Source organism: Bubalus bubalis, chromosome 5 (assembly GCF_019923935.1).
Source record: "Bubalus bubalis isolate 160015118507 breed Murrah chromosome 5, NDDB_SH_1, whole genome shotgun sequence".
NCBI lineage: Eukaryota > Metazoa > Chordata > Mammalia > Artiodactyla > Bovidae > Bubalus > Bubalus bubalis.
Genome location: NC_059161.1, coordinates 76549057 through 76618041, shown reverse-complemented (window position 1 = coordinate 76618041; position 68985 = coordinate 76549057). Strand labels below are relative to the sequence as shown.

General features: G+C 51.3%; 3 protein-coding genes across 10 annotated transcripts in view; all 3 read right to left on the bottom strand.

Moving 5' to 3' along the window:
- The window catches only part of FCMR (Fc mu receptor), a 19688-nt gene extending 5003 nt beyond the window's left edge, over positions 1–14685 (bottom strand). Inside the window, exons 1-7 of one of the 6 annotated variants that reach the window (XM_025277701.3) lie at positions 14492–14685; positions 6537–6872; positions 5631–5762; positions 4439–4661; positions 1734–1870; positions 1271–1429; positions 437–495 (exon numbers count right to left, since the gene is read on the bottom strand). In XM_025277701.3, coding sequence (XP_025133486.2) covers positions 437–495; positions 1271–1429; positions 1734–1870; positions 4439–4661; positions 5631–5762; positions 6537–6872; positions 14492–14528 — 1083 coding nt within the window. In that variant the 5' untranslated portion in view covers positions 14529–14685. Of the gene's footprint in view, positions 1–436; positions 496–1270; positions 1430–1733; positions 1871–4438; positions 4662–5630; positions 5763–6536; positions 6873–7096; positions 7114–7184; positions 7320–11645; positions 11761–14491 lie in introns of those variants that run through there. The other 5 variants (XM_044943268.2, XM_044943266.2, XM_044943264.2 and 2 more) reach the window with 5 other exon arrangements.
- A 5909-nt stretch (positions 14686–20594) lies between these two features.
- Positions 20595–38563, bottom strand: PIGR (polymeric immunoglobulin receptor). Its single transcript, XM_006043809.3, has 11 exons — positions 38429–38563; positions 31063–31156; positions 29898–30242; positions 28503–29156; positions 27007–27339; positions 25736–26059; positions 24345–24507; positions 23848–23969; positions 23076–23207; positions 22895–22953; positions 20595–21898 (listed from the first exon to the last, which is right to left on the bottom strand). The coding sequence occupies exons 2-11, from the start codon at positions 31103–31105 to the stop codon at positions 21800–21802; spliced, it is 2274 nt and encodes a 757-aa protein (XP_006043871.2). The 5' UTR covers positions 31106–31156; positions 38429–38563; the 3' UTR covers positions 20595–21799.
- Positions 38564–38673: 110 nt separating this feature from the next.
- Positions 38674–61515, bottom strand: FCAMR (Fc alpha and mu receptor). Of its 3 annotated transcripts, XM_006043810.4 has the most exons (6): positions 61083–61515; positions 58288–58348; positions 52449–52787; positions 50770–51529; positions 49981–50099; positions 38674–49076 (listed from the first exon to the last, which is right to left on the bottom strand). In XM_006043810.4, the coding sequence occupies exons 1-6, from the start codon at positions 61119–61121 to the stop codon at positions 48907–48909; spliced, it is 1488 nt and encodes a 495-aa protein (XP_006043872.1). In that variant the 5' UTR covers positions 61122–61515; the 3' UTR covers positions 38674–48906. The 3 variants fall into 3 exon arrangements, with proteins under 3 accessions (XP_006043872.1, XP_044799198.1, XP_025133485.2); XM_044943263.2 differs by lacking the exons at positions 58288–58348; positions 61083–61515 and having other exon boundaries at positions 52449–54842; XM_025277700.2 differs by lacking the exons at positions 38674–49076; positions 58288–58348; positions 61083–61515 and having other exon boundaries at positions 49616–50099; positions 52449–54842.
- Positions 61516–68985: the final 7470 nt, after the last annotated feature.

Here is a 68985-nt window from a genome sequence, read left to right as displayed (position 1 = left end):
AATCTCCTCTTATCTTAGAGGGCTTACTAGAAAGTACTTCCTCAGATGAAACCGGGTAACCCTCTTAAGACCTACTGTAAACTGAATCTCTTACACAGGAAAGGCCTTCCTAGTCGACATCTAGCATCCTTTACTTAAGCTCCCATTTATCCCATGAGGAATGCTTGGCCAGAAGCCAAGTAACTAAGTCTACCACAGTTGTTGGGTAGCCGTCTACGTGCACCGTCCAAGGAGGAAACGGATACTCACTCCCGGACTCAGGGACCCGCAGCGGCTGGGAAAGCCCGCGCCCTCCCGCGAAGCCGAAGCTCCGCAAACGGCGCGCGGGGCCACGCCCAGGTCTGGGGCCGCCCTTTCGAGCCGCAGCTGCCAATCAGAGGCGGGGCGGGACTTACCTGCAGTGGGGCGGGGCTTACCCGCGGCGGGCGGGGCTTACCTGCGGCTGGGCGGAGGCTGCGGGCGCTCCGGGGACCGGGGGCGATGCGGCCCCTCCACCTGATGGGGACGGGGAGGGCGGCATGAGGGCGGGGCCCAGGGCTCACCCCCGACCCCCCAGCTCTGCGGCAAGCCCCCGGGCGGTGGGCCCTGCGCGGCTGTCCTGGAGGCGCGGGTCTCCAGGCTCTCGCTGTGCGTCGCGCGGTTTCTGCGGCTCCAGCTCGTGCGCCGGCCCCGGCCCGGCCCCCACCTCCTCCACCCCGCTCCCACTCCCCCAACCCCCACCACCCCGCTCCCACCCCCACCACCCCGCTCCCACCTCACCCCAGGTCAGAGCACCACAAGATACCACAGATATTGCCAGATATTACATTATGCGGTGCCACGCATAATGAAGTTTATGCTCCATGCACAAAATCTAGTTCTTCTATCAATGACTAGGAAACCAAGAAGGTCTTTTTGACATAATATAAAACAAAGCAAAGGACAAATTCACTCAAATGAGCAATTCACTGCCTTTCTTTGAGCCTCCATTTCTTTATCTAGAAAAATCCAGCTCGCGCGCCAGCCCCGCCCCCGCCTCCAACTCGTCCTCCACGACCCCCCAGCCAACCCCCACCCCCACGCCTCCAGCCCCACCCCTCCTGCCTCGCCCCCCACCCCGCCTAGTTCCCCCCGCACCCCACCCTCCCCACCCCTCCAGCCCCACCCCGCCCCCACCCCCTTTCGTCCCCCCACCCCCCAGACCCGCCTCGCGCCCCCACAAGCCGACCTTCTTCCCCCTGACTGCCCGCACGCCCAGCCTTGCCCTCCTCCCGCCTGCCAGCCGGCTCACCAGCCGCGTCCACGCCGCGGGGCCTCCGAGGGCAGGCGCTGTAGATATTGCTCGGGGTGCGCGGCCGCCGGGACACGCGCGGCCGCCGGGACAGGGCCCGCTGGGAGGCGTCCAGCGTGCGCATCCTCACGGCCAGTCGGCGGACCCGCCTGGAGAGAGCTTCTCGACCAAGCCGCAGGGACAGAAGGAGGAAGGAGGGTGTCAGAAGCCCGCACTCGCCCAGTCTTACAGAAAACTAAAGACGGCCCCCTCCCCGCCGTTTGGCAGCGTCTGACCTGAGGGTGCTCCGGCCCTCCACTTCAGGGTTCGGGCCGCGCTCCTCACCGTCCCCATGTCCAGACCACCGAGCCCCATCCCAAGTCCCCTCAAACTCAGTCTGCTCATCCAGAGTCCTGAGTGTCCCTGGGGGATCAGAGGGAGCTGGATTCTCTGGGAGCTGCGTCACTGGGCCTGACCCACTCACCTTTCCGTCTTTGAATGATCCTTTTCGCCAGCAGCCCCAGAAGCGCCAGGAGTATGAGACCCAGGATGGTGGGGATCAGGATGAAGACACCTTGGTCTTCCATCCCAGACGCAGCGCCCGGGCCCTGGTTGGAGGCTCTGAGCAGGGGAGGAGCAGGGAGAGGAAGAAGAGGTAAGAAACGGAGGGGGACTTAAGGCAGCACCCCAAGGGCCAACTTTTGAAGGCGGTTCACAGGTTTGTCCCTTGGATAACAGAATTCTCACCCCACCCACCTCCCCCACCCTCCCCCACCTCCCCCACCCCCACCCACCTCCCCCACCCCCACCCTTGTCACAAAAGGGCCTGTCTATGGAGTCAGGAAACCTGGATTAAATTTCAAGTTTAGCTTTTTCCTGGCTGTGTGATCTTGAATCAGTTTCCTAACTTCTCTGAGCCTCATTTCCCAGTAAATGGTTACAGTAAAACCTGTTTCACAGAACAGTTTAAGGATGAAATAAAATAGTGGCTATAAAGACCTTAATGTAGCTGACCCAAGCAGCAATCAACAAAGGTCAGTTCCACTTCCAGCTCTCTGCACCTCAGTTTCTTCACAAGATGATTGCAGATTTTAAATAAGTTAGTTTCTGATAACCATGGAAGAGAGGATGGTGCTCCCTTTGCTAGAAGCTCTTCCCTCCATTTTCTCTACATGTTGAAATCTTGCTTTCCTTATCCATTACATAAGTCCTCATTTTCTTCTCCAGTCGTGGTAAACTAGAATCAACTGTTTCTCTGTGTCACCACTTCCTCTGTTCATACCAGTTACAACACTTACCACAGTCAAGACTAGTATTAATAAAATAACACCTAGATATAACGTTTTTAAACTTTTCTACATCTTCAGGACATAGCACAATGCCTGGCATGTAGTGGGGATTTAAAAACATGTTGGTTGAGTTAATTGAATTCTTCTCCACTAGTAAGCTGTTATGGTTTAATAGACTAGGAATCAGAAGTCCTGGTTCTGTTTGTAACCACTTTGCTCTCATGGGCTCAATTTCCTAATTGTAAGGCCCAAATAACGTCAGAAATGCCTTTCTTCGCTCACGTTTGCCTTTGCTTGTGTGTGTGCCTAACTGCTCAGTTGAGTCTGAGTCTTTGCAACCCTGTGGACTCTTTGCAACCCCACGGACTGTAGCCTACCAGGCGCCTCTGTCCATGGGATTTTCTAGGCAAGAATACTGGAGCAGGTTCCCATTTTCTCCTCCAGGGGATCTTCCTGACTCAGGAATAGAACCTGCATCTCCTGTCTCCTACATTGGCTGGCCAATTCTTTAGCACTGAGCCACCTGGGAAGCCCCTTCTATTTGCTTTGGCAAAAAAAAATAATTCGCAGGTATTACGTGAGTCTGAGTGAACTCCGGGAGTTGGTGATGGACAGGGAGGCCTGGCGTGCTGCGATTCATGGGGTCGCAAAGAGTCGGACACGATTGAGCAACTGATCTGATTTGATCTGACTGGTTTTCTTTGGAATCTGTTCTAATGCTGCCTCCTAGTGGTCGATAGCAACACTTTCCTGGGCTGCAGCCCGTCCATTAATTGAGAGCTGGCCAACAGAAATGTAGTCTGAGCCGGACAGGTAACTTAAAATTTCCTAGTAGCCATGTTGAAAGAGTAAAAGGAAACACGCAAAAGTAATTTTTAAATTACTGATGGTTTAGTAGCTAATTTTATATTCATTTAGTTCTTCCCCGTCAAAACAGGAGCAGTCTCTCAGAGCCATCTATGATAGCATGATTCTATGCTAGTTTAAAACTCAATCCAATTGTTGGGTTGTGGCCAATCACCTGTGCCTATTACTTCTGGGTTAGCTTGGTGGATTTCTGTTCTTTTGGGCTCTTATTGGATACCCCCTAGGAAATTTGTTTTAGATGAGTGTTCAGTCCTGTTCTATCTGTTTATAATAATTCTAGATGGGATCCTCTCACCTGGCCAGTTAAAAATACCTGCTCTGAGGCTGGCCATAGATTTAAGTTTTCTCTTAGGGTCATTTAAACTCAATCAGAGTGATGAGCTAAGTCTCAATAAAAAATTAAGTTCTCATCTATTAAAAGGAAAACTCCTACAATTATGGGGAGGATCTACATGGTTAACCAGAGAAGGCAATGGCACCCCACTCCAATACTCTTGCCTGGAAAATCCCATGGGTGGAGGAGCCTGGTAGGCTGCAGTCCATGGGGTCGCTAAGAGTTGGACATGACTGAGTGTCTTCACTTTCACTTTTCACTTTCATGCACTGGAGAAGGAAATGGCAACCCACTCCAGTGTTCTTGCCTGGAGAATCCCAGGGACGGGGGAGCCTCGTGGGCTTCCATCTATGGGGTCACACAGAGTCGGACACGACTGAAGCGACTTAGTGGCAGCTGCAGCGTCAAAACACATTTGCATAAATGTTGAATGACTGAAAGATCTTCGTCTCATCTCTACAAGATCTCCTGCTGGAGCACTGATGTGTGTACTTGTAATAGGACTAATGAATTAATGTTATAGGCATAACATTAGTATAGCTATAATAAATATATCTATACTATATTTCACAGTGACTTCTAGAGACAAAGCCAAGAAGTGTCTCTGTTGGCAGACATTTTAGGGAGATTTTGGTGGATCTCCTAGCTCTAGTCTCCTTTGACCAGTTTTACCCCGTCCAAATGGTGGAGGCATCTTACCTCTGCCTGTGAAGCCTGGTTTGGTGGTTGTAGCTGGCCGTCTGGAGTCTGAGAAGCCCCTTCTGAGCTGAGGTTTTTGAGGTTGTGATGGCTGGCAGAAAGATGGTGGGCTCAGCAGTTGCTACTGAAGATGCCCTGAAAACTTGGGGGCGGTGGGTGACTGAGGGGTTGGGGGAGGCCTGGTGTGCTCGAGGAGACTTGGTCCTTTGAGTTGGTGTGGTTACTGCAGGACAGAGCAGGACAAAGTGACCTTCCATATCCACACTCTGGTCTCCGGTAGCCTTGGGTCAACCATTTCTTTCCTGAACACATTCCTTCCTTTTAGGTAGACTACCTTTGTTCTTGCAATCCACATTGCCTGAAATGCCTTCTGAACAGGCCCATCTACACCTAGTCCCTTCTGTCTATATTTGCTTCAAACTCCATTTCCTACAGGAAGTCTTCCCTGACTTCCCAGGCAGAAGAGCTTTCCCTCCTCTTAACCACGGAGAAAACCTTGACTGTAGTTCAGTTCCCATCCTGACTTGTATTATATCTATGTGTCTATTCTCCCCCATTCCACACCTGTCAGTCACAACCTTGGGTATGTAATGAGCTCAGTGACATTATCCCCCTCTCAAGGGCCAGCAGAGTCCTCTAGTATAACAATATTCAATTAATGTGTCTACCTCTCAGGGAACATGTGAGGATATGATGGAAACATATGTCAAAATGCATTCAAGACAGAAAAGTGATAGAAGTGTAAAAGTATCATTAGTATAATTATTGTTAATCTTATTGTCACAAAATAGAGCTGTTAAGTTACTGTATGCCATCAAATGGAAGATAGCCACATGGGGAGCAGAAGGCAGGAGGACTTCTGGCTGGGAAATGTCTGCCCAGTCTTGGTTTCCTAAGTCATTCATAGAAGGGCTAGATTTTGTGAATGGAGCATAAACTTCATTATGCGCGGCCCCACCTGGTGGTGATGTGTAAGTACTGCAACTAGTGCCAAGTGGCTGAGGGATGGGCTTGACAGCCTTGGAATGCAGGCCTCAAGGAGGTTCCCTCTTCCAAGACAGGGAAATACACACGTGAGACTCAGCTCTGCCCTGCCAACCACTGCATGAACTGAACACATATTCCCCTCATCCACTTTCACAACAACACAGAATTTCCCCCACTTCCCCTGCCCTAGCTTCGGGGAACTGACCTTTGGACATGAATTTTAAAGAACTGGCATGTGCGGGCATCTGGAACCAAGGAGGCATGTGCATTTGTAGAAATCTATTAAACCATGCTGGAGGCTCAGACATCGGCTCTTCTTCCCAGGATGGCTCGTAAACTACCAAAGGCAAGAGAAGTCCATTGGTGGTCTCCAGCATCAGCCTGAGGCCCGGGGGAGGGACTGCTGGTATGAGTTGAGGCTGACTCAGCCAGGGTAGATGGCAATAAAGGGATGAGGACACGGTGCCCATGAGAGGAGAGGAAAAGTAACTGGGCTGGGGTCTTCCCCGAAAAAAAAAATCCTCTTTCACCGTAACGCAGTGGGCATTCTCTGCAAAATCAGAGTCCATCGGGAATCTAGATTGTTGAGTGAGTACTGTGTATGTCTGAGGAAGTCAGTGGAAAAAGAAGGGAGAAAGGAGGGATTCTGGAGCAATAAGGAAAGGATCATATAAAGTAACAAATTTGGCCATCAACTGTGGCTTGAAAAATGATTGTCTTTCCTGTATATTTATCCCTGATATTTCTCACGGGACCAATTATGGGGCTGCTTATGCCCTTTTGCTTCCAGTTTCTTCCAGTCTCAGAGCCTCTCCTCAATTTCATGCCCACCCCCCACTTGGCTTGTGACCCGGGGGAAGGGTGGGCACATTACCACCCGGGGGCACACCGATCCTGTTCCTTTCTCAGGGCTTGGATAGAAAATTTGGTGGATCGTGAAGTTCACTGACTCTGTGAGGTTACAGCCCCATGGATCCCAGTTTCTGCTGGACTAGCTGGCACAGCAGCAGTGTTAGGGTGTGGGGACCGCTGTGGCCCCATGCTTGTCCCCGCCTCCCCAAGGGCCAACGTTTCCTGGGTGTCCTCAGCCTCCAGCGAGTGGGGCACCTACCGCTGTGAACAGTCAGGGTGATCTGCTGGGTCTTGCCTCGGTCTGTGTTCCTGCCCACCCCACAGGCATAGACCCCGCTGTCATTCTTGGTCAGCTCTGTCATCACCACAAGGAACAGACTCCTGTCTGGACACTGCTCCAGCGTGACTCGGTGCTTGAATTCCTCCCTGACGAATTTGTTGCTGGACACCACGGTGGTGCATCTTCCAGACTCGTCAATGGTCCGGCACAGATATATCCTCACATGCGTTTCAGGAAGTGGGCACTCGATGGTAACGGATCCTCCCAGCATTCCCTCCATCTTTACTTCTGGAAGGACCTTCGGGGCTCCGACTACTGCAGGGAGAGGGAGTTAGTGAGAGGAAGCCCCATCCCCAGCCACGTCCCCAACACAGCCCTGTTTCCAACCTAGGCCCCAGTGCAGCCTCATACTCATCCCTGCATCCAGCTTCATCCCCGTGAGCAGCCCTGCGCCTCCCTCATGTCTAGCCCTAGCTGCACCCACAGCTTCTTTCCATCCTCAACCCTGTTAACCTCCTTGGTCCGTCCCTGCTCTACACCTGAGGCTCAGTCTCTCCCCAGCCCAAGCCTTCATGTAGCCCTCCGTCTTATCATCAAACCTGAACCTCTGTGGTCCCAGACACCAACCTCCTGAGAATCTAGTCAAAATATCATGTGCCATGACATGTGCCATGGTGAACTGCGCCCCCAACCAGCACGTGGCCCCCGAGTGACTTCAGTGTGCTGCCCGGAGGCGTGGTGAAATTTAGTGGAACAGGTTTTCCTGTCTAGTTTTGTTTTGCTTGGATCCATCCAACCAAAACAACTCTTTCACCTCCAGTTTTTTTTTAAATTCAATCATTAACAAGTATCTATTGAATCACGTTCATGTGATAAGCTAGCTGCCATCCCTCCCTCACAGAAAGAGTCACTTATTCAGTGATACAAATCTACGGCCACCACAGCAAAGTGTAATAAATCCCATGGCGTGGATACACAGGGCTCCTTGGAAGCAGCAAGCGGACTGCCTGATCCAGGCTGCCACGGAGGGGAATTTGAGGAAGGCTTTCTGGGAGAAGGGCTGTGTAAGCTGTGGCCTGAAGGATTGGGTGTGGAGGGCTAAGAGAATGATGGTCATCCTCACCAAAGGAGGGAATACAGAGGGAAACAGGAGTGTGTTTGAATGTGTGCACACCTTGTTTGTGCCTTGGGGCTGGTGTGGAGCAGGGAGGAGTGAAAGGTGTGGCTCCTGAGTCCCTGACATCAACAAGCTTATGGTGGAGAGAAGGCGGGGCTAAGCTGGAGAAGAGGGTATGTTTGTCAACTAAGTGGGTCCAACAAGGGTCCATATATTTCTGGGAAGATGATGCAGAGGATGGGGTGTGTGTGTTGGGGTGAGGCTGGGGGGACTGGGGTGGAGGAGAAACCCTTCTAGACAGTGAGAATTGGCCCCATAAAGCCTAAGAGAGGAGAGAGGACATAGCATGTTCATGAGGAGGGGAAGGGTGTTCACAAGCTTCCTGAAATTCAACTGCAGAGCACAGATTTAGAATCGCTCCGAGGAGTCAGGGGAAGAAGTGCGGCTGCTGGCTTCTAGATGCGCTAAGGAGGACATTCTGGGGGGAGGGAAGGATGGGGATACCTGGAGAGAGGAGGAAACAACCGTGAGAGCATGAGACAGGGTGGAGGAGGCTAGAGAAGGGCTAGCAGGGGAGCGTTCGCAGGAGTTTGTTAGTATCTGGATGTGCAGCTGGTTAGCACAGCAGGGAGAAGCAGAGGGCACTATCAGACACGTGTGAGCTGATGTGAAAGCCCTCATGCGAATCACCCACCCCTGCTTTAAACACCCTGGAAACTGAGACGAGGGAGGCAGCCCTGTGACTGGAACATGCCAACGGAAGGGCGACCCATTCAAAGGGCAAAGACCCAACCAAGGGGCTGGGGGAATCCCCCGTAGGTCCAGAGGGACCACACACACCTGTGTGCAAAGCCTGGCACCTGAGAGTGAGCATGCAAACGTTTCCCGACCAACTCAGCCAGAAAAGGGCATGCTGCTGCTTTCTCAAGGGTGAGGTGTTGTAAAATGGGCAGAGGCAAGACAGAGCAGAGATGGGTCACGACACGTGCAGACACCTCCAGTGGCCTCTCTCTATTCAGTGGGGTACTGCTGGTCACCCTCTGGCTTGCCCAGATCCTACATTATGGACTGTATGTTTGTATTGCCCAAAAACTCATGTGTTGAAGCTGCCATATTACAGAGTGGGGCCTTGGGAGGTAGGTAGGGTTAGATGATGGCACCCCACTCCAGTACTCTCGCCTGGAAAATCCCATGGATGGAGGAGCCTGGTGGGCTGCAGTTCATTGGGTCGCTAAGAGTCGGACACGACGGAGCGACTTCACTTTCACTTTTCACTTGCATGCATTGGAGAAGGAAAAGGCAACCCACTCCAGTGTTCTTGCCTGGAGAATCCCAGGCACAGGGGAGCCTTGGTGGGCTGCCGTCTCTGGGGTCACACAGAGTCAGACACGACTGAAGTGACTTAGCAGCAGTAGCAGCAGGAGCAGAGTTAGATGAGGTTATGAAGCCGCAGCCCTCAAAATGAGATCAGTGTCCTTATTCTATTTACACAGGAGACCACAGGAGCACAGAGGGAGATAGTAGCCTTCTGCAAACCAGGAAGAGGGCCCTCGCAGAAAACCATATCTGCCAGCACCCTGATCTAGGACTTCTAGTTTCCTGAACTGTGAGAAATAAATGTCTATTGTGGAAGCCACATTTATGACACTTTGTTAGAGCAACCAGCACTGACTGGGACATCCTTAGTGTGCAAACTTTGGATGGATGAAGCACAAGGAAAGCTGCTGGGTGCACTGAGCTCTGGTCCCAAGGAAGCATTAATGTGCAAGGTGAAAATGACCAGATTCCACTCTCCTTGGAGTTCATAATAGCTTCTAACCACAAGCAGACTTCCCAAATAGAAAAAAAGATAGATACAACCTCCAGGTTTAGAACTTAGCACAGTATATGTAAGACTCCTGTGGGGGAACTTGCTAAGATGCAGATGACCTGGTCCTGCCCTTCAGCAAGGTGATTATATCTGCTTTGAACGGGTGAGTATATCTGCTTATGAATCTGCATTTTTAGGTAAGCAACCCAGGTGCCCTTGACTTTTTGCAATTTTGAGCCTTATGATTACATTTCCAAATGATTCCAGGGAAGAAAGGGAGGAGTAGAAGTACATATAAAGGAATCAACCTGTTTAATATTGATGTTTTAGAGAAGCTGTGATGTATCATTAATCTCTGAATTGGTGATTTGATTTTCAGTGGTGATGGTAGGGGAGAGGGATATATGTGGTATAAAAAGTCACTCTCAACATGTAGTTGGATATAAATATATGTTTGAAATGGGCTTCCCTGGTAGCTCAGCTGGTAAAGAATCCAACTGCAATGCGGGAGACCCTGGTTCGATTCCTGGGTTGGGAAGATCTCCTGGAGAAGGTATAGGCTACCCACTCCAGTATTCTTGGGCTTCCCTGGTGGCTCAGCTGGTAATGAATCCACCTGCAATGGGGAAGACCTGAGTTCCATCCCTGGTTTGGGAAAATCCCCTGGAGGAGGGCATGGCAACCCACTCAACCCACTCCAGTATTCTTGCCTGGAGAATCCCCACGGACAGAGGAGCCTGGCAGGCTACAGTTCATGGGGTTGCGAAGAGTCAGACATGACTGAGGGACTAAGTACAGCACAGCATATGTTTGAAACATGGGAAAAAATCTTGTTTTCGCAATACAAAATAAGGTTTAGGCCCCAAGGCCTTGGCTGTGGCTGTGCTCTGGGAATAGACTGGATTCTGCGGGGTGGTGATTTTCTAGGCAGGAGAGGTGATGAGGACCCTATCAACTCCAGTCACAGCAGGATCTCTGGAAGAAGGAAGCTGACCTGCCTGAGAGCTTTATGTTTATCAGATGGAGCAGGGCTCTTAAAAAAAAAAAAAAGATGAGAAACATCCCAAGCGGCTTCCTACTTCTGCACACACTGACTTGTGTGTGTCCAGGCCTGCTGTCTGCCTGGTCCTGTTGCTGTGAATGGAGTATCTGTCTTCTCTCAAAAGCCAGTCCTTTGCCCTGGATCCTGAGTCTATCCCATCAACTCCTACAGAGCCTCTCTCCTGCAATCACCCCCTTTCTCTGCCTGCCTCAGTGGTTCCTCTCTTCCAGCATTAACATGGCTCACACACATGCCCTGATGATGCCCACATTGGACAACCCCTCGTTGACATTTCCGCTCCCCTTCAGCTGCAATTCAATCCCACGTCTCCTAATTCCTTTTCCACCTACATCTGTCAGAATTTTGTCTCCAATATTCCATTGATACTGCTCCAGTCAAGGTCACCAAAACTTTCCTTGTTGCCACATTGGTCACTTCTTTGTCTTCTTTTTTTCCTCATCCTCTTGGCAGCATTTGGTGGGATAGAGCCTTCCTGCCCGGAAATGCTTTCCTGGCTTCCCTGACGTCACTCTCTCAATGGCTGTTCTTTGCCATCTCCTTACTTCTTATCTGTTCGCTTACTTCTCCTCCTCACTTACTTCTTTGACTCCTTCCTTATGTATGGCTCCTTCTCCACCAGTTTTGGGCCACCCCAGGGCCTGGCACTGGGCCTGTCCTCCTCTCTGTCCCCCCGGGTCTCCCTGCAAGAGCCCATGGACTCCCATGCCTTTTAGTGCCAGCTCTGTCTAGATCTCAGCACTCGTGGATCTCCAGCCTTGTCTGTACCTCTGAGCTCCAGACTTGCCTTTTGGATCCCTCCACTTGGACTTCACTCAAATATTTAAGATATATTTCACACTTACAATGGTAAAAGGAAAAAACAAACAAACAAACAAAAAAACCCTCTTGATTCCTCCTCCAAAACCTGTTCCTGTACAAGCTCTTCCTATCTCCGAAGAAAGCGTCTACGTCCATCCAAGTGCTGAAGCCCCAGAGTCATCCTCATATTAAAGAATTAAGGGTAAGTTTTAGATGTGTGTTTGTTGTACTATGTCACAGCATCAAGCGTGTGCATTCTTACTATTATAGGTCAAGGTATAGGTAGGTTTGAAAGCCTACCTCCTATCCTGCTGTCTTCTGTGGACCTCCACCTGGGGCCCCAAGCGATGTGGCCTGTAGTTTGTGCCTCATGCACTGGTGACCAGGGCCACCCCCATATTTGCAGGACCTGGGGCAGGAATGCAAATAAGACCTAAATATCGTAGTCTTGGGCTTCCCTGGTGGCTCAGAGGTTAAAGCATCTGCCTCCAATGTAGGAGACCCGGGTTCGATCCCTGGGTCGGGAAGATCCCCTGGAGAAGGAAATGGTAACCTACTCCAGTATTCTTGCCTGGAGAATCCCATGGACAGAGAAGCCTGGTAGGCTAAAGTCCACAGGGTGGCAAAGAGTTGGACACGACTGAGCGACTTCACTTTCACTTTCATCATAGTCTGAATAGTTTAAAGTTAATCACTAAGCTAGTAAACTGTTGTTGTTAAGTTGCTCGATCGTGTCCGACTCTTTGCAACCCCATGGACTGTCACCCGCCAGGCTCCTCTGTCCCTGGGGCTCTCCAACATCTTGACAAATTTATGCTCTCCTTGGATGTCCATTCTCACATATGCAGTGCAGGGGAAAATGGCCCCAAGTTTTCTGCCTCCAGCTTCTGGCCTCTCTCCCTTCAGTTCTCAACCCTAGCTCCTGCCCACTCCACAACAGTCCTGGCATATACTTGGTGAATGACCCAGCTTGCATGTATAAACCCCATCTCCTTCCCAAACATCCAGCTGTAGCCACTTTTACAGGCCAAGACATAACTCTAGGATAGAAGACCCAGGGTAGCATTGCAGAGTCGCCGAAGGTGGATTCAGAGTCATTTGGACAGGGAATTTGAGGCCTAGCAGAGGGGGTGTGGATGTGGGCTTGGGGTAAGCATGTCCTTTCGGGTCTTGAACTCCTCAGCCCATGGGGACTGGCACCAGTGGAGAAGGACAAAGCCCAGAGCAAGGACCCTTCTGGCTAGAAGAGTCATAGTGCTCTGGACAGACTGCTGGACTACAATTCGGGTGCCCTTCACTTCTAGACATCTCCCACATCCACCCAGTCCCTCTTCCCTCTCAGGCCTAAGTTTGGTTAACCATCCGCTGTGCTCACCCATGTCCTACTACCTGTCACAGAGTATTTCATTAAAACTTCATTCCTTTGGGCTTTCAGGGACTTCCAACATTTGACTCAAACATTTGCCTTTCTTCAAAACTCCAGCCATCACAAAGAAAGCAAGTATGAATAAACAACTACTCTGACCCCCAAGAAACTTACCACTGAATCAATAATATATTAAGGTTCCAAAGAAGGGGCTCTGGAAAGTGTAGAGAAGGAGGTGGAGGTTGAGATGGGCTTGAAGGGCCGCATCCGTGGTGGAGGTGGGGGGAAGGGCGCTCCTGGCAGAAGGAACAGCAGGAGCAAGGCCGTGGTGGCAGGGAAGTCCAGCGCATGTTCAGGGAGCTCTGCTGGCTGGAGGTTAGGAAAGTCCTGGGGAGAACGATAAGCTCAGCGTGTAAAAGCGGAGGCCAAGGAAGGAGTTGGTATTTCAGGAGTTTGGTTCAATTTGCAGTAGGAGGCATGGAAGGTCGTTGGGAAGGATGATGTTATGATCAGAGGCAAGAAGAAGTAAGGTGGATCTGGAGCCACAGGCTCTCGGCTTGCAGAAAGTAGGGAGGTAGTTAAAAGCTGCTCCTGTGTTCCTTTTCTTTTCACTCCTCTGTTCTGTCTCTAGCAGAGGCTGCCATTTCTTCCTATCCTGGTAAGTGTGAATCTACAAACTACATGAATTGGCCATCAGTTGGGTCAAAGTCTGGTTGGGGGTTAAATGGGAGAGGTGGGTAAAAAGCTATTTTGGCATTTTGCAGCTGATATCATAGATAGTGAAGACAGAGTAGCTGATTTAGGTGGTGACCAGTGAGAAATCTGAGGTTAGGTGTCAGGCCAGTTGTATTTTTGGTCTTGATGAGATGTGGAAGTGGGGGTGCCCAAGAGATATGAAGCTCTGGAAATGAATTGAAAGTGTTAGCCACTCAGTCGTGTCCAACTCTTCGTGACCCCATGGACTGCAGCCCATCAGGCTCCTCTGTCCACGGGATTCTCCAAGCAAGAATACTGGAGTGGGCTGCCATTTCCTTCTCCAGGGGATCTTCCCGACCCAGGGATCGAACCCAGATCTCCCGCATTGTGGGCAGATTCTTTACCGTTGGAGCTACCTGGGGAAGCAGGCCTACCAAATGGACCAGGGAGTCTTCGATTGGAACTTTGAAAATTCAGGCGATAAGAGAACCAAAGAAAGAATGTAGAGGTAGAAGAGAGAACATTGGAGGCTTTTAAATCCCAGATTAACAGGCTGACACCTGGGAGAGGGGACACCTTCAGCCTGTGAGTCAACACCTTAGGGCTCAGGAGGAGTGTCTGGAGAGGAGAGAGGGGTGCTAGCTGGGAGCTGGGATGGCCTCCACCCTTGTCCTGCCCCAGGTACTGGTTTACAACTAAATTCATCCAGACGCTTCAGAGCCAGAGATACCCAGCCACTCCCCTGCTGCTGCTGCTAAGTCGCTTCAGTCATGTCCGACTCTGTGCGACCCCATAGATGGCAGCCCACCAGGCTCCCCCATCCCTGGGATTCTCCAGGCAAGAAGACTAGAATGGGTTGCCATTTCTTCTCCAATGCATGAAAGTGAAAAGTGAAAGTGAAGTCCTCAGTCGTGTCCGACTCTTAGCGACCCCATGGACTGCAGCCCACCAGGCTCCTCCATCCATGGGATTTTCCAGGCAAGAGTACTGGAGTGGGGTGCCATTGCCTTCTCTGAGCCACTCCCCTACCTGTGACCAATTCAGTCCTCATACGGCGTCCAAGGTGGTTCTCCAGAGCACTTACCTGGAAGGAAGTAAAGCGCCCAAAGCCACAGGTCCATGGCTCCTTCCAGAGCAAGGTCCCATCCAAGGGCCCCCCGAAGAGGGGGACAGAGGCCCGCTGCTCACCCCGGAGCCCTGTGCCGTCTGATGCTTAAAAGAGATTTCTGGGCCCCCACAAGGAGTGGGGCTTGGAAATGAGGAAATGACAACCTATCTTGTTTGCTTACTAGTTTTAGACGGAAAAAGAAAATACCAGCAAACCACAGAGGAAGCCAGGAACTGAGAAATCATGCTATGTTGGGTGAGAATGGGTCCCCAGGGTTCAAAGTGCCTCGAGGCAGCTTCTATTAATAAAGACTGCTAGAAACTAACAGGCCTCATATTTCTATGCCTTGGAGGGTCCTCCTATGCTTTGTGGGGTTTATGTGAGCCAGAGTTATTTGCTTTATGCCTGTCTTCAGCATGGAAGAGCCTTCTTGCCAATTTTCTCCCTCTGAGGATGTCTGTAGGGACAGAAGCTTGGGCCTGAAATCAGAAGGTGCTGGTTGTAGCCCTTGAACACATTTGATAAACGCTTTGGGAGACCTGTCCCCCCTGGTGGCTCAGACGATAAAGTGTCTGCCTGCAGTGTGGGAGACCCGGGTTCGACCCCTGGGTTGGGAAGATCCCCTGGAGAAGGAAATGGCAACCCACTCCAGTACTCTTGCCTGGAAAAAATCCCATGAATGATGGTAGGTTACAGTCCACAGGGTCACAAAGAGTCAGACACAACTGAGCAACTTCACTTTCTAACACTTTTCTTGCTTTCTTTTGGGAGACCTACTATGGAGGAATATTAAATGTGGATTTTGAGCAACTCACTGCCTTCCTTTGAGCCTCCATTTCTTTATCTAGAAAATGAAGGTGGGGCTGGATGATCCCTGGCTTGCTCTCCTGCATACAGGTCATGCAGCGAGCCCGCCTAGCGTCAGAGCTGCCTGGCAGAGCAGTCCCTCAGGACCCGGATGCTCCGAGGTTGTGCCCAGGGGTCCAGGTGCTCAGGCCGTCGGCTGTGAGGCATCCTGGGAGGAACTTCCGGCTCCAGTCAGAAGCTCCAGTCAGAAGGTCCTGGCTTGGTTCTTCCTAGCTTGGGTCTCGGTCCTCTTGTGGATGAAGTGGGGGTGGTGCCCACCTTCCCCTCTTCCATGGAGTCCCTGAGGCCCTGCAGAAGCCATGGCCATGCAGGTGTCTTTAGAGCCCCTCATGTGAGACCTGGGAGGGCTCTGGTCAGAGGGTTCCCTGGCTTCATCCCTGGAGGCTATCCATAGCTCAGTTCCCAGGGTCCCTACCTCCAGGTGCGGCGACCTCCTGGGCCCCCAGGGGACTCAGATTGTCCCCACATCTTTCTGGAAAGTTCCTCCTGACCCCCACTGGCCCCCACACCTCAGGTCTGTCACAGGCTCATCAGAACACAAACAACAGCATCCGCAGTGGAAGTGGAGTGTGAGACTCGTGACAGGTGCAAAGGAAGTGTGGGTGGCAGGGTTCTACGCCCCCACATCCCCAAGCAGCTGCTCTTGTGATTTCCGCCAACCACCCTTGAGCAAATTGTGGAGGGCAGCCGCAAGGCTCGGGTCCAGGCTGTCCCGTCAGCCTCCCTCCTTGGAGGCCTCCTCCCAACCACATGGCTGCAGCATGGCTGGGCTCTGACATGTGCTGGGCTCGAAGCCTGGGATGCCTTGCAGGGAGAGAGAATAAGTGAATGAATGAAATGTGTGTGTGAGAGACTGGGTGTGACCCTGAGGGGTGTGATGGATGAGCATGAGTGGTGTGTGACTGGGATATGTGCCTGGGTGACAGCAAAGAGTGACACGGGAGTGTTTTACGTGTGATGTTAGTGTGTGTGTGTGTGTGATGTGTGACTGTATGTGTGGTTGTGAATGTGTGCAGTTGTGAGTGTGTGGTTGTGTGTGTTATGTTGTATGTGGTATGTGATTATGTGTGGTGTATGGTTGTGAATGTGTGAGTGGGTGGTATGTGGTTGTGTGGGATATGCGATTGTGTGTGATGTATGGCTGTGTGAGTATGGTTTGTGGTTGTGTGTGGTTTGTGATTGTGTGTGGTGTGTGGTTGTGGCTGTGTGTGAGTGTGTGGTTGTGTGTATGTGTGGTTGTGAGTGTGAAAGTGAGCAGTGTGGGGTTGTGAATGTGTGAGTGTGTGGTTGTGTGTGGTATGTGATTGTGTGTGGTGTATGGTTATGAGTGTGACTGTGTAGTATATGGTTGTGTGTGGTATGTGTGTATGTATGTGTGTGTGAATGTGTGTGTGGTTGTGAGTGTGAAAGTGAGTAGTGTGTGGTTGTGAGTTTGTGGTTGTGAATGTGTGTGTGTGGTTGTGTGTGGTATGTGATTGTGTGTGGTGTGTGGTTGTGGCTGTGAGTGTGTGGTTGTGTGGTTGTATATGGTATGTGATTATGTGTGGTGTGTGGTTGTGAGTGTATGGTTGTGAGTGTGAGTGTGTAGTATATGGCTGTGTGGTATATGTGTGTGTATGTGTGGTTGTGAGTGTGAAAGTGAGTAGTGTGTGGTTGTGTGTGGTCATGAGCGTGTGAGTGCATGGGTGCCTGGTTGTGAGTGTGAGTGTGAGTGTGACTGTGCCCTGCATGTGAGTGTGTGTCCATGAAGATGACAGCTCAGTTGGCCTGTGGCTGGGCCTGCCGGGCAGCGTGGGGATGTGCGAGATGGGAGTGTCACCTCATGTGTGGCCCAAACAACGTCACACTGGGTCGTTAAGAGCAAGTCTTAGGGATCTGAGGATGGCTAGGGAGGAGGTGTGGAGAAGGCAATGGCACCCCACTCCAGTACTCTTGGCTGGAAAATCCCATGGGTGGAGGAGCCTGGTAGGCTGCAGTCCATGGGGTCGCTAAGAGTCAGACACGACTGAGGGACTTCACTTTCACGTTTCACTTTCATGCATTAGAGAAGGGAAATGACAACCCACTCCAGTGTTCTTGCCTGGAGAATCCTAGGGACGGGGGAGCCTGGTGGGCTGCTATCTATGGGGTCACACAGAGTCGGACACGACTGAAGCAACTTAGCAGCAGCAGCAGCAGCTTCACACATTTAAACAAAGACTTTTGGCTCTAGTAAGGGTGGATTCATGGGGTCGCAGAGAGTTGAACATGACTGAGTGACTGGACTGAACTGAAGGGTGGATTGGCTGCCGGTTTCCTTATCTGCCTTAGGAGAGGTTTATAAGCTTCTAGAACTCCACAAATTTTACAGCCTATCTTCCTTCCCTTCCGGCTTCAGCTTCCTGGCTAGATGGGGGCCGTTGGTCTCAGTCTTACATCTTCTCTCTCAGTATGCCTGTCTACTTAGATATCTAGTGTTTCTGAGATGATTTATTATTTTACTGTACAGGCTCCATAGCAGAATTATTTCATAGAAGTGTGGGGACAGGGGAACTGTACCTGTTTCTCTGCCTTGGGGACCAGCTTTACAGACCACATCATACAGTTCCTCTCTGCTGTTTAAGAGAGATGCCCTGTCCTGAGTTTTGGGAAAGACTTGGATAAATTTTATCTATCTATCTATCTATCTATAAAATTATATAGCCACTATCTATAGCTAAGTTGTAAAGCTATATATATATGTATATATATAGTGCTAATATTAATAAATATTAGCTATATACACACACACATATATACATACATACATATATAGTTTTTGGCTTCCCTGGTAGCTCAGCTGGTAAAGAATCCAACGGCAATGCAGGGGACCCCGGTTCTATTCCTGGGTTAGGAAGATCCCCTGGAGAAGGGATAGGCTACCCACTCCAGTCTTCTTTGGTTTCCCTGGTGGCTTAGTGGGTAAAGAATCTGCCTGCAATGAGGGAAACCTGGGTTCAATCCCTGGGTTGGGAATATTCCCTGGAGGAGGGCATGACAACACACTCCAGTATTCTTACCTGGAGAATCCTCATGGACAGAGGAGCCTGGCGGGCTACAGTCCATGGGGTCACAAAGAGTCAGACACGACTGAGCGACTAAGCACAGAATGTGTATAGTTTTACAAACAGAAATCAACTGCTATAAACAGATTCTCAACCACTATTAGGAGAAGGCAATGGCACCCCACTCCAGTACTCTTGCCTGGAAAATCCCATGGACAGAGGTGCCTGGTAGGCTGCAGTCCATGGGGTCGCTAAGACTCGGACACGACTGAGCGGCTTCACTTTCACTTTCCTGCATTGGAGAAGGAAATGGCAACCCACTCCAGTGTTCTTGCCTGGAGAATCCCAGGGACGGGGGAGCCTGGTGGGCTGCCGTCTATGGGGTTGCACAGAGTCGGACACAACTGAAGTGACTTAGCAGCAGCAGCAACCACTATTAGGACTTTGTAATGCATAATCATTGTTATATAATGGATTTTTAAAAGAAAAAAATTCAAGATGATTCAAGAACCTGAGGAAGATTCTCTTGCCGTCAGAAATACTGAAGTAGTTCTCTGAGTGGTTACTGGACACTGTGGTTTTATGGTTATCATCATCAATCCCACAGTTGATTGTTATCCCCCTGTATTGGGCTGTCTAGTGTGCCTCCAAAATTCATGTCCATCTGGAACCTCAGAATATGACCTTAAATATTTAAAAATGGGAATTTTACAGATGTAATTCACTAGAATGAGGTCAAACCAGATTACAGTGGGCTCTCAATCCAATAACTGATGTCCTTGTAAGAAGGTATGTGAAGACAGAGGAACACACAGGGAGAAGGCCAGGTGATGATGGAGGGAGAGAGTGGAGAGATGTCACTGCAAGCCAAGGATTGCTGGCAACCACCAGAAACCAGGCGAGAGACATGAGCAGATTCTCCTTCAGAGCCCCCAGAAGGAACTGACCCTGCTGACACCTAGATTTCAGACTTCTAGACTCCTGAATGGTGAAAAAATAAATTACGCAGTTGTTTTAAGCCACCCAGTTCATGGCACTTCCTAGAGTAGCCCTAGGAAATTAATATCCCATCCAACCTCCCCTGCAATTTGGTGATTTTTTGTAACTTATTAGCGATCCCGTTGAGGCCATAGACCAGCTTCCTTCTTCAGAGAAGGCGCAGGTGGGTTGGGGCAGGACGTAGTACTAAAGTTGCTGTCGCCTACTGACAGTGTCAGTTCAGAATAAGAGACGATTGCAGCTTTAGGGACGTTTCTTGGCTTTTGATTCTGGGGACCGGGATAGGCTGCCTGAGCTCAGCACTGGTGTGCAGGATATCGCATTAACGCAAAAGTTGTATCTTAGCCCTCTGCCCCAGACATGACTCTCTGGTGGGTCAGAGATCAGCTTCCTGAGGGTAAAACAGTGATAGCTTATGACACATCGTGCAGTTTTAATCCTCCAGAAATGCTGAGATCTCAGACTGGGGAAGCACACAGCATGGAAAACATTACGTTCAAGACCAGGTTCTGCCCCACATCGGGTGGGGTATAAGGTCAGGAAGGACTCTCTCCCACAGAGAACTCTCCACACACAGACACCCTGAGGAAGAGTCTAGCGGTGACGTGAGTGCTTGTAGGATATGACAAGCTTTAGCACCAAAACCTCGGAATGGCCTTAGGCAACAAGGGGATCCTTTATCTAATCTCTGCCCCCCAAGAGACTTTGGGTCAACTATTCTAAAGCTCAACACGTATCATCTGGCTGGCTTCTAGTTGATAGTCTGTGGAGGGACTTTATTCATTTGGTTACCTGAGTTTGGTTACCTGGGCTGTTAATTAACAGCCTCTTGATCTTAGCGGAAAACCCAGGGAGGTATGAGATTTAAGGTCAAGTGTACCAAGAATGCCACACCAAGATATTTTTTAATGTCTAAGAGGAGTGCTGGTTACACCTGCTTTCAGTCTTAATTATCTTCTATAACACAGAGCTTTGGGGCCTTGACCACTGGTATAGACCCCAAACTATCCTTTTGTTGAAGATAATCTTGGTCACACTCACAGGCCACCCGCTAGCCCCTCTCAGCCCAGCGCTGGAGGTAGGGGAAAGCTGGTTTAGACTTGTGTCCTGGGCTGCCTAAAAGAGCAAACTGCTCTGAAAGGGTTGCCTGGGGAACAGACGATATGGGGACAGATACAGTCTGAGCCTCCTTGGGGGAAATCATGGTCTTTAATTATTAATTAATTCACATTTTTGATTTGTTAGCAAGTGCCAGCTCATAGATGCTAGTTGAAGTGCAGAGCTTAGAAGGAAAAAAAAACAAAAACAAAACTTAAACCTTAGTTCTTTGGAGATCAGCCCCTCCCTGGCACCATCAAATCCCCCCTTTTTTCTCCCTTTCCACTCAGAACTCTTCACATTCGGGGGTTTTGAGTGTTTGACCATTCTCTTATCCTATTAGGTCTCTGTGAGTGACAGACAGGGGAAGGGGTATCTTCCCTGATGTGGGGCCTGTGAAAGACCAGTCTTATTTACATTTTTCTTCTCCTTCCTATGGAATTCTGTCTCATCTGGAGAGAGGAGGCCCTCCTGTAGGGACAGCAGGTGTCAAGTCTTTAGCTTTGACACTCGTACATCTCACTTGCTGCCTCTGAGCAAACCTCTCCACCTCTCAGGACCTTGGCTTTCTCACCTGTGAAATGGTAAGAATGTGTTGATGGTGCCTTGTGTGTACGCCTGTGTTACATAATCCCAAGGCCTCAGGGCTGCAGACCCTTTATGATTTATCCTAGTAGAGGCAGAGGTCAAGAAACCTGATGAGATGTCAGTGAGTGTACACATGAAGAGATGCTGTGGGCTCCAGGGGCTCCTTGATGTTTGCAGAAGGCTGCCGGCTGGGATTGCAGCCTACCTATCCCAGTGTCTAGCAGAGTACCTGGAATCTAGTGAGTAACCAAATGCACATTTTTAATGAGGGAAAGAAGAAGAGAAGATGGAATGGAGTGGGGATGGAGAGGTGCAGAGATGGGGTGGAAGGGAGGATTCCACTGATGTCCCCAAATAAGGGGACAGGGAAGCACTGAATGGCCCCCTTTCTGCGGTTGTCTCCCCACCCACTCCTTTTCTTTCTGAGAGGCCCCTCTGCGATCTTAATTCTCCCCCACACCTTTAGTTCTCTCGTTCGAATAAGCTGCAGGTGGGAACTCCTCGTATCACCTCACCCCCAATAGGAACAAGTAAGCCAGGCTTGGATGCCACCAAGAAGGGACCAGCACACCCTCTGAGGACAGATAGGAGAAGCCTAGGCGGGGTGTGAGTGCAGGCAGTGGAGCCCCCCGAGCTGAGGGCCCTGAGGATCAGCGTGATTCAGAGCGTGATTGCCACGTGCGGAGGGAAGGGGCGCCCAGGGCTCCGTCTAGGCTTCTGTCGGGCTGTTCTGGGTTGCGGCGGAGGCCAGGTTTTTGGCCTGGAGGAGGAAGGTGGTGAAGGCCTCGTCGGCTTCCTCCTTGGATGACTGGGGGGTGACAGGAGAGGAGTCAGTGTTGGGGGCCGCGGCTCTGGGACAGTGGGGGTCGAGGGGAGGGGACGCGCTAAGTGTCCTAAATTCACGATCTTGTCGTAAGCAGCTCGAGCCTGTGTCCGCCCACCCTCCTCACCCCAGCCGCCACACTCACCTAGAGGGACTGATCGTGAGAAACGGAAAACTGCAGCTTCTAAAAATACCTGCCTCGGTCTCACTACCTCCTTCCAACACGTGGAGTGGAACCAGCTCTGGGGCCCTGAGCCCGTCCCCGGAAGCCCTGCCCACAGTCGTGGCCAAGGTGACCCAGGCTGGCATTAGCCACAGAGGTTCACAACTTCTTCCTCTACCAGCTCAGAGACACACCACCAGCCTGGAGGGGACGGCTGTCTCCCAGACCGACCTGTTCCCCTCACTGTTCCAGATGCTGGGGTCTCTACTGTGGTCAGGGGGTGTGGACGTGATAATAAGCATCAGTGATAATAAGCAGAGAGGTTAACCTGTGACCCAGAGGCAGGTAGGATTTCAACTGATGTGGATCTTGGTTGGGGTGGGAAGGGGCCCCCCATGAGCAAAGTCTTCCAGGCCCAGTGAAAATGCCGGTCCCCAAAAATCCTCCAGTGAGGGTGCTGAGCTAAGTCTGTGAGTCCCATGGCCTTGGAAGAGCACCTCCCTGATCCCCAGGGAATGCCATTTGACCTGCCCACCCTGTGGCCAGAATCTTTAATGCGGCCACTGTCCTCACCACCCCCCACGCCCCTCCCCACGCCCCTGCACCACCTCCCTCCCTCCTCCTGTTGATAGCCCATCAGTGCAGCTCACCTCCTGCCTGGATTTCAGCCACATTAACCCCGCAGCCAGAAAGACACACCCCTTCCCTGCCCTGGCACCAGCCCCCAGCGGAGACGACTTCTCCCGGTGTCTAACTGCAGGCCTTGCTGCCTTTCCTTGTCACCCTCAAGAGGCCTCCTTCTCTCCCCTTGCCCTCACCCTCTTTGCCTTCTTGGGTTCTTCTCTCTCCACGGTGTCCTCGGTAGCAGTGGCAAACTCTGTGTGAAGAGCAGGAGAAGGGGGATCAGCTCTCCCTGGCCCCCCATTCCTGCTCCAGAGTCAGAGTCGGTGCTCATGCTTGTCCCCCGGGGCCTGGGCAGTCCTCCAGGGAGGGACGTACCATCCTTCCCTCCGAGAGACGTCTCTTGGGCCTCTGGAGAGGCTCCCATGTTGTCGCGTCCTTCAAAATCCCTGGAGTTCTCAAAGTCCGACATGCTGATATCCGTCCGGTAGCTCCTGATTGAAATCCGGTCTGTCGGGGAGAGAGGGGTGTTGGTGCAGGGCTGGGGGCGGAAGGTCCCCGAGGCATCCCTGCAGGAGGGCTGGAGCGGGGCAGGGTCTCTGATGGCTGTCTCTGATGAGGACCCGAGGCAGAATGAAAATGACCCGAGCCTCCCCGCCAGGCCCTGTCCACAGACAACCTAGACCCAGCAGCCCCTGGCCTCCGCTCATCACTCTGGGACCTTCCAGGGCACAGGATCTCGTTTTGCCCTCACACCAGCCCCTGGAGGTGGTTATCCTCATCTCTGTCTTGAGCCGAATGGACACCAGAGGTATGAAGGGGACGCCCAGCGCCACCCAGCTGACCGGTCCTCACCCCCAGGCTGGAAGCCCAGGTTTCCAGGACCCTGCCCTCCTCTTCCCGGAGCCCCTCCCTGTGAGCTTAGACCCCCTAGCGACTGAAGATGCGCTTCCAGGGTCGGCATTTGGACGGCAGCACCTAATGGAAGTTTCGGGCAGGTGTGCATTGGTCGTCCCCCGCCTCACTTTGCCCGGACCCTTCCTCCGAGCGGATGAGAGAGGATGGACCCCGGCAGTCCCCTTGGAGCTGCGGGGCCAGGACTGAGGGCTGGAGGCTGCAGGCAGCGGGCAGGCAGCGCCCTGGGACTCACCGACATTCTTCCTGTGCCGGGCTCGGACCACCCCGATTGCCACGACCCCTGCGACCAGGACCAGGGCCAGGGGCACCAGGGTGGAGACCAGTGCTTTGGAACTCCCGCTGTATCCTGTAGGGCTGGGGGAAGGGTTAACTTAGTCCCTGCAGGGGACACTGGGGGTCCCAGGAGGGGTTGGCAGGTTGGCTCCAGCCAACCAGATTTATCCACTCCCTCCTCTGGATACAGCCCCCCAAGCTCCGTCCTTCTAAGAAGCCCTCTCAGACAGGACAAAAGTGAGCACTGGGCCTTCCCTGCATCCCAGGACCGGGAGATGGAGCTGAATGGTGGACTGCGCCCCGGCCTCAGAAGGGCAGAGACCACAGGCCAAGGTGGCGTGGGTGCACCCACTGTCAAGAGGTGGACAGGCTCTCTTCCTGGGACCTGGCGACCCAGCCTCAGGTCCTTGGACTCTCGAATGTTCTCCAGGTGGGGGTCCCCAGACCCCTCCTCACCGGCCAGGATCTGCGGGTGCTCCAGGTCCACCAGCAGCGTCCTTCTCACTTTCCTTTTCGAAAAAGCTGGGGTCCAGAAGGGCTTTGTTCTGGATCTCCCCGGCCCTCGACTGTATTGCCGCCCCCGCAGGGGCAGCTTTTACTTGCTTGGCGTCTTGGGACCCTGGGGAGAGCAGAGAGGGGCTTGAGTTTAGGGAGTCTGCGGAGCGGGGCTTCATTAGGAATCCCAGGGTCTTGGGGAGATCTCTTGCCTTTTTGGACAGGGTCTCAGAGAACACCAGAAGCAGGGGAGTTACCCTCTTCTCCAGCCTGTCACAGACAACCTCTGCCCTATTCATACCAACTTCACTTCCATTGTAAGGCTGCGTGCCTAGATCCAGCTGTGCACAAGGGCTGACTGGGAGATTCTTCACAGGGTTTGCCCAGGGCCTCTTGACTACAAGGAAATGGCAATCTACTCCAGTATTCTTGCCTGGAAAATCCCATGGACGGAGGAGTCTAGTGGGCTACAGTCCATGGGGTTGCAAAGAGTCGGGGGCAGCTTAGCAAGCGGTCCCTCAGTGAGCTTGACAACTGGAAGCTGCCATAACCTCATTTCTAGAGTCACTAAACATACCCCTTGGGCTTCCCTGGTGGCTCAATGGTAAAGTATCTGCCTGCCAACGCAGGAGACACCTGTTCAATCCCTGATCTCTAGCGCCTGCTTCCCAGGTGGCACTAGCAGTGAAGAACCCGGCTGCCAGTGCAAAAGACATAAGGGATCCAAGTTCAATCCCTGTGTTGGGAAGATCCCCTGGAGGAGGGCATGACAACCCACTCCACTATTCTTTCCTGGAGAATCTCGTGGACAGAGGAGCCTGGCAGGCTACAGTCCATGGGGTCACAAAGAGTTGAACACGACTTAACCACGGAGCATGCATGCACACAAAAATACCCCCTCGTTAGGGATAAGACATTTCATGGGATATTTTTAGAAGCGGTTTGAAATGCAATCTTACCGGAAGAGATTGCCGGGATTTTCCTTACCAGACCTTGTGCATGAAGCTTATCTGGCTCTCTGGAGCCAACTTTGGCAGAATATGGTATAACAGTGACTTAGACATGTCTACATGTAGAAGACCTCTCCATATAGGACGGGCTACATGGTGGCCTGAAGGGGTGACTATGGGATTTGTCTTGAGACTGAGCTTAATTGCAAATGCACTATTTTTGATGAATCTGTATGTTTATTTGGGATGCCCTTTTTGGAAGGATAAATGAGACCAGGAAGGAGACCTCCCCCGGCCCCTGCCTCTTACAGCCAAACCTGGGGCCACGCTTAATGGAGATGTTCTCAGGCAATTTTCTCTGGAGTCCCCTGGGGCATGCGGGCCTGGCCCTCACAGACTCACCCTTCACCCTGCTCTCCACCGCCACGTAGACAGCCGCCGTCTCCCCGTATCGGGGGCCCTCCTTCACGCCACACCAGTACCAGCCTTCATCCTCCTTGGTGACTGTGTCCAGGTTCAGGGAGACGACCTGGCTGTTCTGGTCGCAGCTCACAAAGGCCTGGCTGGGGCCGTCGTTCTGGGTGGGCAGGGCGCTGCAGCCTCTGTTGCTCCACTTACACCAGTACTTCTCAAAGGAGTAGAATTTGCAGGGGAAGTGGCAGGAGAGCTTTAAGGACTCTCCCAGCCAAGCCGTGAAGTTCTTGGGTACCTTGAGGCTTGGTTCTCCTGGAGCAGGGAGGGAGAAACAGGTGCAGAAGTTGGCCCCAGTGATGCTGCAGACATGTGACTGGGGGCTGGGGTGGGGGTGCTTCGTCCACAGTCCGGTTCCTTTTTGGACAGCATGCTAAATAAATACACTGTACTGAACAAAAAGCACTTACAATTATGTGACCATGTAATAGATTACTGGTGACCACTATGAGTCCTTCCAGTCTATCACAGACCACGGGCCTTGCCAAGGGCTTCTGTGTGTTTCCTTGCTGTTATCTGCTCTCCTGGACTCAGTACTATGGTGCTGGAGAAGACTCTTGAGAGTCCTTTAGCCAGCAAGATGAAACCAGTCAATCCTAAAGGAAATCAACTCTGAATACCCATTGGAAGGACTGATGCTAAAGCTGAAGCTCCAGTACTTTGGCCACCTGATGCAAAGAGCTCACTCATTGGAAAAGACCCTGATGTTGGGAAAGATTGAGGGCAGAAGGAGAAGGGGATGACACAGGATAAGATGGTTGGATGGCATCACTGTCTCAATGGACATGAGTTTGAGCAAGCTCCTGGAGTTGCTGATGGACAGGGAAGCCTGGTGTGCAGTAGTCTGTGGGGTCACAATGAACTGGACGTGACTTAGCAACTGAACAACAGCAGCAAGACCCAGTACAAAGAACTGAACTCTGCTTCAGCTGATGCCATACAGACTGTCAAAGAAGCTGATGCTCTTGATCACAGGAGTTGCTATGTGTGGTGGTTTGAAGAGCGTGGGGGCAGGAAAGGGTGTTTGTTGCTGGTATGGACAGGTCGGGGAAGGGTGCTGGTTACGGGATGAACGGGTGGGCTCTCTCCAGCAGCTTGGAGGTGGGGGAGGCGGGAGGCAGAGTGGCTGGGGGTGATGCTGAGGTTGACTGGAGGGGGCCCGGAGCTGCCTCCCTTCCCTCTTGCCCAAGTTCAACTCTTACCTTCGACAACCTTGAGCTCCACTGTGGAGGTCCAGCGCGTGTCGCCGTCGGTCACGCACCAGTAGAAGCCGGCATCCTGTTCAGTGAGCTGGTTGAGGATGACGGTGTAGGTGCCGTTGCCCGGCTCGGCGAGCAGCGCCAGCCTGCCCTCGTACTGCTCCTTCACCAGCCCCCGGCTCTCCACCAGCCTTGGGCAGTGGCCGTTTTGAGCCTCTTCCCAGTGACACCAGTACTTTGCGCTGTTGGCATCCTTCGGGTTGTAGGGGCAAGATACGGTCACAGAGCCTCCCCTCACACCTTTCACCACGGAGGGGCTTGCGGGGATTGCCGTCTCTGGAAGCACAGACAAAGATGGGATGGGAGAACTCAGCGTGGGCAGAGCAGCCTCCTCCCCGTGGGCTCAGCCAGGGTGGAAAGTGAGGTGTAGAGCAATCCCCTTACCAGCCTCAGAAAGTGAAAAAGCCTTTCCGAATGTCACAGAGCCTGGCGCAGGAGCCTTCTCCCGGTCTCCAGGGACCTCCCCCACTATTCCTTCCCCACCTTATTCTGAGCAGAGAACAGAAGGCATTTAAAGAGTGACCATCAGCCTTTCACCTTGGGCTTCTTATAAAATCTCCCTCTAGATAGTTTTTGTCTTTTTATTATTAGCTCGTCCCACAAGATGGCCAACTGGGTTTTTTTTTCTTCAAATTAAGAAAATATATTTAGAACAGTTTGATTTAAAATATATACTATGTAGCACAGATAAATTTAATTATTGAGGGCCACAAAGGCCATGTCCAAGAGAAGCGTGGTCTATCTTCAAGAAACTAAAACTGAGGTTCTGGGAGAGTCCCAGGTGACCGAAAATGCTGAGGGAGGTAGTGAGGACTGAGCTGGAAGAAGAAAGAAGGACAGGGAATGGGAGCCCCTTATGGGAAAGCCTCAAGCATAGTGACCACGAACTTCAAGTACTGGTTCAGTTTCTCAAGACGGTAACTCACTACAGAATGCTCCCAGGGTGGGAAGGGGCAGGGATTCAACCAGATCACGCTGAATAACAAGTAGCCCTAAGAGATGTTGGAGGGGAGATTTTGGAAGCCGGGGCGTTGACTTGGGTAAGCTATGAGACCAACACAAGCCAAGGCTTCTTCCACCAGAATGTGATGGTTGAGCTGCCATCCTGCTCCGGGGTCAGGGAGACTCCACATAGAGTGCTTCCCATGGCTCTCTCAAACCCAGACAGTCGGGATCTTCACTCCCCTCATTCCTAAGGATCAGGGGCGGCCATCAAAGGCCTTTGGTAACAGAGAAGAAGAGTTAAGAGATCGCACAAGGCAGAGGCCATCATGCACAGTCTTGGGGCTCTCGTGCTGCCCCCAGAGCATCTGGTCCAGGGCTCGTCAGTGAGCAGATATGGTCAACAGACGGAAGCTGTCAGATAGACTCAGAGGGGCCAAGCGGGGCTCTCACTTGCAGACTGCCCACCTCTCCCCTTTCCGCCTCTCAGGTCTCACCTTCATTGACGAAGAGTTGCCAGGCCTGCACAGGCCAGCCGTCCTGGGGCTGACCCTCAGGCTGGGCCCCGCACATGTAGTACCCCGCGTCCTCTTTCCTCAGGCTGGTAATGTGCACACTGAAGACGCCGTTGTCCTTGGGCACAGACAGGATCCTGCCCTGGAAGTCCTGAGCCTTCTTCCCCAACGTGTTGATGACCACATTGCAAGCTCCCCCATTCTTCTTCTGGCACAGAAATTTGGGCACATTTGCCACCTCGGGGCCCAGGGAACAGTCAAAGGTCACTGAGCTCCTCAAGTCTCCGTAAACCAGCTCAGGCTCGGGCTTCAGCACCTGGAGGTCAACGTTGCTCTTATCGGCTTTGGCATTGTCCCCAGCCTGGCAGACATACATCCCAGCATCGCTGAGCTTGACTCGGTTGATAACAACACTGAACACTAATGTGTCGGTACCCAGGATACTGATATGTGCTCTGTCTTTATAGCTGTTGCTCACATACCCGGTGGAGTCAATAACTTGGAAACAGTCTTGGCTTGTCTTCTTGCACAAAGATTTTATCTTCTGAGAATTCTCACGCGTGAAAGGGCAGTTGATGGTCACGGTCCTGCCCAGGTCTACAGTGTAGACGTGGGCATCACTTGCCTGTGCAGGATCTGCAGGGTGAAGGGTGGGGAACAAGTTGTGGTTTTCTTTCTTGCGTCATAGGATGCTGAGCTGCCTTCCACACAGTTCACTTCCTCAATGTTTCTGATGAGGGCTGGGTATGCTTATCACCCAGAGGGCCCTCTTTCCCGGAGAGACAGCATCAGAATCTGTCTTCCAAAGCCCAGCTTTTCTGCTGCCCCCTCCAGGAAGCCTTCCCAAGCTGGCACTCATCTCTCCCTGCTCTGTTCTCTCTCGATACTTGTGCATTTGTTACATCCAATCTTATGGTCTTTGGACAAGAACTGATCATTTAATTTATGCGGAGACTTCTGAGGGACTACTGGAGATCAGGTAAGAGAATACATGTTAAAAGAAGTCTGGTGGCCCAAGGTCTTGATGTGAAGGGTGCTCTAACAGCAGAACTTAAGGATGCCTACGAATCTCCCCCTGCTCCTGGACCTCTGGTCCCACCTGCAACAAATATGAGGAGAGAACTTGTTCTCCTCACGCTCTTCTAAGCTAGAGCTTTAGTAAAACCAGAACCGTGTCAGGCTCTTAAGACCTAGAGTGGCCCATCTGCCCTCCACCTGTCCAAGTAGGTCCCATCTGTCTCATTCCCACCTTCTACTGTGCAAATGGAAGGCTCTGGATGGACCCACAGCCTTCCCCATGCCAGGACACCCTGCCCTCTCGGGAAATCCTTCCCCCCTCTCGCTCTCCTCAGAAATCTAAAGAGCCTGAGCCCTTACCTTGGCTGACCTCCAGGCTCACATCGAAGTTAAGGCCACGGCTGCTAATGCCCAGGCCACACTTGTAGCGCCCCGAGTCTTTCTGGGTGAGACGGCTGATGTCCACCACAAACGTGCCGCTCTCCGGGAAGTTGGTGAGGTTGGCTCTGCCCACGTAGTCGTCAGAGATGTAGCCCTCTGAGGAGATGAGGGTCGTGCAGCGGCCCTGGGCTCCCTGCCGGCACCAGTACTTGCGCGTGTGCCGGTTGACGGAGGTGGACGGGTAGTAGCACTTGATGGACACTGAGCGGCCTTCCACGCTGGTCACTTCCTCGGGACCGAAGATGGGACTCTTCATGGAGACCACTGTGGGGACAGAGACAGGGGCTTTCTGAGGCTGCCGGAGGGAAAGCCTCCTGAGGGGGTCTGGACAGTCCATGCTGAGGACATGAACTTTCCCTCCTGAGACATGTGTCTTCTGTGGGTTAGCTACCAGGCGCTGCAGTTAGGCAATTGCTACATTGCAGAATTATTAAACAATTCTAAGGTTTTAATCATATTTCATTAATGATAGCCACATTAAGAAAACAAATGGCAAACTTATTTAGTGGTCTCCTTGCATGTATACATATATGTATAATATTTCTTGCATATATACATATATTTATATATTTAAATAGGTATAATATATTTATATATTATATATATTATATATTTTATATACATTTAAATATATATTATGTTTATTTAAATATATAAATATATGTATATTATATATATATATTTAAAACCATCCTTGTGGAGTGCTACATTATTTCATTTGTTATCTGCTATTTCCCTATATTTCTAAAATACTTTGTAGATTCTTTTCTTCTTTTTTTTCCAGATAAAAATGTCAACAGGCACAAATATAAGTCATTTCTCCCAAACCCCAAAGCAACTCAAGAGTGAGGCTTGGTTCAAGGTCAAGGTCTCGTTTTCCTTATTCCCAGTGAAGACCCTTGGCCAGACGCAAGAGAGTGCCATTTTTAGTCCTGATGTCTTGGCGCTGGCCCACCCATCCTCCCTGCAGTGTCTGTGGTTGCTCCCCGAGGGGGTGCCAGCCTTGCCTGGACGTCCCTGGGGATGGGCCGATCCCTGGGCCCCAGGGGAGTAGCATAGAGCGGCCGGGGCCTGGTTGACGCACCTGGGAAGATGGCCAGCAGGCAGGCGAGGAACAGGCACGACATCGCTGGGGGCTCCCGCGGGTCTCTGCCGCCAGCCACCGTCCTGCGTGGTTACTGAAAGACAGCGGCACGAGGGGATGAAACGCCTTTGTCGTCCAAGACTAGCTGACCTTCCGGCCCCTGTAACACCTGTTCAATTCTGCGTCTCCAGCAACGGACATAAAACCTATCAAAGAATGAATGGCCCCGCCTTTCCCATCACAGCTCAAAGTCCCGTGGTCTCACAATGCCTTTTGTTCTTTAGTAGGGATAGGTAGACTTTCATTTTTTCAGCTAAGTTGCCACTTCCTTTGGGATAGGGACACACGTGCGTCATTTCCTGTTTCCCCACCCGCGGGGGGTTGGGGGTAGGCACCGTCCTGGGCAAGATCCCTAAGATCTCAGGAACAGCTCCCCAGATCATTGGTTACTACCAAGAAGTGTCTCCACCTCTCTGCTCCAGCTGCCCTCCCTACATCCCTGGGAGGTGGAGGGGGCTGGCATAATTTATGGCCTGTCACACGAGTAAACAGAGATGCACAGAGGCCGCGTGGTCGCAACCACTGCCAACGGTCCTCGCACCGCATTCCATGATGTACCCGTGAAACAATGCACCTCCAGTATCTCATTTAAACTTCGTATCACTCCTAAGAGGCAGCATTCTTATCTACACGTGACATAGGAGGAGATGAAAGCTTTAAGGTTAAGGGCTTTCCTCAAGGCCACACAGGCATTAAATGTGGGGATAGGTAGGGTGGGGGTGGAGGTGGTGGGGAAGACCGAACCCTGCTTTATCTGACCCCCAGAGTCCAAGCTCTGAGTCTGTCTCCCTGCCCGTATTCCATCTCAAACCAGGTGAGGTGCTTATCCTTCATGCTTATTCTTGTTATCTGTGGAGTGCTCTTTGCTTTTCAAATGTTGTCATTTACACCACTTCACTGGAGCTCTAGAAGTTCCCTTTAAATGAGACAGGACAGATATAATTACAACCACTTCCTGGATAAGAAAAATCAAGATCGTGAGATGCTGAGTGACATGCCCAGGTTTTCCCAGATACTCCGTTATGGGGTCAGGGTTAAACATGTAGGTGTGACCGCCTAATGCTTGGTGAGGCTGACGGACAAAGATGGAAAATCCAAGGTGAGGCCACTCAGAGGGTGTTGCACGTGTGGCCCTTGTCACATCTGGGGATACAGCCTAGGGCTGGGGGAGGTTGAGACTCCCAGGGCCCGGCCTGACCCCTGCTGTCCTCTGGACCCTGACTGCAGCCTGGAGGAGGATGGAAGTGAAGAGGGGAGTTCCCACTCTCCCATGGACCTTGCCAGGCTTTCAGTTTTGGAACGGACTTGACGATGAGAGGGGGAAAGGAGAAAGCTGTGTTAACACGTGCTGGGCAGTGACGAGCACCCATAAAGATAAGGAGGCTCGAGGCAGCAGGGAGCGCGGGCACCCATCTCCCAGGCCCCCCTTCCTGCCTTGGCCTCGCTCCTGCTCCCAGAGACGCCCTTCGCTAGCTTGAGCCAAAGGCAATAGAACCGTTTATCTTGGTTCCTTCTTTTCTGTGAGGGAATTTCCCAGCAAAGCACCTTTTTATTTCCTCGTGGAGATAAAGGTATTCTGTTTCTCCAGTTCTTCGGAAGAGTTGGGGGAGCGGGTTTGGGGAGGTAGGGACAAATATGGGTGTCAGGTGGCAGCTTGAGCTTCTCTTGATTCCGGTTAATTGCCCTGGACTTTTCATACCAGGCCAATGATTAACCTCTGGAGTGTGGCCTTAGCCAAATGCCAGAGTCAGCTCCAGCTCGGATGTGCTCGGGACAAAGCTGGCTGCAGGACCACCCGGGTGGACGTGGGACTGACTCCCAGGTGGGAGTGGGGGTCAGAGGGCTGGGAAGTCTCTCTTGTCTCCTTGGGATGGGCTCACTGCAGAGTCCCGCCACCTGCCATTTGCACTGGGCTTGGGCACAGTGGCCAGTGGGAAGGCACCGTGCCATCTGCTTTAAGGAGCCCCAACCAATAGGGGCTCTCTGGTTCTCGTCTCTGTTCTCCCCTGACATCAGCAAACTTCCTGATATTTCTCTGGACTGCAGTGGGTCTTCCCATAGGATGAGTTGGAGGAGACAATCCCTAGTCTGGACTGGTAACAGCCATTTGCCCTGGCTTGCTGCAGGCAGAGGCCACATTTTCCAAAGACTTCCTCCCCAGGTGCCTCTCATTTGTGACATGCTTGGCTAGCGGTGAAGGTCCGTGCAGGGGGAGGATGCTCACATGTGCCCAATAACCCTTTGCATAACCTCCCATCAGGGATGAGATCACCAGCCATGCAGAGCTAGAGGGCAAGTTTTGTGGAAGCTGACCTTGGTAGGAAGCGTACAGTCCATTCCCTGGGGAGACTGGACTCTCCCCACACCCCCACGTTCTCAGGAGCAGGAAGTCTCTGTTCAAAACTTCACTTAAAGCACAGTTTCTCTGCTCTCAGCTGAAAGACCTTGGGCTTTGCAAATCATTAGAAATCCCTTCCTCTCAAAGTCTTAAAACCATATTTGTTCCCAAACCTGGGAGATTCGGGTGTCAGGGAGGCCCCAGTTCCATGGGGCTGGAGCTGGATTCAAAGGATTTGCTTTAGGAAGGAAAGAGAGAGCATATTATTTACTGGGCACAGGATGCTCTGCTACCTTCTTTGCTTGATGACTTTATCCACCATCATAGTAACCCAAAGGATAGAGAATATCTTCCTGGGAAGATAGGAAATCTAAGGGTTAGAGAGATTCTGGCCCCAAGACTTATAACAGAATGGGATTAAATTGGTACCCTATCACTCCTTGGATGCTCAGAGGGACCTATTCTCCCAGATATACATAGGTTAGTATATCATGCATGAAGGCACCTTTCCTGGCTCTTAAAATAGGAGTTGTATTTTCAGTAGTCAGGCTGGGGTATTCTAGATCATTCTCATTTTACCAAGTTACTGCCCCTCGTATATTCACAATGTATGCGTGCATAATTGCAGGTTGGGGCTAGGTGTAGGCCCTGCTGAAGAATAGAGTCTACCGTCTTATAAAATTACTCTAGCTAGCTTGCCTTCAGTCGGAGTGACTGATCTTTGCTCTCATGGTTGAGAGTCACATGTTTGTCCATCTCAGTTCAGGCTTTCTCCTCTATCAGAGGGAGAGGGTCTTCTGGACCAGCGCCTGGCTTGGCTGCTGGTGAGCATATGGCCTTCAGTAACTCTGGGCTTGTCACCGGCTTGGCTCACAGCAGAGGGACAGTTAAGGCTCTCATGGTCCTTGGGGCTTTGGAGGGAAGAGAGAGCAGGCACCATGGGGGGCTTGAAGCCATGTTGGCAGTTTCTGGCTTCATGTGAGTGTGAACTTGGGGCAGCAGGGAGCTTGGGGCTCAGAGAAGCAGGGAGCAGCTGGCCTGGCTGGGGAAGGGGCTTTCCTTGGCCTGGACTGATGGCCAGGAGAGGCGCTGCTCGAGTCTGTGTGGACCTATCACTCTCTTCTCCCGTGGATGCAGAGGCTGAGCACACACGAGGGCGAGCCTGGAAACCACAGCACCACTAGGGGAGGGAGGGCAGTCCATGGAGTTTGGAAGGGCCTCAGGCTTGTGATGACAGACAGGGTTGTAAGAGAGGTTATATAGTTTACGTAAGCCCTGGAATATGCGAGAATCTCCAAGCACAGGCAATGTTGGAGAAAAGGCACTGAAGCTCCCGAGAGCAGGGAAATGGAGAGAGAAGCCATAGGTTCCCCAAAGAAGGCATGAGCTAGGAAGATCCAAGACTTTCTGGCCCCATCCCTGTCAAAACCAGGCATGTAAGACTTCAGCAGAAATTCAACATATGGAATCCAAGCTTCATGAAGCTCTGGGAATAAGCCTTGTAGATTTTCAGATGGCCTTTCAACAGAGACTGAGAAGCCCTGTCGCTGACTCTATCCCATCCTAGCTTGATCTGTTTATCTCACCCACCTTACCAGATGGCAAGCTCCTGGAAAGCAGGGTCAACTGAGATCCATCTCCCCATCTCCAGAAGGCCTTGCTCTCCAGGGAGTGCCTGGCAAGGACCAGCTGTTCAGAAAAGACCGATCAGATTGGGAATGGTTATGGCCTCACTCCCTCTCCGAGAAGGACAAAGTCAGGGCTGATTTCTCTCACTTTGCCCGATGCCTTCTTTGTTCTGGGTGCTCACGGGACAGTAGCTCAAGGGAGGGTGGAAGAGACTCAGAGGTCCAGAGTCCTGCTCTGTCACAGGCTACCAGAAGAGCTCTCCCACTTGGGCAAAATGTGCTGGCTCAACTCTCCCATCTGTAAAATGGGTATTGTCCCCTGACTCGTCTAGTTGAGGGGCTACCTTGGGATGGGGGACTATGGTTAATATATAGAGAGGCACTCCCAGTAGTGTAAAGTGCTCTTCCACTGTGCTGCTGCTGCTACTGCTAAGTCGCTTCAGTCGTGTCCGACTCTGTGCGACCCCATAGACGGCAGCCCAGCAGGCTCCCTCGTCCCTGGGATTCTCCAGGCAAGAACACTGGAGTGGGTTGCCATTTCCTTCTCCAATGCATGAAAGTGAAACGTGAAAGTGAAGTCGCTCAGTCGTGTCCGACTATTAGTGACCCCATGGACTGCAGCCTCCCAGGCTCCTCTGTCCATGGGATTTTCCAGGCAAGAGTACTGGAATGGGGTGCCATTGCCTTCTCCCTCTTCCACTGTAAGAGGCTGCAATTACTTGTTAGCACAGGAGGTTGAGGGCCTTATGCACTTGGCTTTCGCGGGTGCTGTGCACTTAGAGAGTAGCACAGCGTATGGACTCCTCAGGTTGGCCGTTGGCTCTCTCACTTGGGGATTGTGTGATTTGGGGTGGACTATTTAAATCCATTGAGCCCCACTGTTCATCTGTAAACTGGCTATAATTGCATCTAGTCTTGTGAGTCGCCATAAGGATTAAATGAGGCAACATATGTAAAGTCCTAAGTAGGGTATCGGGCTTAAAAATAACAGTTCTTTTCCCACATCCTCTTTAAAGTCAACACAATCTTCTCTTTTTCCTGTCTCAGAGCGAGAGAACAGACGTCTGTTTGCTGAGCATCCTTCGAAGACTGGGGGCGAGCTGTTCAGATTGGACTGTCATGGCCGGAAGGAGCAGACATGTGCCAGGGACTAGGTTACAAGTGAGGGATCCTGATTATAGCTGGCACAATGGAGTCACTTTCAGGCGCTTTACATCTGCTGACTCATTTAGTCCTCACAGTCACCCTGGGAGGTAGGGTACAATGGGTAAACCCATTTCACAAACGAGACAGTGGAGGTCCAGAGAAGTAAGACGCTTGCCCAAAGTTACACAGCAGGTAAGTGACTGGGATGGGATCCAGATTCAGGCACTCTGGATCAAGCATACAAGATTTTAGTTACAGTGCTGTCCTGCAGAGGGTCTTAAAGCTGAGAGGAAGCAGTCAGAAGGGGCAAAAGCAGGAAATCCAGTCTTAGAGGAGAACTTAGTCCAATTCTCTCCTCTTTGCTTTTCACAGGAAAGGTGGTTCCTGTGAAAAGACTCTGTTTGAACTCAGAGGTATGTGCCAACAGAAGAATTTCTTCCTGAAAATTAATAATGGCTGCTATTTATTCAGCACTTACCATATGTATGGCAGGTTATGTTCGTTTCCTGTAACCAGACACATGGCCTCCAAAACTTCTTTCCAGTCCATCACACTGTGTCAATGCCAGGGTCTTTGGGATCCCAGCCCCCGCCCACCCAGAGAGGGGGCAAGACACAGGTGCGGGGGTCTCTGCTGACCACATGCGTGTGCTACTTTTTAAAAAGTTGTGTATCCTGTTTTTTTAGGTGATGTCAAAATATCCCCATGACCATACCAAAATGACTGTACCCAAATGTTGTCATTTATACGTGCTGGGTGACCTTACACCACTCACATTAATTCACAACCTCAGTTTCCTCAACTGTAACACAGGTTTATGACCCCTACCCTGACTCCCACTGGGTTTGTTTCAGGTAGGAATAAGATGAAGCTGTGAAAGTCAAGGGTAAGTGTGTTTTCTATCTGGAAGCTGCTGCTATTACACTATTTGTAAAATAAAGCCACAGAGTCCGGAGGTTCTAAGAGACAGGCAGAGATAACAGAGCCAGCTGCTCTCCTGGCTCCTGGTTCGTTGCTCTGTCTGCCACATCACCACACCCAAGGGCAGGGAGAGGAATGATGGATGGAGAGTTTCAAAACTGGCTCTGAGCATAGACAGCTGCCTTCTACACTAACCCATGAACTGACACATCCCAACTCCAGATGTTCAGGGACTTGTAGTTCCTCTCGTGAAGTGGGAGAGCGACAGTGAAGGCTGTGTGCAAAACAGCGCAAGCCGCGTAGGTGGCCTGGGGCAGTGGCGCGCAGTGGGGCTGGTGAGGGATGCAGCTTTGCAGAGCAGCTGCGCTTGTGCTGAGCGTCCCCTGGCTGGCCTGGGATGCTGTCAGGATAAGAGAGCTGGAGTCTGAGGTCTCCTGGCTGCAGAAGCAGCAGGAGCCTGAGGACTGAAGAATGCTGCCTGCGCCTGGCAGGGGGCTTTGCCCGCCTAACTCACTTTCCTGGGAAGGACTTAATTTTTCCCAGCTTAGCAGGTACAGGATGAAACGGTGATGCACATTATACCTTGGGGTGGCAGGGATCTGTGAGAGCAAAGCGGGGTTGAAGTTGGAAAGATCTCAGGATGTCTTTGAAACCCAGAAAAATGGACTTCGCGTGCCTCCACCAGAAAGCTGAAGGGAGAAATATTCAAGGACTAGAAGGGTACCTGCCTTGTACCAGGACCTGCATAGGCATTATCCTATCCGCGTCGGTCTGATGCTCAATAGTCCTGGAATAACTGAACTGAATTGGAAAACACCAAAACAACTGTTATTTTGCTCTAGAGTTTTCAAAGCGATTTCACACATCTTTTTTCATTTGAATCTCACATCAACCATAAGTGATCGGCCTTATTTTTATGCCCATTTTGCGCATTAGTAAACAGAGGCTGAAAGAGCAATTAGGTGCCTTGCCTAAGGTCCCAGTTAAATTATGGAGGAATTAGGAGGGAACTCAGAGACCAAATTTTGAGCAGAACGCCATGTGCCAAGCCCAGACATCCCTTCTTCCCACCTGCTGAGCGTTCACCCCTGGTCCTCACTTGTCTCTCTGGGATGCGCCCAGGCTTGTGCCCATCAGCTCCCCCATGACACGCTTGGGACACAGGTGGTGGCCACGTTCCCCTCATCCCGTTCTTTGGGGATTGGGGGTCATGCGTACAGAGGGCCCTTCCCAGATGGCATCCTTTCGGGGACCCCAGAGCAGCCCCACTTACTTTGAGCTCCTTCCTCCTATCCCGTCAGCTTTGGGAGCACCGCCTGCTGACCAGTCCGCAGCCCTGGCTTTTGTAGAAGCCTCCGGCAGGACACTGGATGCTGCTGCCAAAACTGAAACTGTGGTGCTTGACCCACACCTGGGCTCTTAAAGGGACACTCTCCCATGGGCATGGCGGCCAGCCAGCGGCACGTGACTCCCACAGAGCCCTTGCTTTCCTTTCCTTTCCGCCTTCCTGCCTGGCTGCACTTGCTTCTCCTTGACCTTGGGGAGACTGTTACTTTGGAGTCCCCCATCATTGCATCTGCAGGATGGGAGACAGGGTATCAAGCATGGAGAGCCTGTTCTGTTTGCTTTCCAGCTGCAAGATCTTAGGCAAGTCCCCTTCATTATTTCTTTTTAGCTGGAAAATAGAGAGAGTGATACCAAACCTTCAGGCTGAGGCTAGCACCAGATATTAGTGCAGAGTTGATATGCATTTGAAGGGTACAGGTGGCAGGAATAGCCTCACATCTCCACACACCTGGGGACCCGTCCCCTACTTCCTGGATTAAGTCCACTCTTTCTGCATCTCCTGCAGAGCCCCTTTCATCAGTCCCAGAGCCCCCAGGGCCCAGGGGACCGTGTTTTTCCCCTCTCACATGCTAGAGGAGCTGGAGGCTCCGGCTGCCCCGGGCTTCCGGGAATGGCAGAGCTCAGGGTCTTGCTGGGACCCGGGCTTGGCGCCTCACTCGGCAAAATGGGTGCTGACCATCTGAGCTGCGGTAGAAGCCTCCCTCCCTGACTCTGTTAGTCCTTGGTGGTTTCCCTGACCTGACCTCGTTAGGACTCCCAGGAGTTCCCCAAACGATCTTCGTCCGAGTCATACAAGTGGAGCCCCCTCCCCGACATTCGTGTGCTCCCCCCACCCCTCACACGCCCACCCCATGCAAGAATCCCACCCAGTCCTACCTGTGCAGGGCTGGCCCAGGCTCTGTCTACAGCGTTCTGCAGGCCGGACCCCAGAAGGGGAAGAAGGAAAGGGGAAATAGAGTCCTGGAAAAAACACAAGGCAGGCAGAACCTGGGTCTTATTTTAGGCACTCAGTCACGGTGGGCTATCAGCCTGAGGTCATGGGTTTGGATGGTGAGAAAATAAACCTTGTTTTCTATTATGCAGCTTTTTTTTCCAGACCTTAAAGCCATAATCTGACTGATGTTGGGAAAAAGTTACCTAGTCACTTATATGTAAAGTTGGTCCGATTCAGTGATATCTCGTTCACTTTCCTCCCGATTTAAAACTCAGTCTCATTCTGGGTTGGCTTTCCTTTCTGTCCCCCTGTCGCTGCTCTGGTGTTTCTGTGAACCCTGGGGGAGCGGGTCTGGGTGAGGGGGCGGCTTGCACCAGTGTGACTTCAAGACGGAGGGAAGGAGCCCCTACGTTGGCTCTGAGTGGGCCTCGTGCTCTAGAAGGGAATAGCCCCGTCCGCTGCGGTGTGACACCTCCTGCTGGCTTGTGGCCTTTACGCCGGCCCATCTTGAAAGGTCTGTTGCCCACCCCGGGTCTCCTTGTCTCTGCGTCTGGGCTCCTGCAGGTAGGACCTCCAGTGTGTGCAGGGCAAGTGTGGCTCACTCATATTTTTCTGGTATTTTCAGATCCCGTGTTTCAGAGCCTCATTTTCTCCAATACCCCTGCAGCTTTCTGCACTCACCTGCCCCACGTAACTGGGGCTTCAGTGGACAATGGTAAGATGCCGACCCCAGAGCTCCATACAGGACAAGCAAGGCGCAGGCCCCCTTGTCTGGCATCCCCAAACCCTTGGGGGTCTATCCATCAATGTCAGTCTCCTCTCCAGCGGCAGCCCTGGACTAAGCCCCGCGGTGATGGGGGGATGACAGGCCCAGAGACGCATCGATAGCTGAGCCATCTTTCTTCCCTGCTCAGCTATCATTCTCCTTCCCTAGCCCCAGGGTCAGTATGAAGTGGGAGAGTGTGAGGGGAGGTGGAGATGGTTTGGGGACAATGAGGGGAAAATTCTAGTTCTGTCAGGTTATACGGCTCCTTTCAAAGGTTTTTCCTTCTTATTTCTCTCTTCTTTGGAATTCGATCGTCAAGCTATTTGTAGGTTTTGTTCTCTTATTCTCATTTACCCACTTCCCCCAAAGCAGGGCTACCTTGTGTCTAGGTGTCTGGAGTCCGGCTTAAGGGGGACCCTCTTAGCCCTAGGACACAACCTTGATGAGTTTCGGCCTGTGGGGAGGGAGGGAAACATGTCCAGGAAACAGCTGCTTCTCAGGCTGCCTGAGGGGCCCAGGGCTCCTCTCCTAGCCCTACAGTCTGTGATGACGGGACGTTTCTTGGATCATGTTTTGGTGCGTTCCCAGGAGTCCCAAAACCATCTTAGCTGATCGTGCCCATGCTGCCACACGTACCCCAAGTCCACGTTGCCTACTGACCCAGCTTAGGGAAAGAAGCAAATGAGAAGCAGAACCAGGGAAGAGTGATGAAGTCAGAACCCTGGGTCCTATTTTGGGCTCAGCCACATGCTAGCGGTGTGACTGGAGTCCCCCAGCTTCCCGTCTTTCGCTGCAGTTTCCCCACCGGGAACCTACTGGCTCCAAGACATAGGCCATTCCTCCCAGTCCTGGGGGAGGAGAGTGGCCGCCCGACTCAAGAGTGATGACGGTAAAAGCAGGAGTTACACCTCCAAGATGGACAGTGCTTCATCTGTTTAAGAGCTCCCCCTCCCTCTTAAAATAATAATCAGAGAGGAAAATAATAATGAGAAAGTCTCCTCGTTTGCCTTTCACGACCCTGGGACTCGGCACGAATCAGTTGGGGAGCCCTGGCTTGGGGTCAGTGAGCCTCTACCCAGCTCTAACTTACTGAGCGACCTTCGCCAAATCACCTCCCCCTTCGGGGCTGCAGGTGTTTCATCTGTTAAACTTGGGCACTGGACAAAATGACCTCCAAGGCTTTCCCAGTTCTAGGACTCTGTGTTTTGATTGAGCATCACATTAGTTTCCTATGGCGGCTGCAACAAATGACCACAACCTGAGTGGCCTAAAACAGCTGAAAAGTGTTCTTTCTTAGAAGGCAAACGTCGGAGATCAGGGTGTGGGCTCAGGGCTCCCTCGGAGGCTCAGGGGAAGAACCAGACTCTTGTTTCTTCCAGCTCCTGGTGGCTGCTGGCATTCCTTGGCCCTCTTTGCCTTGTAGCCACACCACTCTGATCTGTGTCCTTGGCTCACATTGTCTTCTGTGGGTCTCAAATGTTTCTCTGCCTCTCTTATAAGGACACTTGTGATGGCCTTTGGGGTCTATCTAGATAATCCAGGATGATCTCATCTCAAGATCCTGTAACACTTATAGATTCTAGGGATCAGAGGTGGACCTATCTTTGGGAGGCCATTTTTCAGCCCACCACAAACTTCTGCTGTGTCCGTGACCAGTTGTTCAATCAGTCTACTGCAAAACTACGCCTGCAGCAAGTTCGAGGTCCAGGGAAATTTGAGACATGCAGGGGTGTGCATCCCTGTTCCCCAAGGGCTTTTTGTCTAACTGAAGAGTCATCAGCCCCACACACCAGCCAGGCAGTGCAGCCTTGGGAAAGCTCCCACACTCCAGACCTGGAACTCCCTGGGTTCACATCCAAGTCCTGCCACCTCCTAGCAGGGGGCCCCTTGACAAGTTATTTAATGTCTCTGGGCCTTGGTTTTCTCATTTATAAAATGGGGCTAATTATCCTTACCCCATTACTACGGTGTGAAGATTAAGTATAATATGGACGGTGGCTGGCATCTAGAAGGTGTTGATGGTTCAGCAAGGGGACAGCAGAGGCTGTTGGAATGGACTGATTTCTCCGCTGACCCATGAGGAACCAAGGGCAGGGAAGTGGGAGGACTTGGCCAGGTTTGCACAATGAGCTGATGGCATGGATGGGTCAAGAACCAAGGTCTCCCAACATTGAGCACTTTCCTCCATTTCCCAAAGCCTTTATTCCCCCGGATGAATCTTTGGAAGTCTGTTTTCCCAGGCAGCCAAGGGCTCCCATTTGCACCTGCCAAGAATTGATCCCGCCAAGACTGGAGAAGGCCAGATCCACAGGCCCCCAGGTTGGCACTACCAGTGTGAGGCTCCCAGATCCTGGGCTGACTCAGCCACCAACAGAGAAGGGGAGGCCTATGCTATCTGGTCCTTCCCCAGATCTCCACTGCCCTTTCAGCATCGCTCCCTGGGGACAGTCCTCGCTAATGCAGCTTTGCGGGACAAGTGGGCTAAGAGTGGAGAGAGGAAATGCCTACCGCTGCTGTTTGCTGCCAGCTCTCTGCTCCCATGTGCAGGTCTTTAGCTGAGTCAATGTTTAACCCTTGTCTGCAGTCAATGTTTAATCCCAGGCCAGCCAGCCCTGAAATGGAGCATTTCTTGGTAAGCATTTATAGAGCATTTGAGTAACAATCGCTGGAAAAGAGAATTGTGACAGTGCCTCTGCAAAAGCTAAATACCAAGCCCCTCTCCCCGTCTCCCAACCCTGTTTTTTAAGGAAGTGGACCATTTGGGATTATTTATGCCCAGGTTGCCTGCCCTTGCCATCAGCAAATAATGATCTAGTATTTCCTGGCCCAGCTGGCATCCACTGGCAGGAGCACAGCGTTGGCTCTTGCTGTTTTAATTTCACCTTTGGGGCTTGAGAGAGGGCCTGGGACGTGGACGACTGCACTTTTGCTCAGCTTGGCAGCGTGGTCCCTGTGTGGTCACTGCCTGGAGCCCCAGACTGGAACTGTCCAGTTGGCCTGGCTTAGCTCGGGTCAGATTTTGGAGGAGTCTCTGAGCCCAGACTTATGTTCAGAGGTTTTCTGGTGAACCTCCCTGTCAGGAAGTAGGTAGGAGGAAGCTTCCTTATAAATGTTTGCCTGGCTGGTGGGTGATTTCATAGGGGATCCACAGGGCCCTTCTTAGGGGACTTGGAGCAGAGCATCTATGACCTGGCAGCTTCGTGTCCATGCCAAGAACAACCGCAATGAGGGAAAAGTCACAGTGGCACGCTGGGTGGCAGGCATGTGGGGAGTGTGAGGGGAGGAGGGCTGCTACCAGATTCAAGGTTCAGGTCACTGGATGTGTCGCAGAGAGCGACTGACTGGCCACGTGTGTGCACCGGGGCCTCAGATCTTTTCTCTGTCTCCATGAACTCACTGAGTCACCTCCTTCTCCCTGACAACTTGCCTCCCTGTGTCACTGCCCAGATGTCTAGTCCTTCACTGTTTTCCTAGCTCTGTTGATTCCTAATTAGAAAGTGAAAACGACATTTCTTCTAGGCCTTCTGGAGTGGGGCGGGAGTCGGGGGTTGTCTGTACTCGATCGTTGTGACTGGTGGGGGTGTGACGGCAGAGATGGTGGTGGGCACGCCTGAGCCCGAGGGGGCTAGAAGTGTCGAACCAGAGAGTGAAAGATCCTGGAAGTGGAAAGTTGGCTTCGGTCCCCAGGTTCCTTCAGTTTCCCCTAGGCCAGTTCCGGGACCCCAGAGAGCTTTTATTCTCTGATTCTGCTAGGCAGGAACAAATGAGCAAATCTTTTCTGAAGTTACCAAACCACTCTCTTGCCCTCTACTGCCTCCATCCCCTGGCCAGGGAGGGGCGGAAGAAGGAAGATTTTCAGAGCAGACATCCAAAGTCAATAGGTGGAGTCTCAGGTGGCAGGGCCCAGCCCCTCTCATAAGCCACTGGGGTCCTCCTGAAAACTTGCTGTTTCCTTGTTCCTGGTCTGAGCTTGGCCTTTAGCTGAAGCTTTGCCTGGCGGCAGCCATTAAAAACACATCCTCTGTAATCCCCCTGCAGCCTGTGCCCATCCGAGCCTCAACATTCCCACCTGTACAATGGTGTCTAATCCGCTTCTTTCCAGTGATGTATACTGTAGTTGGTTTTCAGCTGTCTGTGCTACACGGGTCGGGGAGAATTGTATTTCCTAACCAGTCTGTCCTTCCCATGCCAGGATTTAAAGAAGCAAACTCCCCAGTGCCCTCTTCCTGAACTCTTGTCTGAAGCGCAACATCATCAAATTATGGGACAACTTGGAAAATGCTTTCGGTCACAGTCATCATGGCTTTCTTCCTTCTAAGATACTCAGGGTTGGGGAACCAGGAATCTGTAATGTTAGGAAAGGAGGTGGCCCTTGTTAACTGAACCTCTGTGCTCAGAGCAAAACTGGTAGGTCTAGATCAAGGCAACAAACAGGCAAAGGATGGGAACTTGGGCAGAGGCCGGAAGAGACAGAACAGAAAACCCTAGATGCTAATCATGGAATGTTTCAGCCAAACAGGACAAGGAGGCTAACAGCGGCCCCCTGACCCAGTGCTTCAGTGCTCGTGATGTCTATGGGCCTCTAGGAGTGCAGCATCGGGTCCGTTCTGGCAGCTGGCACCTCTCTGCTGCCCATCTGGGTTTCAGCTGTCCCCTTGGAGGGTGGGCCGTGGGGTGATGGCTCAGCCCCTTGTTGACAGTGAGGGGAGCAGTTTGGCCTGGGAGGCCCAGTGCCTGTAAGTCACGCTGTGTCACTTCAAGAAAAATGGAGGGCTTGGTGGCCCTGGACTTGGCATGCAGCACCACCCACAGAGAATGCACTTCCTTAGTACGGGCTCTCCATTCTCCATTCAACCTTTGTCAAGCTCTTAGCCCTGGATTATCTGCACCAATGGAAAATAATCACATAATACATGTCTACTTGACTGAAGTGAAGTGTAAGTCCTTTCGTGGAAATACCTCCCTCTCTGTATCTGACGGGGGCTGATTCTATACTTCCCAGACCCCACTGGCTCCTGGCGTAGAGGAAGAAACCCCCCAAAGCCTTGTATGAGAAGGGTATGAGAAGCCGGCTGCCAAGTCAAGCGCTTGTCCTGAGTTACCCGTGACAGATGGACACCCCTGCAAGTGGTTAGGATCTGAGCTGGATTTTTGCAAATGCCAGTAAGGACCTCAGGGCTGGTCAGTGAAGTTTTCTCACTTAGCTCCAGCTCTCTGAACTTTCCCGCTTCACTTAGCCAGGACAGGAATAGGTCAGCTCAGTGACTGAAGAGAACAAATGACTGGAAATGATTATGAGACCTTTTACACACAGGCCTAAAAGAGGAAAACAAGGACTTCTCTAGAATCTTAAACAGGGAAGCGTGTGGCCAAAATAAGCAGGCTGTAAGTCCAAGCACGGTGGTGCAGTGCCATGATCAAGGATTTCGTTTGTGGCTGCCTTGTGTTCAGTGGCTCCCGGCCTCTTTCTGTCTCCTCAGTCTTCTCATCTGTAAAATGGGGATTATCTTGCCTACTTTATAGAAATGTTGCATCAAGTGCACGTGGAATATGAAAACACCCGGGAGTGGGCCTGCTTGGTAGAGATACTCAATGAACAGCAGCTGCATTGTTATGTAGCAAGGTGAGACTTGGGAGGGTTGCTCCCTAATCCAGACAACATGCTTGATCTTAGGAAAGGGAGTGCTTCCCTGTATCTTGGATACTTCCCATGGACACTTGGCTGATTCTAGCTTCAGAGATGGAAGTCCCCCTGCTCCTCGTCCCAGAGATGTGGATATCAAGCTAGCTGGGGATAAGAGATTAAAAACCAGAGCGCTGACAGTTCCCAGCGGTGGCCATGGCCTTCTTAGCCTCCTTTGCCTTTGGCCCTTTAAATCCTGGCCCTTGCCCCTCTCCAAGTATCTGTTAGCCCATAAAGGAGCGCCTAAAGCCCATAAAAGAGGGCCTTAAGCCTTAGGGGTTCCCCCACTTCCTTCCTGGCCCTGATTTCACTCAGATCTTATCTCTGCTCAGCTCCAACGACTTTGGTCTTGGCTCTGCTCCATCCCTTTGAGCTTGTACTGGCTCTCCCCGCTGGTGGACCTCAGCTTTCCTTGGAACACTCTGGTTTGGCAGCCTCTCCTACTTCTGGAAGCTGCCCCTGACCCCAACCTCTTGGACAACACCCTGGCCCCCAGGTGCCCTCCCTCCCCCAGGCAGGTGGTCAGGCAGAATGCCCAACTGCTGCATCCCAGACAGAGGCTTACAAGGGCTCAGAAGGAGGAAGGTGCCAGCAAAGGGTGGTCAAGGGAAGCTGTTGAAGAGGTTGCAGTCAGATCCTTCATATCAGAGTGGGAAGTGGAGAGCCTCAGTTGGTTTTACGGTTTAATGCAGGGATTGGCATTAAGGCTGTAAATTAATTACCACTCTTGAGCCAGATCCAGCCTGTGGCCTGCTTCTGTAAATAGTTTTGTTGGAACACAGCCAAAAGTTATTCATTTCAGGATGGTTTTTGGCCACTTCTGGGTTGCCAGGGCAGAGTGGAGCAGTTGCAACAGAGGCTTTACAGCCTGCAAAGTCTGAAGTATTTGCTCTCTGGCCCTTTATAGAAAAGGGTTGTGACCCCTGATTCAGTGCATCAGGCTTCCCCAAACAAGGAGAGATTTGAGGAGCCCAGTCTTGTGAGGTCGCTTCAAGCTAAACACGATAGTCCAAAACCCGAGGAAACACGTACAATGTCCCCTGACCCTCCCACCAGGGCTATTCATAATGCATGTTGGTGTATTAAAGTCTTCCAAAATTCCTCCACAAAACCTGCTTTTGGTTTAAGCCATGTTTCCCAAATTTCTTTGATCTACCAAACCTTTTCCTCAGAATAGCTCGTAACAGTTCTCAGAAGCTAGCGTTTTGTGGATGCCTCTGGAAAACACTGCTGGAGTGTATAGGACCCTGTACAGTCTGATTTGCTCCCATTCCTGCATGCCATGAGCTGAGGGACCGTGGTTGAACTCTATACCCCTGAGGGCCTGTTTCCACATCGGTTGGATGGGATGATGGTGGCTCTTCTGTCTCTCTTACAGGGGTTTGAAGCAGGCCCCTGAGATCATGTGCATGAAAATGGTCTAGAGCCAGGGGTGTGGTGTCTTTGATTCCTGAGTTTTGATGATGAGTTTTGCTCTGATATGGTGTTTAGCAAAGGTGAAGTGAGGAAAGTGCTAGGTCAAGGTCATGAGTTCCCTTTTCTAGTCCTCATCCTGCTAATTCTAACTGGGTTAACTCAGTGACTTTCAGCAAGCTGTTTTGCTGCCACAGGGTCTCAGTTTTCTCACCCTGGGCAGTGGGTTTTAGACTGGTTGATCTCTGAGGATCTATTAGTGCTAAAGTTCTGTAATCCGTTTGGTTATGTGCAGGCAACTTCACTGCTTACCCAAAACAGTGAGCATTTCTCTCCCAAACCATGAAGAGCGTTTCATATTTATGCTCTCTGGACAGCGTCTGGGTTCAGCCCCAGCTTTGCAGGGGCAGCAAGGTAGGATTTGTGGTGCTGCTGACAGCTTAGGAGGCAGGGCTGAGCCTTCTGGGAATATCTACCTGACAATTCCTGACTTGATGGTGGAGCCTTTCTTTCCCTTCTCTTCCATTGCTCGAGGGTTGCTCTGTCCAAACATGAAGCTCAGACAGCTTGTTGACAGATCTGGCAAAGTGAAAGAGCAGAGGTGACACCTGATGAGACATGACACCCGGGACTAGAGCAAAACCCCCAATAAGCATGTGATGAAATGGTCGCAAAGCAGAATCCACATAAAATTCCTCTTGGCCATCTTCTTTCTTATCCACCCCTCTTACCATAACCGCTTTCCAGCTTTATCAACAGTCCTTGGCATCAGGGATTTATAAGCAGTTGAATAAGAGGAGCTTTATGAAGAAGATGAGAATCTACTGAAAAATACCCTTCTCCTTCATGAACTTAGGAAAATCCCAGAAAATCTTGACTGGGTCAAAAGGTCTACAGCATAGTGAGTATGGGGCCAAATGGGGAGGGATGAATGGGGAACAAGTGTTCTTTCTCTTGGTCCCCATGTAGGGACCTGTGGGATCATCTATGGGCAGCCCCCCAACATTGAAAGCGCTTCAGAGCATCTTCATGGGCAGGGTCACCAGAGGCCACAGAGACCACGGCCCTCCAGTCAGCCATTCAATACACTTATTTATTGGGGGTTCTACTGAGTTGAAGTTCTTCGGGGACGTAGTGAGAAGGACAACACGCAATTACTGCCCCCAGAGCTTAGAATCTACTGGAAATGAATAATCAAACGTGTGCAGCAGGCTGGGTGCTAACAGACATTAGAAAAGGGGGCACCTACAGGGGCTAGGAGTGATGGTTGAAATTTTGTTAACATTGCACTCTGATTGGAAGCCTCTCCTATTTTCAAACCTCCAGGAATGGAAATTTCACGCCTTATCCGGGTCCACTGACTTTCACCAGTAGTGAACTGATTCTTTCTTGCAGCCTTCTTTGAGTCACAGTGTCACTTATGGCCGTGGAAAATGCTCGACCTTCCTTGGCCCAGCCTTTGTCTCCCTAGATGGAGTCCCACACCCCCCTCCCCCAGCTCCCTCTGCCTCAGCTCTTCACGTGGAGAAAGGAAGAGAAGAAGCTGGGCTATGGTATTCAGTCCTGGTTCCTCTTCCACAGTGACCGAGCGGCTTATTCTTCCATTCCTTAGGGTCCTGGGTCTCTTGCCGGGAGACTCAGGCTGGCGTGGAGAGGAGGAGGGTCAACTTGGAGCCTCTTCCTTCCCACCGGGGGTGGCTGGCCTGGCTGGAGGCCCAGCTCCAGGAACTGTGTCATCTGAATCAAGGTGACCCCTGAGGGCCTTCCTGTCTTCTGAGCTGCACAGACACGGAGCACACTGTGAGGGTCCTGGGCGCTGAGCCCGACTCCCCAAGAACCACCCTCACCCGCTGCAAGCGTCAAGGGCTTCCTGACCCTTAGATTCACAGAGACTGGGCCAGGCTGTCAAGGCCCTGGGTCTGGGAAGCTTAGCTCCTTTTTCTTGCTCCCAGAGTATCTCACCCTTTCTTCGCCACATCTAACCACCGTGGAGCAGTCGCTTTAGATGTGTTTAAACCTGGGCCTGGTGCTGCAAGAGGTCTGCAGAGGGTGCAGGTATAGTTTGGCTGCACCTCTGGGCCCCGCACTCCTGTCTGCTGCCAGCATTGTTCACGTGGTTCCTAAGCCTACACTGCGGAGAAGGCAATGGCACCCCACTCCAGTACTCTTGCCTGGAAAACCCCATGGATGGAGGAGCCTGGTGCACTGCAGTCCATGAGGTCGCTAAGAGTCGGACACGACTGAGCGCCTTCACTTTCACTTTTCACTTTTATGCATTGGAGAAGGAAATGGCAACCCACTCCAGTGTTCTTGCCTGGAGAATCCCAGGGATGGGGGAGTCTGGTGGGCTGCCGTCTATGGGGTTGCACAGAGTCAGACACGACTGAAGCGAGTTAGCAGCAGTAGCAGCAGCAGGCCTACACTGAGCAACAGTCTCACCATTCTCTGAAGAACGTCTCCCTAGGCTCTCGGACATCACCAGGACATAAATAAACAGACGACTTTCCCATCTGACAGATAAAGGAACCAAGGCCAAGCTTGGCTAGCATGGCCCAGACTAGCATTTAGCATTTCCGCATCCAGCAGTGCTGGCCCCGGCCCTGACCCGCCCCAGTCCTGAGGGTGTCAGAGGGGGGCGAGCCCTCCCCTCTGCGGGCCTGGGGCGAGTTAGACCCCACTCACAGCTCCCTTTCCTCTGGAGCTTCCTTTTCCATAGAACAAGGGTCACCAGCATAAGCGGGCACAGCACCGACGAGACTGGAGTCAGGATCCCAGAGAAGTTCTTCTCTTCCAGAGAAGCGCTGCAGAGGAAGCAGCAGGAGTGGGGGTCAGAAAAGCACAAGAGAGGGGGGCCTGGAGCGCCCCAGGAAGCCAAGGCCCTGGGGCCGCACCCCTCATTTTACAGAGGCGACGTGGAGGCCTGGGCCGGTTGGCCGCCCTTTTCCACGGCTGGCGGGTTAGTCGCTGACCTGGGACGTGGTCCCCTGCCTCCCGGTTCCCAAGTCCTCAGTCCTGTCCCTCCCCGACCACCTGTGTGGGGTCCCTGCCAACGGGCCACAGGGGCCAAGAGAACTGAGTCAGGGTCAGGGAATTCATGCTAGGCATTTGGTTCTGCTGCAAAGTCTCTCTTTGTGGCTTCGGTGAGTCACCCCACCACCCCACCTTGCCACCCGCTGGAGCTTTGTTTCCTCATCTTTAAGAAACGAAAAGTCCCAACAGTCCCACCTAAATATTCTAAATATTCTGTTGCCTAGATGTTTGCTCAGTCACGTGAAAATACTCAGATGGCATTCTCCCAGTGAGGACCTTGGAAGGAGGGAACATTCTGACCCCCCGTGACCTTTGCCCTTAACTGTCCTGAGGCTACAGAGGAGGAGGAGAGGAGTGAGCAGACCCAGGGGCACGTGAAGCTGAGCTCACTGAGGGAGCGGGCAGAGGTGCAGCCCCAGGGGAGGGGGGCCTGGGGGTTACCTCTTTACGGAAGACTCCTCGGCCGGGGACCCGGGGGGCCCCTCTGCCAGGGCCTGGCTCGGCATCACGCGGGGACCACCGTCTCCTGCAGGGGTGTCCGGGTCACCTTCACTGCTTCCCTCCACAGACGCCATCTCTATGCGGGTTGGCTCTGAGGTCCACACAGCCGCAGCCAGGATGGTCCCTTCAATGGAGCCCAGGCTCTGTGGCTCAGAAGCCGATGTCTCCTCTTGGAGGGGTTCCCACATCCATCTTTCTGAGGCCAGGGTCGATGGCCTAATGGTCCCTGCGGCTGTCTCAGTGGTGCCCGGGGTTGCGCTGATGCTCTCTGTCTCCTCGCTTGGCCTGTTAACCCCAGGAGTAGTTTCCCTCTCTCTTTCGCTGGCCCTGGCCCTGGTTGCTTCTGAATTGCTGGTGCTCCACACCAGACCCTGTTCTGTTGCACCGGTCATGCCTCTGACTGTTGAAGCCGGACTCTGCACAGGGGGCACAGCTGCCCAGACGGAGCCCTCTACCTGGCTGCCTGTCCCTGGAGCCACCGCCGCGGTTGCTCCTGGGGTTTGCCTTCCCGTGGCTGAAGCCGTGGTTCTCCTGGCTCCTGGAGTCAGGGCAACTGTATCCCATCCTGTCCTCTGTCTTCCTGTCATCTGGGTGTTTCCTCGTGTGCATCTTTTGGTGGCTGGGGGTGATGTTATTTCAAAGGATCCTGTGATGAGCTCACCATAGGCCAGAGTGGCTGTGGGGATGGTTCTGGAAAGACCTGTGTGAACAGCAGAAGGAGGCCTAATGAGAAGGCTGTCCGGGCTGCCTACAGGCTTTAGCAAAAGACATCAGGCTTGAGGTGTTTGCCGTGTAGAATGCACCCTCGCTAAGCAGTGCAGTCTTTGGCCAATATATTGGATGAAACAGAAAAAGCCAGATGTATTCTCCAGTCTGTTGCAAATATTGACACTTTATGTTCCTGTCTCCTTCTTTTATGCCCACATGTTCTCTATCCAACTGCCCCAGGACCCCATGGTGTCCGCTTCCCCAGAGGCCCGCAGCCCTTCACGTACTGCTCTGCAAATGAGAAAAAAAGAAAAACTCCAGCCACAGCAGAGTGGCCAGTGTCTGCAGATGGTTAGAGAGCAGCCTCTAATCGAACAGTCCTCTCTCTGGACTCCTGCCTGCCTGCACCTCCTCTCACAGCCTGGACGCCCTTCCCTGGACTTCAAGTAGCTGACTCTGGACAGGTCTCTGGAACTGGCCGCACAGGACTCCGGCCTGGCCCCTGACGGACGCCTGCTGAGAGGCTCTTGTCTTAGGAAGGGCTCGGTCCTGCGCATCTTACCTGCTGCGCATGTCTGTACAAAGAGACGTGACCATACAAAGCCACATTATCTAACTCACTGGCTTCATGGAACACTTCAAATACACGTGCCACAACGTTCAGGGGGAATAGGGTGGGATCGCTTACGGGGAGTCCCTAGTATCCGGCCGTTGGCGCAACTGGGCCATTTTCCCTGGTATCTACCTTCCCTCCATCTGAAATGCAAGCCCGCACCTTCGGTCCTTGGGTGACCCCACCTTTCATCATCACTGTCCTCGTGTTTAACGCCCTCCTGGGCCTCTGGGCTTCCTGTGGTCTCTCCCCCTTCCTAGCATTCATCACACCTGACCCGCCAGCCGCCGGCCCTGACCTGGAGAGACCGTCAGGTTCATGCTGAAGAAGAGCGCGTTGTTTGAGTTCCCGAGGCCGCAGCGGTAGCGCCCCTCGTCCTCCGGGGACAGCCGGGACAGCCTCACCACAAACAAGCCTCTTTTCGGGAAGTCCGCGAGGGCCACGCGGCCGCGGTAGCGCCCGTGCGTGTAGCGGTTGGTGGACACGACGGTGCGGCAGATCCCCGCAGGGGGCCCGAGGCGGCACCAGTACTTCCTCAGGTGGCTGTTGATGGCCAAGCTGGGGTACCGGCACCGGATGGTCACAGCTCCCCCAGGCTCCCCGGACACCAGCCGTGGGCCCGTCAGTGCGCTGGCGGCTGCAGGCAGAGGGAGAAAAAAGTCCATGGAGAAGGAGTGCTGAGTGTGTCGCCGTTTGAGGAGCTCTGAGCTCCAGACTCTGCTAGAATTAGGGAACAGGTCAGAAAGTGCCCCCGTGAAAGTAGAGGTTTTGTTGTAGTTGTTAAAGTCGTGTCTGCTTCTTTTATGATCCCCCATGGACTGTGGCCCTACCAGGCTCCACTGTCCATGGGGTTTCCCAAGCAAGAATACTGGAGTGGGTTGCCGTTTCCTCTTCCGGGGCATCTTCCTGACCTAGGGATCGAACCTGTGTCTCCTGCATTAGCAGGAGGATTCTTCACCACTGAGCCACCGGGGAAGCTAAAAAGAATCAATATAGAAATGTCAATGCTTAGCATTAGATCAGGAGTAGCCCCAAAGGACGGAATGGGGCTATGTGAAAGGCCCCATCTGAGAGATGAAAATGCAAGAATGATTTTACCACTGTTCAGCTAACCACCATAGAACTTAACATGTGCCAGCTGATCTTCTGCGAGTCTGCCCAGAGCCTGGGTTCTAGCCACTGGGCTCCAGTGCAGATGTTAAAAAAAAATGCAGATGTTTAAAAAGCTGCCACCTAAGCACCTGTAAGGGGGCCAAGGCAACACCTGACAAAAGACCGTGATTTGTTTGCATGGAATGTAAAAGAGAGATACTAGAATAAGGAGGTCCCACTGTATAGCAGAGGGAACTATATTCGGTATTCATTGATAAACCACAATGGAAAAGGAGATGAAAAAGAATATACATATATGTATAACTGAATCACTTTGCGGTACAGCAGAAATTAATACAACATTGTGAATCAGGTATACTTCAATAAATTTTTTTAAAAAGAGAGATGTAAAATAGTAAAAACAGAAGCGTATGCTTGCTGCTGAAAGGAGAGGGTGCTGGAAGCACAGGAATCCTGCCCTGCTTGGCGGTACCTCCTCAGACCAGCGCTGGCTCACTTTTCTCTAGAAATGGAAGCCACCAAGGGCTGCCGTCAAAGCCGAGAAGAACTGTGACTACGTCTGCTTTGGCAGTGGCTGCGATCATAGCTGAAGTTCAGTCTACGGCCCTTTCACTGACCGCCTCTTCACCCTGGCTCTGGGATGTCTCTGCTCCTTGATGAAATTTCAGACCTAATTTCAAGTACAGTAGCTTTTGTAGTCTCACTTGGATAAGAAAACACACAGCCCAATGATTGTTGCAATTCCAATCTCTTATCCAGTTGAAGCCTTTTTCCTTTCTTCCAGCTATGCTTGGAGGCCTGATGTTTGGGAGGGGGACTGCTCAGGGTCTCTTGCTTTGTAGACTACTTTCTACTCTTTGCTGAGTAGAAAAGACCCCCTTTTCTACTCAGAACTGCTGTTGGGGCCCCTCTGGGGCTGGGCATGGAGGGGAGAGGGGAGAGGAGGAGGAGTCCTGGCCTGCAGGTGGCATCCTCTGGGCAAGGCAGCGTCCAGCATCCCGTCCTTCCCAGTTGCCTCCCAGATTCCCTGTCGGGGCCTCTGGCTGCAGTTAGTTCCCACCTGGCAGGAACTGTCTTCTCTCCTGCTGGCCTTTTAACAGCCCCTTGACATCAAGCCTGTGACCTAGGGCCGCATACCCCTCCGGTGAAGTCACAGTCCCCTGTGGGTGGCCCTTTTGCTGGAGGCCCTGGGGCAGCTCCTTCTCTGGGATCTACACTTGGTCCCCGCTGGATCCGAGCTGTCGGGAGACTGCTGGGACTACAGCAAGCTTGTTGAGTGGCTTCCTAGAAGTTCCTTCTCTTACTCCTCTAAAAGTGGGGAAGAGGTGAGCCCTCTGTCCCTCACGGACAGGTGGTGCAGGGCACATCACACTGCCTCTTTCCAGAAAGCTCTTACTGTGAGCTCTTCTTTTCGACCCCTGATGATTCTGTGGGGAACGACATGGGGGGCTATTTCTGGAACAACCAGCTTTGCCATTTCTCTCCACAGTCCTGTCCAGGTGCTTTAACATCTTGCTTTAGGATACGGGTGCCTGGCATCTACACTTTATTCTATGTCTTTGAAAGTGAAAGTGAAAGTTGCAACCCCATAGTCTATACAGTCCATGGAATTCTCCAGCCCAGAATACTGGAGTGGGAAGCCTTTCCCTTCTCCAGAGGATCTTCCCAACCCAGGGATCAAACCCAGGTCTCCCGCATTGTGGGCAGATTCTTTACCAGCTGAGCCACAAAGAAGCCAAGAATATTGGCGTGGGTAGTCTATCCCCTCTCCAGTAGATATTCCCAACCCAGGAATCGAACCGGGGTCTCCTGCACTGCAGGTGGACTCTTTACAAACTGAGCTATTAGGGAAGCTCTATGTGTTTAGCACCTCTGAACCCAAGAAAGTTTAATCCTGTTGCCAGGATTGGCTACATAATTTGCAAGGCCCAGTGCAAAATAAAAATGGAGGACCTCTCGTTCCAAATCCTCCATCCATGGGATTTTCCAGGCAAGAGTGCTGGAGTGGATTGCCATTTCCTTCTCCAGGGGATCTTCTCGACCCAGGAATCGAACCCGGGTCTCCCACATTGCAGGCAGATGCTTTACCATCTGAGCCACCAGGGAAGCCCTCACTAAAGCAATGCTGCTGCTGCTGCTGCTAAGTCACTTCAGTCGTGTCTGACTCTATGCGACCCCATAGATGGCAGCCCACCAGACTCCCCCATCCCTGGGATTCTCCAGGCAAGAACACTGGAGTGGGTTGCCATTTCCTTCTCCAATGCATAAAAGTGAAAAGTGAAAGTGAAGTCGCTCAGTCGTATCTGACTCTAGCGACCCCATGGACTGCAGCCTACCAGGCTCCTCTGTCCACGGGATTTTCCAGGCAAAAGTACTGGAGCGGGGTGCACTAAGGCAATAGTAGAGCATTAAACCAGGCACCTTATAAATGGGGCCCTGTGTGACTGCACAGGGCACATGCCCATAAAGCTGGCCTGCCTATTGCATATGTCTTAAGGTCTCATTATAGGAAGAGTCAAGACCATAAATGTTAGAGATAAATCAATACTCACTGTGGGTTTAATTAAATGACACATTACAACTATGCCACTGTTGATAAAGTTACATAGCAACTTATAAAAAGCAAGAATCTTTGTAATTACAAACAAGGACTGCCTCAGGACAACAGTGATGATGCTCTGATTTCTGGAATCTGTGTGTGATCTACATGTGTGTGTGGGGGCAGGGGGCAGAGCAAGAGGATTTATGAGCCCCATTGATCAGCAGGATGGGGTGTTCCGACTTTGCAGTTGAGAGCTGATTAGGAATCCTTAATCAACTTTTGCAAGGCACATTTTTTTCTTTTATCAATATCAAATTTCATGCACCCTTAAGAACTTGTTCAGTGGATAACTGGTAGCTCTTGCGTGTGTGCGTGCCAAGTTGCTTCAGCCGTGTCTGACTCTTTGCAACCCCGTGGACTGTAGCCCGCGAGGTTCCTCTGTTCATGGGATTTTCCAGGCAAGAACAGCGAAGTGGGTTGCCGTGCTCTCCCCCAGGGTATCTTCCCGACCCAGGAGTCGAACCTGCGTCTCTTATGCCTCCTGCATCGGCAGGCAGGTTCGTTACCACTAGTGCCACTCAGGAGGCCTGACTCTTATGTAAGCTCTTAGTTATATATGATAAAGGCTTTGGGAATTTTGTACTAGTTGACTGTGAGAATTAAAGAAAGGGCTGGCATTTTAGGATCAGTGTGATGGCTCCCAGGGGCCCCTTTGGTGGAGGTGGTGCCCCTGCTCTCATTCACCCATCATCTCCCAGCAGTGTCCGCTGTGTGGCTTCAGGCAGGGACGGGGAAGTGAGGCCTGCAGCTGGAGACCACAGACTGGAGCCTGACTTGGTGTGAGGAGTTGCAAGGGGCATGTGGCAGGAGCAGGGAGAGCCGGCTTGGGCCCGGGATGGATCACTTCTGCCCCAGCAACAGGATGAGAAAGGTCTGGGTGCTCCTTTTGCCCAACGGTGGGGCCCAGAGGGGAGAGAACCAGCCTGCAGCCATCTGAGATGGGGTCTTCTGTGTGCAGGGACCACAGCGGGGAGATGGGCCCTGGAGGGGTCCGCAAAGACATCCACAAGAGGAAGAGCCAGCTCTGAGGTCTACCAGGCCAGAGAGTTCCAGGCCACTCCATCAGGTATGAGCAGCCTGCCTCCTGCTTCCCCTCCCACCCGCCACTGTGACCCTGCTGGGGTCCCAGGTACCAGCTGCCTCCAAGGAGGGGAGAAGGACCAGGGGAGGGGGAAAGGCAGCCCTCCCTGCCTTCCTGACTGCAGGCCTGGGGTGGCCGGGGGGGGGGGGGGCGTATCTCTGAATGAAGATGAAATAGTTGACCAAAATATTTAACTGGTTACTTAAAATGATCCAATTAGAACTTTTGAGACTTGAAAAATCATGGGCCTGCCTGAGTTTTCATCTGGGGGCCAGGAAGCTTGCTCCTACTGAAAAATTTTAAAGGGGGCCGTGAGAGATGAAAATAAAGAGGTGGTGTGATTATATCACAGAGGTTTCTTGCTCCAATATTAGCTACCTTTGATTCATTAAAATCTGATTTGTTGATAAGCCAAACAAAATTGTTTTTGGTGTTATTATTTGTTGTTCAGTCAACAGATCATGTCTGACTCTTTGTGACCCCGTGGACTGCAGCACACCAGGCTTCCCTGTCCATCACCATCTCCTGGAGCTTTCTCAAACTCATGTCTATTGAGTTGGTGATGCCATCCAACCATTTCATCCTCTGTCATCCCCTTCTCCTCCTGCCTTCAATCTTTCCCAGCATCAGGATGTTATCATAGCATTTATTTGTTAATTTACTCTTTCAACATTTTTTATTAAGCAGCTACTTGGATACTCTGGGCACAAACTTACTGCCTTCCTCAGTGGCTCCCCATTACCATCAGAATAAAACCAGACACCACAGCATGGAGACAGGACTGTGCTGCCTTGTCTGAGCCTGATCACCACACCAGCCTGCAACTTGACTTTCGTCCGTCTGTCCCTAGTGCCTGGTACAGGGTAGGCCCTCCATAAGTGTGCATTGACTAAAGAAGTAAATGCATCGATGTGGTTTTTATTTACCCATCTGGTTTCTTTGTAGACTCTGCACTCTTTAAGGCAAGGTCTTTGTCTTTACATGACTGGTGCTGTGGCCTGGCACTTGAGTTATTTTAGAGTGAGTGCTAATAGACCAATGCTATCCTGGAACCCATATCTCGAAAATGCAGCTGACTTTCAGTCGTCAGCTTGAATGGAAGAGGGCAGAGACAGATCAAAACACTGAATATCCCAGTGATCGGACATACAATTTTTGTGTGAGCTCTCACCTCCCACACTCTCCCTGGGCCCAGATCCAATCACTCCCTCGCTCTAAAGCCATGGAGAATGCCTGTACTTTGGAGGGGGTGCTGAAGGTCACTGAGGTGCCCACCAGGCTGCAGCCTGGAAGGCTCGGGTCTGGGTGTGCAAGCTCTGAATCTGGCTGTTTGGGACTCACCCTGCAGCAGGCACATCAGGAGGAAGATGAGCATTCTCCATCCTGCCCTCTGGCTGGTGACCTGTAAGAAAAAACCACTGTCAAAGAGGAGGCCTGAGAGCAGGCAAGTGAGACGCCGGTCCAGTAGCCCTGGGATCTGGTTGGTCACCGTCTCACTGTGGGATTGGGGTGAGCTCAGCCCTGGGGCTGGATCAGCTTCATTCAAGAGCAGGATGTCATGGCCCTTTGAGAGAAGTGTGGCTCCATCCTCATGGCCCCAGACACGCCACATTTGGGCTGGCTCGCTGCCACCAAGCCTGGAAAAACTCCCTCCGTGGCATGCCAGCCCCAGCACCCGCTTGCCAGCCTGGGGCTCTAGATCTGGGGGAGCACTGTGCAGTGGAAACTCTCCAAGCCAGAAGTTTAAGCCTTAGTTGGAACTGTGGGACCCTGGAAATGTTACTCGGTGTTGGAGATCAGCTTCCTGTCCTGGGGAATGAGACTCAGTACAGGTGCTGTGCCACTTAATGACTGAGTTAGAAGCGTCCATAGGGGGCCTGCTGCCGAGTCTCCCACTTCCCCTTCTGTTTCACAGAAGGATTGCTTTCTTCAAGGAAAAATCTCTCTCATTGGTGTGAGCCTCCAGGCAACAGCAGGAGTTAAAAATCAACTCTCAACCCAAGTTTTTTCTGCCCGAGGGTCCTGTTCCGTCTGTCCTCCACAAGCTCTCGAAATCCCTCCCTGGCCCCTGGCCCTTGCTGATCTCCCCCTGCTCTGGTCTCTCCCATAAGCGGGGAGCTCCTGGAAGGTAGGACTTTGAGCCTCCAGGCTCTGAATTGGGATCTAGCCTGGTGTAGGTGCCCAAGGCACGTAACTGAGCATAACTAAACAAGTTATGAACAAGAACCTCTCACTCTTTTGACAAACACCATACTGACCATTATCAGTGGCCCTTTGTTGCTTGCTGATAGAAAAAAGGCAAGGATTGTGTTAATACATTATGCTTCTTTTGTCGTCCCCAGAGGGTTTCCATGGATGCTTTTTGAGTGGTTAAAAATCTCTTCTTTGAATAGATCTACTGCCTGCAGCTCCTGGGACCTGTGGATACTTTTTCTAAAGAAATCAAACTGAAGTTAGCCATTGTTTCCTCCTTCCCACACTAATACCTGTCCTGCTCATGTTGAGAACAGTCTCATACAGTCATAATCTGGTCCCCTCACCCCACTCCCTGTCCAAATGGACAAAACCACATGTGGCCAGTGGCCAGGCTGGGCTTGGGCTAAAGGAGAAGAAAAGGGAACAAGGTGGGAGTTGGGGGGGCGGGTGCAGAGAAACAGGAGAAGGGGGAAGGGAGGGTGAAGCAGGAGGTGAAGGGAGGAGAGAGAGGAGAGAAGGAGACGGAGTCCATAGTCAGCTCTGTGAGGCACCTTGTCGCCTCAGCATGGCTCTGCCTGGCCATGTCCACTCAAGCCTCTGCCAGCTGTACCCAAGTGGAGCCCCCAGGGTGGTCAGATCTGGCAAGGTTCATAGGTTCCCTCTGCCTCCTGTCTCGGGCACCATCATGGCAGCCTCAAGCCCTCCCTGCCCTCAAAGCTGCTGGCTTCCTGCTCTCATCTGGAGGCTCTCCCAGGTGTGTCTGCACCTAATCTGTTGTTTGATTAATATCCACCAGGTCCAGGCTACTTCTGGGGCTGCTGTCCAGGTTCCCCCAGGCGGGTTTTTCTCAAGTGCTAAGTGCCGACGCAGCGCACACTGGGGCCAAAGTCTGCACGGCCCTGCCCGGCTTCTCTGAAGCCCCAGTGGGTGCAGCTATCTCTCAGCTGCAGGAGCAAAACCGCCTCTGCAGGGCAATGAGGAAGCATGGGGTGTGAGATAAAATGCCTCCAAGGAGTTATCAGCCTTGATTTGAGGTTGTGAGGATAACATCCAACGGAAAGCCTCCAAGTCAACAAACCTCTTTCCAGGAGACAGGGAGCCCCAACTCAGTAGCTTGGGGCCAAATACCTCTAGGATCGTGCATCGCGTTTTAGAGGACAGGACACATTGGGGAATTCTCTTGTCCCTCAGTCCCATTGGGAAGGGCTCTACCCCAGCTTCAGCCCAGGCTGGTGTGTAACTCCCCAAGTCCTTGCTGCCCCCTCGAGCCCCGCTTCTCTCTTGTCCTCCCACCTGTGGCAGCAGATGAGAAAGGAAGGAGGCAGGTGTAGAGAAAAGAGCACAGAACCAGGATTCAGGAGGTTCCATGTTGCCCATGGCAATGACCTTGAGCAAAGCATCTCTCCTCTCCACAGCCACACAAAAGCTTTGACTGCAGGAGCTCCATGCTTCCTTCTCCTTCTTAATGTTAACATGTGTGTGTGCTAAGTTGCTTCAGTTGTGCCTGACTCTTTGTGACCCTAAGGATTGTAACCCCATAGGCTCCTCTGTCCATGGGATTCTCCAGATAAGAACACTGGAGTGGGTTGCCATGCTCTCCTCCAGGGGATCTTCCTGACCCCAGGGATTGAACCCGTGTCTCTCATGTCTCCTGCATCAGCAGGCTGGGTTCTTTGCCACAGTAGTACCTGGGAAGCCCTTCTTAACGTTAGTTGGTTCTAAGTCACTCAGGGGACTGTAAGGAGTCCTACACTCTGGTGGGAGGGAGAGTGGGAGTGAGAGAAGAGTAGCACCATAGGAGGGAGATGCTGGCCTGACCTCCAGAATCCTTCCCTGGCCCCTGAGAGCAAGGCCTGGCTGTTCTGGGACAGTTGCTTCTGCCTCTCATCACCCACATCAGGAGACAAGCCCCCAACCCCTTGGGGAAAGTCTCGTCTCACCTTTGGATCTCCAGGCTTAGCTGGGGATTCTAGATCCATCTCAGTCCAGAAATAAAATCCACTTGGGCTTTTCCTTTTCTGTTTTTGACGTGCTGGTGATTGGAAAACTTCTAGTTTCTTTTCTTTAAACCTTGAGGCTGAGTTGGCTGTCGAATGCGCTGGAAGGCAGCCGGAGTTAGCACTGGAAACTGGAGGCGTGAGGCATAGGGCTGCTTGCTGGTCACCACTCTACACTCCCATCAGTGCTTCATGCTGGGCCTCGGTTTTTATTTCTTATAATAGGGAGCCAGTCCAGGCCCCCTGTCATTCTTACCGCCCCTCATTCCTGCAGAACTTTCCCAGGGGTGATGACAGTACCTTTAGGGGAAACGCACTGACACATATCCTTCTACCTCTTGTGTCCCCTCCAGTCCAGGGCCCAGAGCTTTTAGAATGCCCCAGATCAGCCAATTCATTCAGAACTCTCCTGGGTAAAGTGATGCAACAGCTTGGGCAGAAGAGAAAATTCAGGAAAGGAATTCCCCTGCTGTCTGGCTGGCAGCTGGTGCCTACTAGCTGACCGGTCCCCTTCAACTTCCACGGGGAGGCAGTTTGAGGCCCTGACTCCAGTTCAACTGCATGCTTGGCAGCTACCGCTCATGCTCTGGACAAAACACAATAGAGTAAATGAGATGATCTCCATGGAGAGAGAACACTGGCAAGTGTCGCTTATCCAGGTGGATGACGTACTTCAAAATTACCCCAATATTTCCCTGTGGAAGATAGTTCATGGAAATATCTTGCAGAAGATGTAATTTGTCTGCCTCTTTTGGCTTTAAACTGACATTAAAATGCAGGCATAGCCCAAGCACTCAACAACGAAAGGGCTTCAGGGGACACAAGACTTTCACCAGGACCCCTGATAGACTAGGTAGTATTCCTGAGCCAATTAGAAAAAACACTTCTTCCTTAAAGTAAATAGATGCAGTTGGCGTATTGTTACATATTGGAAACCACTGGGGCAGCATGTATTGCCTATGCTTTCTCCCTTCCAGGTTTGCAGACACAGTAGGGATAGGAACTGAGTCACTGAAAGCAATAGGAGAGGAAAAGAAATACCTCCAGGGGATGCCTAGCATATGGCTGGGACAAGACGGTCTCATGCAGTCGTGCATGCCAGTGTCCTTGTGTTACAGAACCCAGGTCTGGCTGCGAGCCGCTCAAAAGCCATTAAAGAGGCCAGATTGGTGCAAAGGAAAGTTTGCTTTATTTTGGATGCAGGCAATTATTGGGGAAGCTGGACACTTGTCCAAAGGCCTATCACCGGCACTGACAATCAGGAGTAAGAGCTTTTATAGACAGAGGGAGGGGCTATTTGCAGAAACAGCACGGTCAGCTCTGATAGTCATCTTGAAATTGGTCATCAGTGATCTGGCCAGTGTCATCTTGATTAAGTACAGTTAATCTTCTGTTCCAGGATCTGGTTTTTTTTTTTTTTCCATTTCTTGAGGACTTCAGATTTGTGGCAGCTTATGTCATGGCTACAGTCTGCTCATCATGTACTTAACTTCTCTACCTGGTGGGGGTTTCGGTATCTATAAAAGCTCATGGGATATGGCTCAGAATATTACCTGTAGCCCTTGACAAGGAACTAATGGCCCTTGACTGTTCTTAATGAGCACATTATCATTATTTGGTTTCCTTTCAGTGTTTTCCCTTGTTTCTGCATTTCTCACTTCTCTGATTAAGCTTATTCTTTGGCTAAAGTTTTTCCGCGGACAAAAGGTAGGCTGAGGACCCGGGGGGCCGGGACCATAGGGCCCTACCCCGTTTCATTTGTGCACAGCTATGTGTGTTGCTGTCCCAGGACCTGGTCATGGCCTTCAGATCTTCGCGAATACCTAGAGCCTCCCTTGTAAGTTGGAACACGTCTACCAGGTGGATGGCCTCCCCTCAGCTGTGGCATCCTGGAGCAGTGTACAGGGTGAAGAACTGTGCATGGCAGTCCTGCCTTCAGAAACTCACCCTCAGAGTTGAATGACTCCTATGCAGCTGCAGGGGAGAAGGCAATGGCACCCCACTCCAGTACTCTTGCCTGGAAAATCCCATGGACGGAGGAGCCTGGTGGGCTGCAGTCCATGGGGTCGCTAAGAGTCGGACACAAATGAGCGGCTTCACTTTCACTTTTTTCTTTCACGCACTGGAGAAGGAAATGGCAACCCACTCCGGTGTTCTTGCCTGGAGAATCCCAGGGACGGGGGAGCCTGGTGGGCTGCCGTCTATGGGGTTGCACAGAGTCGGACACGACTGAAGTGACTTAGCAGCTTAGCATGCAGGTGCAGAGAGGATTGGTGCTTGGCTAGAGTCTCCCCTCCCAGCTCCTCAGAAAGCAGTATAGCCTTGTGGTTGATCACAAAGACTTTGGAATTAGACTCCCCTAAACTGATATCCCAGTTGTACTTTTCACTGGGAAAGTGATGTGGGTCAGATTACTTATCTTTTGGAAACTTCGTTTCCCTAATCTTTAAAACAGGAGACTATTAGCACCTACCTCATAAAGTTATTATGTGAATTAAGTGTGATAATCCATGGAAGTTGAAGTGCCTAACAGGCAGTAAATTCTCAGTAAATATTAGCTGATAGTGTTAATAGCTTAACACAAAGCAACAGGGAGCAAGAGTCTTACAATGATCAAACCTTTCCCCAAAGTCCTTTTTGAATGTTTTCACCTATTCTGAGGTCTGCTGCTCTTTATCCTTTTTTCTTTTGCCATTTGAAAGATTAAAGGAAAGTCAGTTTTACTCAGGATATGTCTGGAATGATCTTGTATTTAAAAATAAATACCTGTCAAATTTTCATTATTTTATAACCTATGTGGTCATTTTGCAAAAAAATAATGTCTTCTTTTTGAACACCTTAAAGGCTTTTTTATTATAAATACGTGAGTTACAAAGTCGAGTTAGTTTGGAAAGCATGGGCTAGTTTTCAGAGCACTGGTCCAAAGCCAAAGTGGTGTCCTCTCTGAAACTTTGTGGGAGTGAAAACTGTGTTGGCTACTTCTCTTGGGAGCATAACTGAATATTCTCTTGCCCAGCACAAAGGCACAGGTGGCCTGTTTACATGGATTATGACACTGTGACCTTCGGATTACAGGGCCCAGACTCCAGAAAAAGGCGGAATAATACTTAGACCAAATGTCAGATCTGGAAAGAGCTTTATTCACTTCCTGACATCCCCATCTCCAACCCCCAATTCCAGTTGTGGCAAAGGCTCTTATTCGCTCAATAGACACACTAGAGTGAAAACCAGCATACAGAATATTAACCAATGCAAAAAAATCATTTGTTCTGAAAGAATCTATGTATTAATCTCTCTCTTCTCCAAAACATGTTTTCTAATGAATAATTAAGAACAATGTACAGAGATGTTTTCACTTCCATGTTGCTGGTGGTCAAGATTTACATTCCCCCTTGCACATCATTAAGAAGAAGTGGCAAGAATACACAGAAGAATTGTACAAAAAAGATCTTCACAACCAAGATAATCACGATGGTATGATCACTCACCCAGAGCCAGACATCCTGGAATGTGAAGTCAAGTGGGCCTTAGAAAGCATCACTGCAAACAAAGCTAGTGGAGGTGATGGAATTCCACTTGAGCTATTTCAAATCCTGAAAGATGATGCTGTGAAAGTGCTGCACTCACTATGCCAGCAAATTTGGAAAACTCAGCAGTGGCCACAGGACTGGAAAAGGTCAGTTTTCATTCCAATCCCGAAGAAAGGCAATGCCCAAGAATGCTCAAACTACCACACAATTGCACTCATCTCACACAGTAGTAAAGTAATGCTCAAAATTCTGCAAGCCAGGCTTCAGCAGTACATGAACCGTGAACTTCCAGATGTTCAAGCTGGTTTTAGAAAAGGCAAAGGAAGCAGAGATCAAATTGCCAACATCTGCTGGATCATGGAAAAAGCAAGCGAGTTCCAGAAAAACATCTATTTCTGCTTTATTGACTATGCCAAAGCCTTTGACTGTGTGGATCACAAGAAACTGTGGAAAATTCTTCAAGAGATGGGAATACCAGACCACCTGACCTGCCTCTTGAGAAATTTGTATGCAGGTCAGGAAGCAACAGTTAGAACTGGACATGGAACAACAGACTGGTTCCAAATAGGAAAAGGAGTACGTCAAGGCTGTATATTGTCACCCTGCTTATTTAACTTCTATGCAGAGGACATCATGAGAAACGCTGGACTGGAAGAAACACAAGCTGGAATCAAGATTGCCGGGAGAAATATCAATAACCTCAGATATGCAGAGGACACCACCCTTATGGCAGAAAGTGAAGAAGAACTAAAAAGCCTCTTGATGAAAGTGAAAGAGGAGAGTGAAAAAGTTGGCTTAAAGCTCAACATTCAGAAAACGAAGATCATGGCATCTGGTCCCATCACTTCATGGGAAATAGATGGGGAAACAGAGGAAACAGTGTCAGACTTTATTTTTGGGGGCTCCAAAATCACTGCAGATGGTGACTGCAGCCATGAAATTAAAAGACGCTTACTCCTTGGAAGGAAAGTTATGACCAACCTAGATAGCATATTCAAAAGCAGAGACATTACTTTGCCAACAAATGTCCTCCTAGTCAAGGCTATGGTTTTTTCAGTGGTCATGGATGGATGTGAGAGTTGGACTGTGAAGAAAGTTGAGTGCCAAAGAATTAATGCTTTTGAACATCAAAAGCATGTTGATGTTGAACATTCAAAAGCATGTGTTGGGGAAGACTCTTGAGAGTCCCTTGGACTGCAAGGAGATCCAACCAGTCCATTCTGAAGGAGATCAATCCCGGGTGTTCTTTGGAAGGAATGATGCTAAAGCTGAAACTCCAGTACTTTGGCCACCTCATGCGAAGAGTTGACTCATTGGAAGAGACTGTGATGCTGGGAGGGATTGGGGGCAGGAGGAGAAGGGGACGACAGAGGATGAGATGGCTAGATGGCATCACCAACTCGATGGACGTGAGTTTGGGTGAACTCCGGGAGTTGGTGATGGACAGGGAGGCCTGGCGTGCTGCAATTCATGGGGTCGCAAAGAATCGGACACGACTGAGCGACTGGACTGAACTGAACTGAACTGAACTTGCACATCATTGTACATTTTTCTGCATACTCTACCCACACATGTAAGCTTTTTTTCTATCCTTGTTATTTGCAGGAGAGACTCTTCCCTCCTGCCCCTCCCTCACCAAAGCTCTGGTCAGAATACTGAAGGCTGCAGAAAGCATTATTTAAAAATGCTTGGAGGGACTTCCCTGGCAGTCCAGTGGTTAAGACTCTTTCTGCCAATCTGGGAACCAAGATCCCCACATGCCTTGGGACAACTAAGTCCACTTGCTACAATTATTTAGCCCACTCAGCCTTGGGTCCATGATCCATGACAAAAGCAGTCACTGGAATAAGAAGGACTGTAACTAGAGAGAACCCCCTGCTCCCTGTGACTAGAGGAAGCCTGCACACAGCAACGAAGATGCAGAGCAGTCAGAAAAAATAAAGTTATTTGGATTACTACAAGTCTTTTATGACTTCCTTAGAAATTCATAGAGGAAGGTGAACTATGAGACTTGTCACTCGTCCAGATGATAACAGAAGAAAGTGCTTGTATAGAACAAATGATCATTCTATAACGCCATTAGCAAGCTTTTACAACTCCAATCATCATTGGGCTGATAGCAAAGATTACAATCCAGCAACATTCACACCCTCCAAACACAGAAAACATTCTAAAGGCAGCCAGGAGAGTACTGAGGTAGTTTAACTTCCTCCTGGGAAGAGCACAGAGTAAAGAATCACAGGAGACCATACCATAGATCATAGCAGTGTACTCATAGCCTAAGATCTTAGCTGATACTCATCTCGGGGTGCTGGTGGAGACCACCATGGGAAAACATGCTTCACAGCTCTTAGCGTAAACTTTCTGCAGTGATTTGAGTCTGGGGATTAAAACAAATGTATTCTTACTGGTTGGGATTATTGGGTTAAGATCCTATTTGGAATAGACATTATCCTGTGGTGACTAACCGCTGGCCCTTGCAGGATGGAAGGGACCCCAAATAACTACTTTGTCATGGAAGAGCAGCTGGTCTCCCCGAATGGTGCTGGACGGGGGACTTGGGTCAGCTTTATTGCTCGCAGGCTGTATGGTCGTTAGCAACAGTGCTAAACTCAGCCTGGTTGGCCGGGAGTCCAGGCTGTCGCGGGAGCCCATGGTCCTTCCCTCTGACCCTGACCACTTCTCTTTTGTGTCCATTGTGCCAGCACCATGGTGGCTGATGCCTGAAACTGGCTGATATCAGGTGGCCAAATCATCCTGTCCACTTGCTAATTTAGTGCCTCTTCCATGGTGGATACTTTCTAGTGGGCATTAGCCTATAATACAAAGAGCTTCATGCTCCACACCCGGCTCACATTCACCCACATGTCTCTAACCAATCTTTCTCTACCCAGACCTCTGAATATACTCTAACATCAGGACATTTTTCCTTTAACACAAATTAGATGACCAGGTGCACTGCCTAAAGTTCTGCATATTGGAAGGATTCTCTTGCTTTCACTGTTTCTCAAGGCTACTCCTTGTAGCCCAACTAACTATTGTTTACTTTCAACTTGAACCCACATATGGAACAGAAGTGAAAGTGAAAGTCGCTCAGTCGTGTCTGACTCTTTGTGACCCCATGGACTATATAGACCACGGGATTCTCCAGGCCAGAATACTGGAGTGGGTAGCCTTTCCCTTCCCCAGGGGATCTTCCCAACCCAGGGATCCAACCCAGGTCTCCTGCATTGCAGGAGGATTCTTTACCAGCTGAGCCACAGCTCATCTATAGATGAAGCCTGGGTTTTGTTCCTCTGCCCTGTGGTTTTAAGATGTGCTCCTGTGTGGCCCCTTTTGAATGGAGTCGGGGGCGTAGGTGCAGCTGTGGTCATGGAGATGAGGGGCAGCCTACTGGCTCATGCAGCCTGCATGTGCCCTCAATCCCAGCACTTCCCATTTCTGCTGAGTTGCTGTTGGCCTACTTGACCCTGTGACCTCGTAGGTATAGTGGCCCTCAGTTCATGATGGGCAGTTCCAGATGCATATTCATCTGGGGTCCTGTGTTCAGGTGTTACCTCTACCAGAGCCCAGTATCATGCTAGCAGTGGTTTTTCAAAGGACACATGATTCTTCCTTGCAGATGGTATGGCCTTTCCAAAGAGCCACAGGGGACTGTGCAACCATAAGCTCCACATGGCATCTTTTGCCAACACCTGTGCTTCTCAGATTAAGTGGCAGGACTGCTTCCATCTCAGCCTGGACCTGCTGCTGAGCCTTTTCCCGACCTGGGCCCCACTCAAAGGGAAGAGCATTTCATGCCACTTGCTGCCTGGCCTGGAGCAGGTTTCCCATGCGCTGCCTCCAGAGCCAGAGACTTGTCAAATATGTTGTTTCCTTCATTGGGATGGAAGATACAGGATATGATGTCTTGTCTTTCACTTGAGATGAGAGTCCCTGGCAGGTCCCTGATCACTGAACCCCTAAAAATATTGCTGATGTGACTATCCCCCAGAATTTCCGTGAGGTTTTCCTCTGAGTCATGTGTATCTTACTGGGGCCTCCAACATGCTAACAGCTTCTTGCTCACATGGCCCGATTAGCATAATACCATCAATAAATAATGGATCCATATAACATTCTCCAGGGTGTCCAGATGGTCAGATACTTTTGGACTGTATTGTGACATAGGGCAGGGGAGTTAACATAGCCTTGGGACCAAATTGTAAGTAAATGTTGTTATTCACCCACACAAATGCAAATAGTCTCTAATCCTCTCCTCTGAAGGGAATAGCAAAGAATGCATTAACCAAACCAAAGCTTCATATTATGTGCCT

Bases quoted from the DNA above. Each gene is read 5' to 3' on its own strand.
- PIGR (XM_006043809.3), bottom strand. From the start codon at position 31,105: ATGTCGTGCCTGTTCCTCGCCTGCCTGCTGGCCATCTTCCCAG. The intron at 23,208-23,847 runs GTGAGTCCCAGG...TCTCCCCGACAG, and splicing joins CCGGCACAGGAAGAATGTCG to ACCGGATTTCAATCAGGAGC. The intron at 21,899-22,894 runs GTGAGGGCAAGG...GTCACCCCCCAG, and splicing joins AACCCAAGAAGGCAAAGAGG to TCATCCAAGGAGGAAGCCGA.
- FCAMR (XM_044943263.2), bottom strand. From the start codon at position 53,052: ATGCCCCGGAAGAGGAAACGGCAACCCACTCCAGTATTCTTGCTTGGG. The intron at 51,530-52,448 runs GTCAGGGCCGGC...CTGTTCACACAG, and splicing joins GAACCTGACGGTCTCTCCAG to GTCTTTCCAGAACCATCCCC. The intron at 49,077-49,980 runs GTGAGTGGGGTC...GTGTCTGTGCAG, and splicing joins GCTCCAGAGGAAAGGGAGCT to CTCAGAAGACAGGAAGGCCC.